Consider the following 63,386-nt stretch of genomic DNA (forward strand, 5'->3'; position numbering starts at 1 on the left):
GGAATTATTCTTATGCTTCCTTAGTTGCTATACACAAGATTGTTCCAGTCCAACAATTGTTTCCTTGAGCACTTACTTCCCAATACAGAGTTCTACTAAAAAATAAATAGACTTTATCACATTTTCAAACCCAACACTGTCACTTCCCCAAACAAACCCACCCTATTCTCAGTAATGAGGAGCAATACCCAGCCTGATTTACCTCCCCTTTCTATGGACAAAAATCACAACAGTCAGAACACCAAAGCTGTGTTAGTGGAATGGCTCCTGTGATGCAGATACCAGAATTATGTGCAGAAAAGCCTTCTGAAAATGGGCTACAAGTGAGTGGTAAGAGAAAAAAAAAGGTAAAAAAAGCAGAAAGAAGGTGCAGGAAAAAATGTAAAAGAACACAGAGGAGCAGAGTGTGGTCTGTGATGACCTGAGCTGTAAAACCACAGTACAGTGCAATTAGAACTTGACAAGTGATGCTGAAGCATTCCCTACCAGAGCTGATGTCTGCACTTGAGCACTGCCAGGTTCAAAGCACAGTTAGCAGGGTAAAACATTTTCTATCCTATTTTTCATCCTTTTGTGTTGCCTACATTCATATTTTCTGTATTATTCCTGCACCTCTGCATTTCCTCCTGACAGTTTGCATCCCCAGATCTCACACCTCAGCGTCTGACTCCAGTGATTCTCCCAAGCTGTGCTCAGCTGTTCCCACACAGATTTCTCTTGCTGCTTTCTAGGCTGCACAAAGTTCTCCTCAATTGCAGACACCCTGTAAGTGGAAATGACAGTTCCACTGTAATGGAGGGAGGTGGGATGTACAAACACAGATCCATGATGTTCCTCAAACTGAAGGAATTAAACAAGTTCAGGGCAGTTCAATTCCTGAGCAGATCATTTTCCAGAGTAAGTGTATATTAAATAGAATTTGCTTCGTGTCAATCACGTGCAAGCAGCAATTCCTAAATCCAGGGGCAGAAAGGGCCACAGGAAGTTTAAGAGCAACACAGAGCTCTTAAAAAAGGTATCATTTCCTCTCTCAAGGAAAACCTAACTCCAGCTTTGTCCAACTGGCCTTTCCACTGCAGTATATTAATTGAGACAAGTTCATCTGAGTGTCACTCAGTGTCCAAGAGCAGAGAAGGAAGCAGTGGTAGTAGAAACAATGGTTTTTATCAGAATGTATTTTTAGGGTCTCACAAACACGCAAGACATCTTAGAAATATTTCCTGTTTACACAGAGCTGTACTATCTGTGTGCAATGATACACTGCACATCCTGAGCTTAGCCAGCAATCAGAAATATATGGGAGTTAAATGAGGCTAGACTGGACAACATTCCTTGGATATATAGCTCCCATCTGAAAATTATTTCTTCAACAGCAGGAAGTTATGAAAAGTTATCCTCAGATGGAACCTGAGTGCAAATTTATATTAAAATATAGAAAATTTAAAATATGATGCATAACTTAGTAGATATTTCATAAAGGGGAAAGAGACACCTCAAATCACACCATGAAAATTCACTGTGAAAAAGTGAAATTAGAAGAACCTGCTCTCAAAAATTAAGAAGCAATGTCAAGTGGTCTGGGCATTTTTACAAGGAAAATGTCAAAACCTCAATGGGGAAGAGGGACAGAAAATGCAAAACCACAAGAGCATTTAATACTGGATTCATTGAAATAGGGAAAAAATAAGATGAATCTGCTTTGTCAAAGGAAAACCTGCATTTATCCTTGCTCTTCTTTTGCAGCCCAAGCCCTACCATAAATTGTAACTAATTTCCTCCTAAAATATTTTGTATCTGTGCATCAAACATGTCCAAAAGAGGCTCCTTGGAGAAAAGTTACAAATTAATCCTCCCCACCCAAACCAATCTGTTCCTCCTCAAAGTAACAGAGGCCAGGCACAACACTTCACTGCCAGGATTTATTTTAGAGGTACATGAAAAGAAAAACACATGAGTATAAAAACATTTCCAGTGATTACAACATCCAATTAAAAGTGTTCTAAGAAAAGAGAAATTTCATCAGAAATTGCATCATTACAGGTCATGGAATAGTTTGAAAAGCTACCATAGGTAACAGTAGTAAACAAAAGTGCCTCTGTGTGCATAATACTGAAGAAAGAAGTGCAGAGTTGTGTGCAGCATCCTCCTCACACACAAGCAGCTCCAATCCCAGCTGCTGGGGGCATTTTCTGGGAAGTCCTGTGGTTCAAAGGATCAGTTTACAAAATGCAGCTTCTGTGTCCAGTGACAGAGGGGTCTCAGCTCCCACAAGCACAAAGGATCTCGAGGGTCTGGCCCTGCAAAGAGGCTGCATGGCTCCCTCTGAGCTGCTCCTGCCCAGCAGATGCACCCTGCTTAGAAGAAACTGGATCTTGGTCCACAGTAAATTGCCAGCTGTGGGCTGGAATTCAAAGCCCACTGCTCTTTGGGCTCTCCACAGAATCTCCTTGCATGGAGAATGGTCAGAGAGTTACACCAGTGAAACCAGAGACAGCTCAGGAACTGCAGGAGGGACTGCAGTTCAAAGCAGGGGTTTGTCTGATGCCCTAATTGCCAAGAGAAGTCACATATCTGGAAGATTCAGTGCAAAACAAATTCTTGGGAGATCAGTATAAATGGGCAAACTGTTTCTAATATGGTTCCAAAGTGTAACAGGAATGTACAAACTGTAAACCTCAAGGCAGTGTTAATCCATGCAATGAACACAGTATCCTCTGAACCTGCCCTCACTACTCACCAAGTATTCCCAACAGCAAGCATCAAGCTGAGATACAACTAAAACCTCCAGAGGCCAAGTGTTCCTAAAGCCCCCTGAGCTACCTACCCAGAAACCTATGGCAGAGCTTCTACAGGACACAAACACCTGGACCTCAAAAGTTTTGTACAGTGAATGATAAAAGCAAAACAAATATCCTATCAAGCTGTTAACTTTCTATCTCAAAACAACCCTGAAAAAAATAAGGCTTTGAGAAAAAGAGCAAAAAGGAATCCACTCGGTTGTGAAGCAGAATTCCAGCATGAACATCCCAAACACTCCTTGCTCTTGCAGCTGAACCAAAGCTGCTCCTTTCCATCCCTGTGGGAGTGAGGAGGGACTGACTGTGCTCCCCACAGCTGGGGGGGAGCTGTGGGCACAGAGCAGGGGACACTCCAGGTGCTCTGGCCCAGCACTGCAGTCTGATTCTGTGGAATGTTTCCTATCCTTTCCAAAGATCTCTATTTCCCCATCCAGAAACAAGAGCCTTTCAGAAGCTAACTACCTTTCAGGTTCCCAAAGATACAGGAAATTTCTATTCCATCTCCACCCTCAAGTGCACAGGATACACAAAGGTCTGAGCACCTCTAGAAAAACACAAAGTTTGCAGACTGATTGTTATAAATTGAAGATATTTACAATTTTCAAAGATTATGCCAAATAATCAACCATGGGCTGCTCATCTATGCTAAAGCATTTCTCAACTTCTGCAAATTCCCTCAGAAGCTGTGGGATCCTGGCTCACTCCCAGCCAGGGACTGGTAAAAAAATGGGTTTATTTTACATTTTATAATGAGGGGAGTGAAGGCAATAGGCAAACTGCTTAATTGTTTTATAAAATAAGAATTTCAAAAATCAGGAATAGTGCATTTTGATAAATGTATTGCAATTTGGAAGAATCAGAAATTGAAAATCCTACAAAGAGTTTTTCAGTAAGGCATGAAGAGAAGGACCTACCAAAGGAGACTTTACACACTCCAAAGATTTTGTTTTTCATGTGACCTGCTGTCACTGGTGTTTCCCAAAAGGTAATTAGCTTACATCTGAAAGTCAAATAAAATTTCAAAACAAGCTAACTAGCTGTATCTAATAAATAATTTTTAAATAACTTCATTTAAACTCAAGATTTGGAAATCAATTATTAAGTGGTTACAGCATAGTAAATATTGCATTGTAAATAAAATATCCTCTACAAAAAAAGGAACAGGCCTAAAAAACCTATGAAACATTGCAACCTCCTTGGGTTAAATCATTGCATCAGAAATGTCTATCACCTTAAAACATACAGCATTCCTTAAGTGCTATTTTACAGTTCTCATCCAGTGCAAGAGAGTCACTCTCCCCAGAATAAAAATAACCATTTCCACAATAAATTATCTTCTACGAGCTTCCAAAGTTTCTGAACATTCCTACCTGTCTCACTCCATCTTCTAAGAGCAAAAGCTTACAATCACTAAGACATAAAGAATCATCTGACAGCTGAACCAGGACCATTAAATGCCCTTTCTATTTTCAGAATCACCATCTGATTTTGGATTGTCATGTTTCTGCAGCCAGCTGCACTCCTCCTCTGGCACATCGTCTTCTATGGGTGTTTGGCAAGACTGAATCTAGGAGAAAAACAGGATAAAAACCAAATTAATAATTCAAAATCACTGTGTTGCTCTGTATTATCCATACCATAATATAAAGATGCTGTAACAGGTACTCAGAGCAAATTCTTTTTAGCCAGGACACATCCTTTTAAAAATTCCTTATTCTGCCACTTTCCCAAGGATTAACACAGTTATGTTCAGATGCATATGAAAACAAATGAAGTAATAAAAAATAAATAACCACATCAACATTAATCAATGCTTCCTCCTAATGTATTACCTGAAAAGGTTCACTGATGCCAACTATTGAGTGCAGGTTATTGCTATAATAACAAAGCAAAAATTCTCCTCCCATCTTGGGTATTTCTGAAGCACTCATGTAAACCTGGCAAGAATAAGAACAGGCAATGAGCAATTTCCAGAGCAAAAAAAGTTTACAAAAAAGCCCTTCAGGGCACCATCAAAATCAGTATTTGCTATTTATAAGCACGTTTTAAAACATAAGCTAAAACGGATGGGGACAGAAATAACTCAGGAAACCATCTGAAAATTAAATCAGGGAAGAGAAGGAATATCCTTCACCATGTCAGGAGGCTGGATTGGTTCAGTGACAAGGGAGAAGGGACCCAGAGTGGCTGGAAGGGAAGGGCCAAAGGCAGAGAGCAGCAGAGGGAGTGGAGCTGCCTCCTGGTGGCAACAGCAGAGAAATCCACAAGCTTGGTTTGCTCCTGTCCCAAGAAGCCACCGTTCCCAATTTCAACTTCTATTTGCTCAGATAAGCATCTCTGGATATTTATCACTTGCATCAAAATAAGGTGTTCTTTGTTTTTTGGGGTTTTTTTTTTTGTTTGTTTTGTTTAAATCACTACTAGAAGGCTTTGTAGCAGACAGCAGTTTTTAAAGAAGGACCAAAACATTCAATAGGAAGAATCAGGAAGAGGGATCTTAATAATATTGTTCTCAATTAGCTTCAACTGGGAAGAGAATACAGAACTCCTCAAGTTGAGGGGAAGGGGATATGGAACAGACCTTCAATGGTACTCTATGGAAAACTACATTAAAAAGAAATACAACTGACTTCTTTGCTGTCACTGCAGGAGGAAATTTCATCATCTTGCACCCAAGCATAAGTAACATAATCCTTCACATGCCTGAAAGTCACCTGCGGAGAAAGATACAAACTATCAGCTTCCTGATGGAAACAAAAACCATACTACATGAAAAACAAAGTTGTGAGAGATGTTTACTGTTTCACTGAAGTAATTAAAACACTCTAAGGATCAAAACATTTTGGGGACATGCACACATCTTCTGTTTCTGGGAGGGTGGGACTGCTCTGGTCTCTCACTCTTCCATTGACTTTGATTTTTGTTGCATTTCCACAGCTTTTGCAACATTTTACTTCAATAAACAACCAGATTATTTTAGCAGAGAATTTAGAGGATGTGGAAGAACTCCCATGCTGCAGAGCTAAACTGTCAGCACACACAAACTAATGGCAATCACACAACTATTTCACAGAGTTCTGCACCAGCAAGAATCATGCTCTAAAACTCCCCAGGACCTCCTGCAGGCACATCCCCATCTTTGGTGAGGTAACATTACCTGGAAGAGCCCAATCCAGTCCCAAGCACTGCTGGGGAACTCAGGCACTGCGGAGTAGCGGATGAGAACGTCGTGCTCTGCACACCACTCACCCTCAGGGCTCAGCACAACCAGGGGCTCTGAGACAAGAGGCTTCATCTACACCAAAAAACAGAGTTTAAACTCAGTCAAGCCTGTCATTCTTTCAGTTATTCTTCTCTTCCACAACTGGACTCTTGAACTGACTGGAAATAACCTGACAACAATTTGCTGCCTTCACTATGATCAGAATGAAGCAGAGATTATGGTTTGGGAAATCAGCTGCTCTAAGGCAACACTGAGTAAAAGAAACTTTGTCTTAACAAAACTGGGAAGCACCTCAAGTTTGAAAGTTCCTGTGACAGGTTTGTGATCACTGATGCCATAGCTCATGTGACTGATGTAGTTATTCAGAGTAACAGAAATTTGGTTTTCCTCTTCAGGGAATTCCCCTTCTTTTGATGCCACCTTGCTGAGATTTTTCAGTTTCCATAGAATTCTGTCTGTCCATGCTGGCTTCCTTTTCTTCTCACTGCAAAAATGTAAGGTGAAAAGTGAAATGAGCAGAGAAACAAGCTGCCAAAAGCTAAGAATGCTGTGCAAAATCTACTCAGAGTTCAAAGACTGTGAGATACATATTAATAAAAGGAGGCAATCATATCCAAGCTTCATTTTACAGCTCTGATTAAAGGGTTTTACAAGCAATGTTTCCTTAATTTGAGCTCCATTCAGCACAGATCATGGATTCTGAAAGAGGAGTAAAATGAAGGGGAGAAGGACATTTCAGTGGGTTAGTTGGCTTCATACAGGAAATGATACTTTCTCCTAAAACCCTGTAAAAACATGCATGGATTTAGAGATAATACAACAGCTGTCCCAGGCTCCATACAGATATTCTGAGAAATGAGGGTGCAAACATAAGGAATGTGTAGGAAGAGTTTGAATGATGTTTGAAATTATTCAAGATATTTGAGAGCAAGTTTCTTTTAACAACACAAGACAGGACAAATTTGGGTAGCTTATGGTAACCACAGGTGCCACAGCAATGCTTTATTTAGAATTCTGTAAATTGTACCAGCCTGCATTTCAGGTTTGCAAGTTACTGCTGTCTCATAACAACAGGCTTTCAAAATTCCATAATCAAGGATGTTGTGCCTGCAACTGTACTTATCACAATGCTGAGTTTCCTTTTAAATCATAAATTACATCAGAAGACATGAGCCCTCTGTGGTTCTCTCTGTAGTGGGAAGAAGGCTTAACAGCAACTCTCTGGATGAGTGGATCACTTCAAATTGAAATGGAGAAAAGATCATACCCTATGGAAGGGGAATTAGAATGGACTGGATTGGATTATGAAAGTTAAAAGCAGGATGTGCAAGGAAAACTGTCAGTTTAATAACTTTAAATATCAAAACCAAGGCCATTTAGTTCAATGTTCAACATAATTTTGTTTTACCCCTTCCTACCTTTAATAAAGTGGAAAGATTTGAAATGACTAAGGGCCCTTATCCCACTTACTGCAGTAATTCTATAAATGAACAGAAATCTTTAGGAGATGCCAGATGTCTGCTCTGCTGTGCAGGAAATACCAAAAGAACAGCTTAAGGTAAAACACTCCCTGTTTCAGAGAAAATGGAATATTAGATGGGAAAGAAACCCTCAGAATTCACACTGAAGGAGTGTGAAAAATAAAATTCTCTGGGCTTCAGTAAAAGCAACTGCAGAAATAAAAATTAACTTTTGCAGGGTGCTTGCCTTGAGGTCTTGCTGCTCACCCCACCTGAGCAAAGTCTCTCTGGTAGCTGGAACAGCAGCAGGATGCACACAGAATGTGTAACCACACTTTTGGTTCTCTAATCAGACAATACAGACAACCAGGCTGTGAATAATTTGTATAATGTCTAGGTTTGGATTATTTAAAGTATATTTTTAAGATGGATTTACTGCTGGGCCCATTACATCTTGTTATATTAAATTAGGAAGTAAAATGTCTTGGGTCTACATAAATAAACTTCCAATATTAAGTGCAACAGCAGAGTAGATAACACTGCAGCTTTCAGACAGGTTAAGAAAATTCCTAAAGAAAATCAGCTGTCATCTGATTTTCAAATATTTCACAAAAATCAGAGCAAAAGCTCAGATGGAGCCTTGTTTTGATTCTGAAATATTAAAATCACTACAAAATTCAGAAAGTTCTCTTCTTACTTAAACCAAAACAGGGACTTCTGTTCTCTGGAAGTAAAGAAAAAGATCATTACAAAACCCTGTTTGGACAGGAACTTATCCTTCTGTGGAAACATAAGACTAATACTTAACAAACACACTTCAATATCACAGAAAAACTTTGGAAATTTAAGATACTCCACCTTCAACTTAAATTAATCAATAAAGACAAATATACATTAATTTTCAAATAGCAGCATATCAAATGAAATGCTTAAACAGAGAAGGGAAGCAAAAATGTCAGACAATTATTATTTTGCTCCTTTTTGACAACCAATGAGCACTTTTAGTAGGAAAGAACAAAACAGAAGCAGCTTAAACAAGTGCTCATTTATTTTGTTAATCTGGTCTTCCCAAAAAAGCAGCTGGGTTGTTTCATTACTTCCCTCATACAATCAGCAGACCCCAGCTTCTTCAGCCAAAAATATTCATTTATTCAGATTTGATCAATCCAAGCCTAACAGAACAGCTCAACAGCCCCTCAATAGTGCACACAGGAAATTCAGGTTTGCTGATTACTAAAGTGATATTTAACCAAGCACCATAATCTCTCTCCTGTTCCACATCTAAACTCATTTTATCTTTTACCTTGTGTCATAGACATCTGAGTAAAGGTCAAACTTGTAGGTGGGCTTAAAGTGCAGAGGACCCTCTTTGAATTCCTTCAGAAATTCTTCCTTCTTTTTTGCCATATTTAACTGCAGAAATAAAAAGTAACTTTTAAATATTCTGTTTAAAAAATCAGAGCTTAAAGGATGAGTGGAAAAGCATCCTCTAAGAATTCAACATTGCAGTCAGTACAACATTGGAAAGGTAAATTCAGAAGGGCCTCTTTGTTATAGCCAGAACTCTTGACACAATCCATCTAAAAGTTTAGAGGCAATTCTACCCAAAACATCCAGAATAATGTTGTCTTAAAAAGAATTATTGGGAGAAGAGGAGAGATAAAGGTGAAGAACAACTGACAAGACAAGAAGTTCAAAGAAATCTTCAGTCAAACATGAGTATTGTAAATGAGTAAGAAACTGCACAAAAGCAGAAAAAGTTTGCAAAGAACATGAGGGGCTTATGACCACCTCATGTTCCACCTCATGACTGCTCTGAGTTTGTGTTCTTTAACAGAAATCAGAAGCTCAAGGTGTAATTTAACTACCACGTTGTGTTTGTGTGCATTAAAACTAAAATCAAACTCCCAAAGAGACTGAGCCAACCCACCTGGTCCTTTTCCCAGAGCAGACTGAAACGTTTGTTATTGATTGATTCTCTGACAAAGTGTATCCCATAATCTGCTATCCGGAAGTTTAGGTCTCCAAACCAGAAGAGAAGCCTTAAAACCAAACCAAGATGCATCAAACAAGGAAAATTTATATGAATCTACTAACTCAAGGGAAGAATTTGACAGAATGTTAGCCATTACACTAATTAGGTGCTCTAATCACTTTTATTACTTAATGCAAACAGCTTTAACACAAACATTAAGTAGCTATAGATAAGCTTACAAAGGGGCAACCTGCTGCTAAACAAAAAAAAAATTGAAGTAATTGAAACACTAAGTCCCTTGCATTCCAGCTGCTTGCTTATTGCTGCCTGAATATTAACTTCTGCATCTTACATCTCTGAACATTTAACAGCAACCTAAAGGATTTTTGGTATAAACAGGCTTTAGCTTCTAAAGCTTTCCTGCATGACATGTAGTCTATATGCTAACAACTGAATGTAATTAGAGACTGGAAGAGAACAGTCTTGTAAAACAGACATCTGTCTTTCAGGTTATCTTTCCCTCCCAGAGTTCAGGGTCAAGGCTGAAGGGACATATAAAATAAAATGATAGATGAAAAATCCAAACCCAAAACTCTTCAGTGCAAGAAGACATAAATAGATAATAGATAATAGATAGAAATAACACAGAACTGAGTGAACAACTCACTCATGATCCCAGGGACTTGGAATACCATCTCCTTCAAACTGCATTTCCAGAATTTTCTCAAAGTCATCCAGTCTCTGCTCAGTGTTCTCTATGTGAGCTGGCAGGTGGCAGTTCATGAAGCAGATCGTGCGCCCAAACAGGGACAGGCGGACACTGACTCCTCCTTTGTTCCCCTGCCATGGGAGATGAACAACATTCCCTGAAACTTTCCTGCAAATGGAACTGACACCACCTACAACCTTTTAAATCTTGCAATTAAGACTTAAATCAGTACCATTTATTTCTACACAACTTGTTGCGCATCAGCAAATAAACTGAAATCTGAAATTCCGGTCTGTGCTGCACATGAGGTTCAAACAAATGAGTTTGCTTGTCAGGTAATTAATTTTTAATGAAGCCACACCCTCCCTGTGCCAGCAGGGCCCGTGGAGAGGCACAGGGCACAGCAGGGAGCAGTCCTTACCCAGTAGCCGAAGAGGCCCGTGCGGGTGTAGTGGGTGTGGATGTCCCGGATGAAGGGAAGGTGCGCGTGCTTCACAAAGATCAGGAGCAGCAGCCCCTGCATGCGAACCGAGGAGAGCTGGGAGACAGAAAACAAGGAATGGTCACTTCCAGGAGCTCCTTGGCTTTACCTCACAGGAGCTTTTAGGTGAAGAAGGCCACAGCAGAAGTCATGCAATTCCCTCACCAAGTCTGGCCTCGATACTGGGACACAGAAATTGCAGATTCACTTCATGTGAAAAACATATTCCACATAAACAATTCTGATCAATTCCTCAGCAGTTCCAACATTATATTTCACTCTGAAGTCACCCTCAGAACATGCACCTGCCCAAACCTCTTTAAAGACTTTTCCTCTGCGTCACCAACCTCTTGTTTCTGCCTGTAAGAATCCTATTCATGAAGGACCAAATCCTTCACTTTTCATTAAAAGCTTTAGAACTCACACCTACAAGTCCTCCAACAGCAGCAGCTTTTTCAAACTGAAGCACCCTTGAGCAGATCATTAAATATTCTAAATGCCTTCAAAAGCACAGCAGTCAATTCCAGGCATCTGCAAAAACAATGAGCTGCAAACAGCAGAAACTCCTGCCTTGCAGTGCCTGTAAAATCTCATTTACCAAACACTTAGAGAGCACTTAAGACACGGGGTTTTTGTGGTTTGGGGTTTTTTTTGTGTGTGTGGAAACTGTCTAATAAAGATGTTCTTCATTGAACATTTATGGACTTTACAATGATCCTGGCATGAGACACAAAATTCATTGTGTTTTAATGATCATGGTTCAATTTAAAATACAGGCATTGAAATACATTAACTGTAGTTCAATTTTATGCTGGATTAATTTAGAAAAAGACTGCATTAGAATAAATCTGACTATTCAACTGCTGGAGAAGCACAAAAAATTCAGCCCAAAATTTAAAACAGAATTCCTCCTTTGTCTCCCTATCTACACAATTAAACTATTTCAGAATATATTTTAATGTTTTCATTGTCCTTGAACCCAACAAAATACCCCACAGAATACTGAAACAATGGACTGCAATCACTAATGATGCATAAATATTTTAGTAGTCAGCATTCTCCTTCCCATAATCACATTCATGAGGCACCAAGATCTTCCAGTCCCTTTATTATTTATTTGCTTTATTTCACTTTGCTGAGTCCCCAGAGGTTTCTCAAGATCCCCAGGACCTGAACACAACAAGGCAGCACTGGAAGCAGGACCAGTCCCACCAGCCCTCAGAGCCAAATCAAGCACAGCCCTTGCACAGAGGGAACAGGATCCTGGTGGGAGAATGGACCGTGACCAACAGAACACTCTGAAAACAGAGCCTGCTACTGAGGGGACAGAATGTCCCAAGGGTGACACCTCTCCCTCAGCACAGGTCAGCCAAGGGGTGAGTGCTCCTCTCCTGCTCAGCCAAATTCCTGCCTGAGTCCTGGGCTGACCTTTCCTTGCTGCCTGCTTTGATTCTGACCCGGCCTGACAGCTCCCCCTTATTACTGCAGCCAATCGAGTCCTGCTGGAAGCCATTAGGTGGCAGCAGCCACTCATTAGTGTGCTCCAAACTGCCTCTGTAATAAATTAGAATGCAAAATCAGCCAGGCATACCAGCAGGAATTCTTTTAACTGTGTGGATACAGGGCCTGAATGTCAGCCCACGGCCAGATTTGGAATTTTTATCAGCAATGACTTAGGCCAGAGTGAACAATGTGGGTTTTTCTCCTTTTTGTAATTCCCAATGGGTCCTTTGTTTTGTTTAATTACAATTAAAAGAACAGCACAACTACTGAGTCTGATTAGCATGCAGATAATGCAATCACCTCAGCAAAATCAGCCAGAAATAGTGCTTGGTTTAGAAAATCACTACAAAAGGCTTTTAATTTCTCTTTACTAGAGAAATCCAGGATATCTTCCTACATTTACTGTTGGCATTATTAAAATATTGAGTACTTTAGCTGCTCTTATGTCCCTGATATTACCCCAAAATCTTATCATTTAAATTCCTATATAATGCTATAGGTCTTCAACCAAAAAATCAAGTCCTCATGTAAATATAAATATATACACCCATGAAAATCCTGTTTTACACATATGGAATTTACTTTCACCTGCAAATAAACTGGGAAAAAGAAAAAAAAAACAAGATAAAGGAGTCTTACCAATCTTAATGCAAATCACTACAAAAGGCTTTTAATTTCTCTTTACTAGAGAAATCCAGGATATCTTCCTATATTTATTGTTAGCATTATTAAAATACCCAGTACTTTAGCTGCTCTTATGACCCCAAAATCTTATCATTTAAATTCCCATATAATGCTATAGGTCTTCAACCAAAAAATCAAGTCCTCATGTAAATATATACACCCATGAAAATCCTGTTTTACACATATGGAATTTACTTTCACCTGCAAATAAACTGGGAAAAAAAAAAAAAAGAAACAAGATAAAAGAGCCTTACCAATGTCAATGAAAATCACTGCCATTGCTTGGGATATTTATAGTGCAAGACTACATTAGAAGCATCACAATACAGTTCCCCAATACTGCACAGAGCAAAAAACTTTTCTACAAACAAGAGAGAGATAAAGATATTGTGGCCACAAGAAATCTGCTGTTCAGTATGAGTTCACATCACATGAAAAACAGGAAAACACAGGTGTGATGAAGAATCACCTCTACCATATATGTACCTATGGAAGTGACAGACACCTGCAAAAACACCATCAACTTCTCTTTTATGGATAATCTGAGGGAAAAAATTAAGACTTTTACTTCAATGCTGTGACATTTAAGAGTGATGTAAATAATTACCTTGACATATCCCAAGGGAGACAAGACAGTCATGAAAAAAATGCTCCATGGATCATCAAATGCCAAGTCAGACAGAAATTTTGTGATTCTTGAATTCACCTCCTGTAAGCTGAATACATCACAATTACTCACATTGCACCAGTTGGTTGGGACAGAATTCATAGGAGCTTTGCAGAACACAGACCCCAGAAAATTCTTGCAGTTCAGTTCCTCATTCAAGCAGTTTAACCCACACACAGATCTAACACATCTGACACTGAGTAAAACAAAATTAAAGGAGGTTATATACACCTGAAGATAGAGTTTAAGACAATGCCAGACTCAAGATGTGTTATAAAAACCTAATTGTCAGGACTTCAGAATTTCAACATAGTTTGGAAAATACAGTGGCAGATCGTGCCTAACGTGCTTGCACTAATTCCCTTAAAACATGCTGAATTTCCAACAACTTTCATATCAAAATGAACAAGCTAACAAAAAAGCAGCAGTCCCAACTTTTTGCGTGTTTAGAAAAGATATTTTGCATTCTGTCACTACACAGCAGCAGCTATAAATCTATAGCTATAAATCACAGCAAATAATAGCAACTGCTATAAATCATCTCTGTTCTAAGTTAGTCAGGCTAAGTTAGTCTTCACCCTCTGGTAGCAGTAGTGTTAAACCATCTCCCAGGCAGTGATTCACACCACACAGTTCAAAACAGACCATGCTGAGACCCAGCAGTTTTGCAATAAACTCCCAAAGCAAGTTGTGGCATATCACTCACCCTATAACGTACATGTCCGTGGTGGGTTCCAGCGAGTTGAGCTGAAGCAAACTTGTGACATCAGGAGGCGGAGAAGCTGTGCCCACATTCCAGGTAACTAAATGTAATCTAGAAACAAACAGAAACCACACAAAACCAATGCTAAAATTGAAATGTGGACAGGCAACAAACTCTAAGAAGATTCTTGAGTTGATGAAAAGCGATAGAAGTTCCATTTGCCGGCCCCATCACTGCTACAAAAACAACCAACTGCAAAACCTGAATTCTTGCCCCTTATCCTTCATCTTTTTGCCCCAGATGAGGAAAGCTTCATCCAGAGTGCGGGACACCTCCTCGTGGATCTCGTCGTCGGAGCTGATGTCCTCCACGCAGGCCATGAGCTGGGCCACCCTGTGCCGGAGCTGCAGGCGCCCGCTGGAGCCGGTGCTGCTCAGGCTGCCCGAGCGGCTGCGGCCCCGCTCCGCCTCGGCCAGGGAGAGCCCCAGAGCCGCGTCCTCGCTGCTCAGCGATGCCATCGGCTCCCGGTCACCGCTACACCCTGAAGGACTGGCCCATTAAAGCCAAGAGATTGATCAGGGTTCTCCAGATCCAGCATTCAAAAGGACAAATGGAGGTGCAGCAATGCTGGAAAAAAAAACCCAAACCTGTGGTGTTCCCACCGCGCTGGCTGGGCTGTTACAAAAGCTGCAATTCACACGGTGAATTGGTTTTTTTCATAATAGATTTAACGTGGTTAATTCGACGAGCTCAGGGTTTAAAAGAATTTATTGTTGATTTGAATCGATCATGTGCCTGTCTGCAGGCGAGGAGAAATGTAATCTCCAGCTCCCAAAAGTTCTGAGCAGAACCAAGCAAAGCCACTGACTCTCAACATTCACGTCACAGCTGTTTCTTTACAAAATGGTTATTTTGGTAATAGAGCTTCTAAAAAGAGATTCACTTTATTGTCAGTCTTGTTACATGACAGAGAGGCTTAAAAGAAATTGTTAATTTTCCATCATCTTAAGAGTTCTATAATGACCTTATAAACACTGATAATTAGTGAACCCCATCAATACACCCATTATTAAGGCTGTGGTTTTATCCCACAATCAAATGCCTGCTCAAGGTGACGTATACAGAAATGGATACAGAAAAGCTGGAAAACAACCTTGCACAATAGATTAAAATGATACATAATTTTCCTCACTAATAGGGTATCTTTGTAAGGCTATGCTAAAGTCACACAGAAGCTACTCCAAAACAAATTTCTAGGGGAAAGAAAAATGTAGGTAGGTGCAGATCTAATTTTGCCACCGGAGATGGCACTTGGGAACACTCTCCAGTTACTAATTTTGTAAGACAATTACCTGATTAAACAAAACTGAAATAATGTTGAAGCCATCAGTCATTACAGACAGAAATTCAATTCCTCAAGGTGCCCAGTGACCACAGCACTGACAAAAACAATCTCAGAGGTAGAAACAAACACTGTCCTAAATACAAGCAACCTACTAAAGTCATTATTTAGCATCACCGCTGCTAATGCTCAAATGACTCAATAGCGGAGAATTTCTCAGGGTCACAGTGCTCATAATAAAGCCTTCAAAGGATTTTTAAGACATTTGAGCTCTTGTCAGCCTTGTTAGTTTGGCTGTTTAAATTTTCCTGTCGCAGGCTGTTACCAAATCCCATCTAAGCAGGTTTCTGTAGGGAAGGGATCGAATCCGGACAGAACACCGACAGAGAGTGAAGAAACATTGTAAAAACACCGTAAAAGCAGAAATTCGGTGTTTACTCAAGCTTGTTCTTCCTCAGGGAAAGTGACAATTTCTTGACAGCCGGTCTGTGACAGAAGTGCAGATGCTCGTGCCCTCACAACACATTAACAGAGCTCCGGGAAGTCCCGAACACCCCGAAATGCCCCATAAACCTCCCTGAACCACCTTCCACACCAGAAAATCAGCTTTTCTCCTCTATTTCATATGACTACGCCACGCCGCCAGTTTGTGTAATTCTGCGCTAATAAGCACGCACACAAACACAAGTTTCGCTAATTCTCGCTCATTTACGTAACCGCTCGCGGCCACTTTTCGGAGCCGCCCTCAGCCCCGCGCCCCTCCGCGCCCACCACTCACCTCAACTCCTTGCTGGGAAGGCCCGCGGTCTCCATGCCCGGGGGTTCTCGCAGGGAAGCGCTGCCCGAGGGACGGGGAAAGGGCCGGCGGAGCCCCCGGCTCTCCCCTCGCTCGGCCCGGCCCGGCCGCGGCCTCCGCGCCGCCCTCAGCGCTCCGCGCCCATCGGCGCGCGTGACGGGGGCGGGCACGCGCCGCGCCACGGCGCCCCCTGGCGGCCGGGAGGACCCACAGCGGCCTGAGGGCGGCACCGAGACCTCCCCGTCCTCAAAAAACCCCTCCAAAAACAAACAAAAAAAAAACCCCAAACATCCAACCCCCCCCAAAAAAACCCCAAAAGCAAACAAAAAAAAAACCCAGAAAATCCCCCAAAAAGCCCTTAAAAAAAAAAAACCAAAACCCCAAAAAACCCTCTAAAAAAAAAAAACAAACCCACAAAAAACCTCAAAAGAACCCCAAAAACAAACCTCAAAGAAATTCCAAAAAAGTCCAAAAAACCCCCCAAACAAAACCCCAAAACCCCAAAAAAAAACACCCCCAAAACCCCCCAAAACAAAAAAAAACCCCAAACAACCCTCCAAAAAACCCCCCAAAACCCCCCCAAAAAACCCCCAAAAAACTCCAAAACTCCCAAAAAACCCCAAAACACACCCCAAAACAACCCCCAAAAATAGTCCAAAAACCCCCCAAACCCCACCCCCCAAAAAAACCCCCCAAAATCCCAAAAAAGGCCAAAAAAACTCCAAAAACAAACAAAAAAAAAAAAAAAAAAAAACTCTCCAAAAAAACCCCAAAAAAACCCTCCAAAAAAAACCCCCCAAAACCCCCCAAAAAATCCCCCAAACCCCATCCCCCAAAAAAACCCCAAAAACCCCCCAAACCCCCCTTCAAAAAAAAACTCCAAAAAACCCTAAAAAGACCCCAAAAAAGGAGGCAGAGGCGAGAGGCTCTGTCTAGTATTTTATTAGATTTCATTTCCAATATGCCTGTATTGGAAGATTTAGGAGACAAAAAAGGCACAAACTCACATTGAAAGAAACGACGAGATAATCTAACCCATTCTACAAAGTGTGTGTCGCCAAAGGAAAGAGCACGGGAGAACCCGGCGGGATGAACCCAGAAGGGCTGCGGGATGTGAGGGGCGAGCGGCCCTGGGGCAGGCTGGGGCTCGGGGGCTGCCCCTGGAACCCCAAAACCCGGGTGGGAATGGCGATCCCAGCGCTTGCAGCCCCTCCTCGGGATGGAGCCGATCCCGCCGGGAGGGTTTCTCGCCGAAGCTGATGGAAGATACGGCACGGGAACGCTGCGTGATCTTTGCTATGCTCACTAGCAGGAACCAAGCGTCGAGACTGAAGGGTCTTTACAGGATTTGTCTATCCAAAGGCTGAGGGATGCTTTCACTTAGGATCAAATTGGAAGGACAGAAAACAAAGGGTAGGGAGCAGAGGGGGAGGATTCAGGCTGAAGGTCCTGTAGTTTTCCCCCCCTCTCCCTCCCTCCAAGTTTTTCCACTAATCAGGAAAGCTTTGTGTAAAAGCTCTTACTCTGAAATCAGAGGATCAAAAAAGGATTGCAATGGTGGAATGTTACAATCTGCTTCCACGGCGATTAGTGTCATCAGATGGAAAAAGCCTCTTGGATAACACAAACTGAAAGAACAAGTGTGCTATGTGTATTCTCAGGTTGCCCTCAAGCGTAAGAATCCCTCAAAACATAACCAACAAACATGAACAGAAGTCAGTGCATAAATTCTCTGTTAAAAATACTTCAAACTGAAAGAACTCTAACTGGGGCCTACACTCCTAGAATACTTCTGGAACAGCTATACAACATGTCATGAAACATCCTGGTCCCAAATAGCCTCCAAGATTAAAATTTAGTTTTCTTTATCTATTTTACAATAAACTTGTTTTACTTCTGTCTGGTGAGATTGCTAAAACCCCTCAAACCCCACCCCAACCCCGCAGAACCATCTGAGGTCACTGAGAAGAGCCTGCCAGAGTTACTGGTACAATTCAGAGCTTATTGCACTTAGACATGAGTAAGGCAAAATAACAAACTAAAAATAAAGGGATAAACTGCCCCCTCCCCAGAAACCAATGCCATCCTCTCCCTCCAGAGCATTCCCATCTTCCCTCACACTGAAAACAGGGCATGGGAGCATTTCAGGATCTCCTGCTTGCAGGAGTGGGAAGGGCTGGAGGAGTCAGAGTATTACAGAATGCTAAAAAGACTCCTCAAAAGTGGTGATACACCCACGACTGTTTGGCATTCAGGGTTTCATCTTAGTGCTGCCAAACACAGAAGTGGAAAATAAAGTTATTACTACTAGGGGAGGGGAAAAATCAAACATTGGGCCTTGGGATAAGCAAAGAAGTAGGATTTTTTTTTTCCTCATATGTATTGAAGAAAGCAGCATTTCCTTGATTCTGTTCTGCTGAGTTGATTGTCTAAAGCTGATATCAACATAAGGATAGTTACAGTAAATATCTGAGTTCATTAAATAATGAGAGCTCTTCACATTAACAGTATCCTCTATGATTTATAATAACCAACAGATATCCTAGCAAACTGCAGGATTTAATAAGTAGTTTTTCTTACAGCACAAAAGAAGATATTTCAGTCAGCCTTGCAATGGGAAGAATATTATTGCTGAGCAGAACCACGGCCCCAGGCACCTGGAGGTAACCAGATGCCAACACCTCTCTTGCACACCAGCCTTTGCAACATCCCAATTTGTCCAGGGAGAATCACATTGTAATTATTAGTCAAAACCATTCCAGCTTTGTAAGTTATGGGAAGTCTTAATTAATAAAGAAGCAGGAAGTTGCAACATGTGTCAAGAAGGATTCTTTAAGACTGACATGTACAGCTGGAGGACAACAGAGCTACAAGGGCCAGAGAGGCCCCTAAAATGGAAACTCAACGGGTAAGTGCTGAATGCCCCAGCACAGGGCCTGACTGCAGCTTCTGGGCAGTCTTTAATTCGTGTTTGTTAAGACAGAACAAAGGAATGCCCTGCAGAAGCCACAAATCCCAACTCACCACAAACCAAGAACTCTCTGGCTGCTCCTCATGCTGTACTCAGGTTACCTGCCATTAAATATCTCCCTCTGGGAGCAAGGGTGAGAGCAGAACATTTCATGGAAGAGTTTTGCACTTTTAAATATAGACTATTTCCATCTCCAAACAGACATTCAAAGAACAGTAAAGGGCTGGGCAGAAACAAAGGTGGCAGTTTATCCCACTTGGAAAAAAAAAATCAAAAACAAAACCAAAACAAAAAAATTCTAAGTCACCACATCACAAGACTATTTGAGCTAAAAATGTCACTTGGAAATCAAACAGGGCCACATGGAAATTGGTCTGAACACAATGAAAAAAAGAGGAGGGAGGAGTTGTAAATACAGATCTCTAAGTCACACGGCCCCAGGAGGAGGAAGCTCCTTGGGATGCATGTGCTAACATTGGAGTGCTTAGTACCAGACTGTCTATTTGCTCACAATATTAAGGGGCATCTAGAATTAGCTATGGGAGGTTTAAAATCGCCTGCCAGCTGGACAGAGAAAGGCTTGATCCAGAGATGGTCCATCAGTCAAGGGTGTGCATTCCCTGGGCCTTCCTGATGACTGTCTTGCAAACTGAAACAAAGAGACAACAGGGAAATGTTTCAGGATGGCTCTGGGAGAGCAGTGTGCCAAGGGAGGGGGCACACAACCTTGAGAGAGCAAATGTGAGTCAGGCAGACAATGCAGGGTTACACTGCAGCTCTGATCCACAGGAAATGCAGAGAGGAAAATCAAGTGGCTGAAGCTGCATTCAAAATTAAAATATTTCTATCAAAGAACTCCCTCACCTTGTTTTCCCTACTTACCACCAAGCAACCAGCAGATAACAGAGGGCAAACAGAACAAATAGTGAGTACTCCAGGAGGATGTGGTTCTGCCCCACCCCATTCCTTCCAAGGATAACTAGGATGGCATTTATTGCCTTAACAACCTGTTCTTCCCAACAGAAATGGACAATCCCTTCTTTCTCCTTGCTTTCTTACCTCTCTAATACTATACAACACAATTGTATATACTGTATATACTATACAACACAATTGTATATATTGTATATACTAAACAACACAATTGTATACATTGTATATAGTAAACAACACAATTGTATATTTTGTATATACTATACAACACAATTGTATATATTGTATATATTGTATATATTGTATATATTGTATATATTGTATATATTGTATATATTGTATATATTGTATATATTGTATACATTGTATATACTAAACAACACAATTGTATATATTGTATATACTATACAATTTTTGCAATGTCTAAGAAAAATTTGGCAAAACCAGCCCCCAAACTGATGACATATTTTACAGAATAGAAAGAAAACAAGTCAAAACCTTTAAAATGGTCATTGCTGCTTCTCCTGCAATGCCCAAGTGTTACTGCAAGCCTTGGCCCATTAGTAAATACTACTAACAAGCAATGGAAAAAATAAATTCCTCACAAAATGCTTGAAATATTCAATTTCCAACTGTATTCTAAGTATTTGCATGTCTAACTTACTTTTTTTGAGACTGACAAAAGTTTCTATGCAAGTCATGGAAAGTAGCACATGCATTACAGAAATAATAGCAGTAAACTACAGTATATTCCAACACATTTTTCTTACACTTTTCACTCAGACTTTTCTTTAGAATAGTTCTGAAATGAGGCAGTAAACCTCTCTCATCAACCTGTCAGTGAAATGGCTTCACTATAAAAAAAATCAATAGCACAGATTTGCTTGTCAGAAGATATGAACAGGATCATTCCTCACACAAATGTTGGGGGTTTTAAACCAAACAGAGCAATAGAGATTTGTCAGAAATCTCTTGATACCTACAGTGCACAAGGAAGGAGTCACATTAGTCATCTGCAGCCGACATTCCTTTCACTGGATCTTTTTCTCTCATCTGAAAGAGGAAAGAAGTGCTCAAGTAATGATTCTCACGTGTGTTATCTCAAAATTTATCAGTATGGAACATCTCCTGTGTGTAAGACATTGATTATATCTCAGCACCTCAAATCAGTGATTGTGAAATGCACATGCAGGGATCACTTCTGGTTAAGCTGTGGGTTGGCAGCAGATTTGGAACCATTATCCAAAGGGCAAGAGTGTACATGAAACTGTATTGAAATATCCTGAGGCATGAAGGGAGAGAAGGGTGCAGGGCAGGACACAAACCACAGAACAAGGTTCTCATTATTACCAAACTTGTGTTTCTCAGAGTGAGAATGCTGTTACATACCCCCACTACCTGCTTATGGTACTTAGAGCTATAAAAACCTTTTACTCAACGGGTTTCTGGCAACTAATGAGGACAAAAATCGACCATTCAGCTTTGAGTAAAAGCAAACAGAAGATATTGAGGCAGTAAATGAATCATTGCCACTCAGCCCCTCATTACCTGTGGTTCAATACATTTACTGCCTCAACAACAAACAGAAGGAGAATTCCATAATGATTAGGAGGAGATGCCAGCACGATGGACTCATGGCAAATCACTCACAGCACACACAGCATGACCTAAATAGCAGGAGCACAATTCACACCATGCCCTGACAATGCAGCAGCCTTTCCTCTCTCTGTGCTGGAGAGAAGCAGCTTCTCACACATCCCACACCTGCCCTGCTTTGCCACTAACCTCATCCAGCTGTCTCTTGGTCTCCTCCTCCATCCTACGGATGTCCTCCATAGTCAGATCAACCCACTTATCGAGCCAGCAAAAGAGCTGCCGGTGGAAGTTTGTGAAGAGCCTCTTTTCTTGCTGCAAAAGGAGGAATAAAACACAAACCAGCTTAGTCACAGGGCAATTACCATGGAGCTCACAGCAGTGGAACAATTTTCAGAGATGTGTAGAATCAGCTCCCTCGCCCACCTTTCCATCGAGCTGCCACAATTGGAAACTGGAGATAGCTAATTTTTAATCTTTTATCAGAATACCTAATCTAGAGCCTTGAATCCCCAGAGAAATGCCTTTTTTTTTCCTTTCCAAACCTAGACAGCAGTCTGCACACTGCACTGAAAGAATTAGTGAATTTCCTTTGATTTGACAGTATTGTTCTGACTCAATAAAGTGCTCCAAGCTGGGTTTACTTAGAGCACAAAAGTTGGTCTGGAAGTGCAGAAAAAAGGAGAAACAGGTATTTTTAAAATCCTTTACTTGCTAAAAACTACAAGTTAGGAAATGTAAAGGGCTGACATGCACTTATCTTATTATTTTTTTCTTTTGAAGTGACCTAAAAAAATGCCTAACTTGTTTTCCACAGCTGAAAACCTTTCAGCACAGGTGACTAATGTGCACAAACTACTCCAGGTTTGGAGCAATTTATTTCCATTTTATAAGAGATAAGGTAGGCAAAATCATTATATTAGACAGGGATATATAATGCCTCTTGGAAAGACCTCATTAAGGAAGGACACTTCAGTTTTACCAATTATGGTTTCGTATCTCATCAAAAGCAGCCTGAATACTTTGATGCAAGCCTGTAGATACTCATAAATAGAAAGGGATTGGAGACACTGCATTATTCAGGTCTTTTGTTAGAGGTATTTAAATCCTGCAGAACCGTGGTCATTCCCCCTTGGAGCTGCCTTGAATTGCTTTTGCAGAAGCAGCTCTGTGGTTTATCAATATTAACCACTGAGAAGTCTCTGATCTGAAGGCACAGAAGTTTTATGAACACAGCACTGCCTGGAAAACCACACACAACCATTCCCAGGTGTAGCATCCTGCCCCAGCTCATGGGTTATAGACTCTGCCACAAAAAAGCTCTTTTCAAGATACCACTTATGTTTTAATTTAATAAAGTTTCTCACCATCTGCTTATTTTTAACACAGGTTTTTCAAGCAGCAGACTGGGAGAGGAAAATGTGACCAGAGCTCCAGGAGTTTCAGAAAGATTCTCAGCAGCAAATTGAACCCAGCTTTAACTGAGTGCAGAATTTCAGGCATTGCCTGTACAGCAGGTGGGTGATGAGATGTGCCCCATTCCCACATCTCCCCCCATCCCAGAACTCACCTTCTGTATAAAGTTCTCCACTTTATTTTGCAGACCCCACCACTTGAATTTGACTGTTACCAGCTTGTAAGCACACATGTATGGACAATCTGACTGCTTCCCCAGGTCCTTCTGCAAAGACACAAAGATATCCACATTAATCCTCCAGCCAAGTGTCTCCAGGAAAGCAGCTCCTTCAGTCCTAACTGCAAAGTCTTCCCACAGTTCCCCACAATCCTCTTGCATTGTTACACCTTTCTTATATTTTATTGACAAGTTTTGTCACACCTTTGCTCACCCTTTTTCAAGGCATGATGAAACTAGACCCTGGTTTCCTTCACAGGTGGCTTTCCCTCCATTCTGAGAACAGACTATTCCTTCCTCTCCTCTGTTGTCCACTCTTTCTTCCATTAAAATTATGTCTTTCAGCATCTTCACTGTTATACCACGGCTACTTTGCTTCCTTAAAAGTCTCTCCATAAAGTCCCTACCTAAAACATTTTGGAATTAGATTATATCATCTGAGTCATGATTACAAAGTCTTAAAGAAAACTCCATAAGGTTTCCTATTTCCCATTACAGGAGCCATAACCACTCTTCCCAAATAAATCACATCAACCTCAGCTCCTGCCAAGTTTGCCTGCTAGGAATCAGAGCTGGACACCAGGAGCTCCCCAAATCCCACCCAGGGTCCCTTTTAAAGACTGGCATTGTATCTGCACTTGTAATGTCTTCAGATTCCAAGGATTTCAGTGAAAGGTTACACACTGCTGGTCATTACTCAGCTATCTCATACTTGAATTCTCTTGGGTGAACCCTTGGGCTGAGCAGCAGACAGCTCTAGAGATTTCCTGGAACTCATTCTCTTTGTACCAAGCTCTTTCATTTCTTTTAAAATCAGAACAGATTCAGGTCTGAGTTTTATATTTCCTTCTGCAGAAGGGATTCCAGTGTTTTCCAGATGTATCTTTGGCTCCAAACCCCAGTATCTGTCCTGATACAATTCCTGAACTCATCAATACAAACCTTCCAGTTGGGACCCAGAGGTCCACGTCCAGTCTTGACAGATTTAAACCTTGCTGGATCTTCTTCTGCCTTGTAATCCTGTTGGACAGACACAAAGATTAAACACAAGTTATCCTACTGTTTTCCAGCTGTTCCTTCACAAAAAGGATTTATTTTCCTGGCCCAAGACAAACCTCTGCCTTATCAAGAGCTACTGTTTTCAGACCTCAGCTTTAGGTCAGACACTCTCCAAGGAAAAGTATTCACACTGTGTTGTGTCCTAGACCTATGAAGAAGTGATAACAAAGTGATATGACCTTTGTAAGGCTATCAGAAGTCCTGTAGGATATATTTCCTGTAACCACTTGTTCTCTGGGAGCTAAACACAAAGCAGCTGTGCTATCTAGGACTGTTCACAGCACTGTATCAGTGTGATGCTCACATGCTGCTCACTAGAAGAAAAGTACAGACAGACTCACATACTGCCATGAAAATGGTATCAAATACTGTCTGTAAGTCAGGAAACTCAACCAACATTCTATTTTTATGCAGCTGATTTTTCTTTCCAGTAAAGAAACACCCTTTTCTTTCTCACAGTAACTGGAGTGGTTCTTAGAACCAAGTATTGCCTACATCATTTCCAGACACACTTGTGAAGCCATGGGTCAGTCTCAAAAGGAGGCAAGTTTAGGAGAGATCCTGTGTGGAAAGGGGAGTGCCATTTCCTGCTATTCAAGCACTGCTGCAGAAATACTGTTACATGCACAGGCAACACATTTTACAGGCAGTGTGACAGTTTTTAAAAGCTTTTCCTCTGGCTTGCATGAGTAGTTTTAAGGAAGGCCTTTCCTCCTCTGTCCATCCTCCCACTTGTCCTGCTGCCTGTGACCACCCCTGGAAGCACAGTTTGTCCCTGATCCCCCCCAGGGGCTGTTACCCACCCACCATACCTTGGGCAGTACTTGGCTCCTGTCAGCAATGTCTATATAAATGGCTTCTACACTCTTCCATACCTCTGGCTCCAGTTTGTGCACCTGCAGGGAAAAAAACAACACCCAAGGAGCTGCTTCAGTGACAGAACACTCCCAGCCTGAGAAAATATAAAGCCAGATGGAAATGCAGATACTCAGTGCTCCCCTTCCCACCCACAGAGAGGCAAACACACAGTGGGAGAGTTTCTAAAGAAGCAAAGGTGCTCACACAGAACAAGTGCTTGGGGGTCAATTTTATTCAGTTTATGTGAGAAGGCAAGAGAAGGGAGTCTGCCTTGGTAGTGAGACAAACATTTGAAATGCAGGAACACAGTGGAGAGACAGCTCCACACAGCACTGCTCTAACCCAGCACAGAAAGCAGTGACATTAAAGAGATGAGTAAAACACATGACACAAGTACTCACATTCTCTTGTGTTCCAAGATCTGATTTATGCCAGGTTTCAATTTTGATCAGGAAGTCATCCTTCATATACTCATTCTGTCATCAAAATAAAGCTTCTTATTATTCTAGGATATATAATTATATAAGACAAATATATAGTTTGTCTTCTTATTACACAGATAAGCAATAGGAGAGTCAACTCAAAGAACTAAATCAAAGAATGAACTTTCCATTTGACTGGGGTCCAACTTAGAGAATTTCAGAATTATTTGTAACCAGATCATTCCTTTCAGCAAAATTGACTGATCATTAATTACTCAGGATTAAATAAACCACAAGCTGTTCACAAAGAAAACCACCATAAATTCTATTGTTTTAGTGAAACATTTGGAGTTTATAAACAGCTTTTTCTTGAAAGGACAATATCTGCCACTCTATTTAGAGTTTAGAAGGGGTAACATAAGTTAGCTGGGCAGAAACTGTCTTTTCACAGAGATTATTGATCTAGCACTGAGTACATATTTTGATGCAACTCTTCAAATTAATAACAACATTAAAGTGATGTGCTGAGAGCTCTTGACACAAAGGGAAGGGACAAAAAGCACAGTTCTGCCAAGTAAGCAAAAAACTTTCCATTTCTCACTATCACTGTGAGTAGCAAAGGACTCCCAAAGGTAACCCTATCCTCCCTCAGGGGAGCAGAAACAAAGGCACAAGGCAGTGAAACATTCAGCATGTAGAAAGGAAATATCAAATTCAGAAGAGATTAATCAAGGGGAGAACATGGCAATAAACTGGTTTTTACTCAGTTTACCCAAGCAAGGGCTTGTTCCCATTTGTAAAGCTGAGTTTTGCTGAGCACAGACAGATCTCTGTCCATGCTCACATGGACACACCACCCTTGGTAAGGGGAGTTCATCTATGTGATCTTACAGTGATAAAAGCTAAAGGTTTTATCATAGGTTAAAGAGCTTCTTCTACCCAAACCACTTCATTTCAGACATTATTCCACAGATTAGCAGTAAAAGCAATACTTACTGTAATAACTGGTCCAAGGAATCAACACATGGAAAGAAAGAGACACAGTACTTTAGTGAGGAAAGACTACAGCAACCACTGCCCTCCTCCCACTCAGCTCCAGCTTCCCAGGTACCTCTGAGGGAAAAGACATGGAAATTGATAAAACCCAGCTAACTTCACGCCCTTCTCCTCTGGAAATTCTCAGAAAAACCCAGAGGAGCAGCAATTAATTATGCACTGCCACTTGTGCTCCCTGGCCTGCAGCCAGCTGGAGGAGAAGATGGAATGAATATGTTCAGCTGACAGCATTTTACCAATGCTCTCTCAGCTTGCAGATAAGGAGCCTCTCCACAGTTCCAAAGGAAACCCACGCTGGATTTCAGGCCAGAGCAGCCCTGCCTGGAGTAACCAGACCCTCTGCATCTCTGCTGCTCATGGTAACTGAGCTCCCTGGACACCCAGGCTCAATTATTCAACACAGAAAAGCAATTAAAGATCCTGTAACAGTCAGCAGCTGCTCTACCTGAGCAATTCTACTCGAGCAGAAGGAAGTCTGAAGCTGGAGGTGAAGTTCGTGGTCTGTTCTGAAGTCTAACATCAGGGCTTGATTAAGAAGCAATTTGGTTTTAAAGCTATTATAACAATTTTTGAGTTTTCAATCCAGCATCCTGCAGACAGTTACCATCCCAAATCACCTATCAGGCACATCCAGCTGCCTTAATTACCCACTGCTGGGCTTGGGCTGTTCCGAACCCCTAGCATGTGAAAATTGCTTTTTACAGCAATTTTACAGAAAGCAATTATTCAGACTAGCATGTTGGGCTGGAGGGAGAGAACAAGACAGCAGAGCTGAGGGTAATTTTTCAAAGGCTGAACTTCATCTCAAAGAACATTTCATTATTTCTGTAAGAAGGAATTGGGGTTTCTTTCCTGCTAGTCCGACAAAATCTGAATAAAGCAGCAATAATTATAAACCAGGGCCTTCCCACTTTGCCATGACTGTGTGCTGGGACTATGCAGCTGCCTCAAAACAGGTTCCTTCACCTCCTTAACTCCTTCCCTGTGGGGAAGACTCCTCATTTGCAAAGAAACAAATTAATCTCTTCAGAAATGTCCACTGAAACTTCAATGCTCAGCTTGCTACAAATTAGGACCTGCTTCTTGAGGCATTATAGCAGCAACTCCTGCATGTTTCACTGCAGTTGTAACCTCTCAATTTCTTGACATCTGGCCACAGGCCATGGTTACACTCACAGTGGAACACACATCAAATTGCTTTTCTAAAAACATTTAAGCAACATTAATATTTAAGTCAGACTGCAGAGAAGAACACTGCTCCCCTTGGCACCAGCCCACAGGTACAACTCTTAGACAATCCCCACTTCATTTCTACTGCAGAAGTTGTGAAACCATACAATAGCAACAACCTCACTTATAGCTTATACTCTCAAAGGAACTAAGCAAAGCTTCCATTCAAAGCACATAAAACAACATATTACAGCACAAGGAAGTGTGCAGAACTGCAGAAAGTTATAAGCCAGGCATTGAAATTCCCTCAATCTCTAGTACTACTTTGATAATGGCCCATAATATGTATATTAATTGAGCTTCTCAGAGGAGATATAGGGAAATGGAAGAAGGATGCAGTCATAATAATTAAGAAAAAAATACCATGAGGCACAATTAAGTAAAAGCACTGCTTTATTCCAGTTTAGAAGGCTCTGTGCAGAAGCAAGCTGTGCTCCAGGGACAGCACAGCAACACCACCTTGGACAGGAGGGCACGGGCAGAAGCACCAGCAGCTCCTACACTCAGGTTTGGCTCCTACTGGGTCCCTGGCTCTTAAATTTCAGATTCTAGTGAGAGGGCTGAAAGCCTGGCTGCTCTGAGCCAGCACAGCATTTTCTGCTGCCCAAGGATTCACAGCAGGGCATCAAAGTCTCCCTACAACCAAAACACTTGAGAGCATCCAAAGGAAAAGGGTAAAAAAAGGCAGCCCCACAATGCATCCATGGGCTCCCACATCCAAGGAATCACTCTCACATCCATGGGATCCCTCTCACATCCATGGGATCCCTCTCACATCCATGGGAACACTCCCACATCCATGGGATCACTCCCACATCCAAGGGTTCCTATATCCATGGGTCCTCACATCCATGAGATCACTCTCCATCCAAGGGTCCTCACATCCATGGATCTCTCACATCCATTCATCCCCACATCCACAGGTTCTCACATCCATGGGATCACTCTCACATCCAAGGAATCACTCTCACATCCATTCCTCCCCACATCCACGGGTTCTCAGATCCATGGATCCTCACATCCCTGGGTCCTCTCTCACATCCACGGGCTCTCAAATCCATGATTCCTCTCATCCATGGGTTCCCACACCCAAGGGTTCTCCCCTCCTGCCCAATCCCAGCCAAAGGAAGGTTTCAGTAACTTTTCCAAGCTCTCTTGCTTCATGTCAGGCTACAGATTCTCTAAACAGATTTATCAGCCTCCGCATCAAAGCTGCCTTCTGCTCCAACCCCCACAACAAAGCACTTTTTATCTCATATTATGATGCTGTTTATTACAGTTGAGGGGTTTTTTTTGGCTTTGTTACCATTACTAGCATATTAAAATCTGAAATTTCTTTGATTGTGTTGAAAATCTTGTACTTGAATTTAGTATCCCATTCTTCAGTGGAATTTTATGAGTGTGGAACTGAAGGATAAGCAGCTTGAGAATAATAAAAGAAGGAACTCCCTAGCTTTGTTTCAGAAATTGGTGGAAAAGGAAAAGAGGAGGTGGAGGATACAGCCAGGCATTTAAATCAGCTCAGTGGGCTTAACATGGAAATAAACTAGACATTTACTAACTAATTTAAGTAACATGAAGCAAGAAAACTGCATAAAGTTTAGAAAGGTTGTGAACAACCTTGTTTCCACATCTTCTGTGAGACATTAAAAATTTATTCTAAAGTTGATGGCAGTATCTGAATTTTGTGTTTGAAATATCCATTCCACTAGACTGCTGCATGGAATTTCACAGACTGAAGTAACACTATCCTCTCCCACTGCAGAGCTTTTTCCTTCTTTTAAAACACTTCATTTAAAATTCACTTAAATAAATTGTCAAAAAAAGGGGGGGTTTATATATTGAGTTTCAAGAACAGTTGGAATTTTTAAGTGTTTTGTTCCCATAGCAACTGTACCACTACCAATGAGCAGCAAATGTATCCTTCAGAGATACAAACAGCACAAAATGCTGCCAAAAACACCACACAAGTTTGGAGGCAAAGTCAAATTTTCAGTTTACAGCAATAAAGACCAGAGAAGCTGTACTGGTTAAACACCATGGCTGGTAACTTCAGTAAGTAAATACTAACCACTCCTGTAGAAAATAGGTTTGACATTATCCCAACCCTTTACACAGCTCGCAGAGCCTCAGCCCTGCCTTTACAGATGGATTCACTTCAACTGCAGCATTGAGTTCATCCCTCACTGACCTCAGACCCTGCAAGTGAGCAGAACCCATCACTTAACTGCTGTTCCCTTCACCTGCTCTAAGCAGGAGGCACCTGAGATCTGCCCTGCTCCCCTCTGGCATCTTCCACTTTTTCCCACCTGGCTGTGCTGCACTTGAGCACATAAAATCACCCCTCATGTATTTATTTCATCTGTGTTACAGAGCTGTTCCTTTAGAAAGATTTCTTAGTCTGTTCTTTCTCTACCACAGAGGAAGGTCACTCTTCAGCAGCACATCAGACAAGGACAGTTCTTTTACCTCCTCACTTTATTTTGCTTTTCCTGACCACACAAAGAGCTTAGAATACAGGAATCCAAGATTTTAGACCTGGAACAGCTTCTCTACAGGTTGCATTTTTACTTATACCCTCCCCTACCTTTTTTCCCCCTGCCCCCAGAAAACAAAAAGGGAGAATCCAGAGTCCTTCCTCAGGCACTCACCAGTTCTGCAGTAGGGATAGGCATTCCATGCTTTTTCATGGATATTCAGAGCTCCTTCAGGGGCCAGCATTCTCACAAATGTTGGCACTTTGCTGTAGAATTTGGAAATAGGAAGAAGGGCATTGATAAGGACTACATGGAATGAGAACTGAGACAGGCAGAACATCACCTGGAATGCAAACACTGGAGATTTGCACAGCTCTAGAATTGGTAGGGCTCTCCCCAACCCCATTACAATGTTTTCCAGAAATTTCTAAATCAGACATTTTAATATAAATCTTCTTTACATAATGAAAGATAAAACAAAAGAGGCTGAAAGCAGGTTGAAATCTAGGAGCTGTTTTGTTCTTCAGCCAAATTCAAGTATGAAAATATTGGGTGGCAGGATCAGACTTGCTTTGAAAAGCTCCAAGCCAGATTTTCTGGGACAGGGGAGGGTGGGTGTCCCAGTGATGCTCACTACCAGGTGCTGTCATTCTCCTGCCTTCTGCACCTTTCAGCCTTTACACAATCTGTGATTTACAGCTGCTGCAACCCCTCTGGCTCCCCTTGCCCAGCTCTGGGAGTGAACTGGTTCCCATACCTCTGTAGGTGGTAGATCTTGTGTGTGTACTGCCCACGCTCTCCATCCCTCTCGTAGGGCTCGTTCACCAGGACTTCCACTCCTTCACCTCCACCAGTTTCATTTTTACTGGCTTCTGCCACAGAGTACAGCTGCCCCACTTGATACTGCAGAAGTTAAAGACACATTATTACCATGGCTATAATTCAGCTGAAGTAATAACTTTGCCAGAAGAAGCCAAGGACAAATTTATTACCCGGGGAGAGGGCAAAGAAAAGGACATCCACTGGTATGGGCAGATAAGCAGCTCATTTAATTTCATTTGAGATAGAAAGCTTGAGTGGTAGTTAGGAGGAAAGCACTGCCAATAAAACACCTTTAACCCTTCAATGTCAAGCTCCAAACCAACACAGAATCAGGAGAAAGCAGGAAAGAGTAAAGGAGCATCAGAAAGTAAGAAAACACAGATGACCTCAGGGATACTGCAGCAAAATCAAAAAGGGTTTCACTCCTTTTGAGTGACACACAGCTGTCCCCACAAAATTGAGAACAAGGTACTGCCAGTCCTGAATCAATAAGCAGACAGTGCTGCATCCAGAAGAGTCCCAAAGAAATTCACATCAAGCTTTTTTATAAAATGCAGGGTAAAGGAGTGAAAAACTTCATAAGGGAGACAGAAGATAAAGGGTATTTGCACCACCTGATTTAAGTGGTCCAAGAAACAAACTTGTTAAATGTGCACAGCTTAGGAGCCCTGAGGGTCAAAGATGAGCATCCCCCACTGCAGTTCAAACAACTGAGTATGAAGTGTGAAGTAAAAAGGGAATTTTCATTCTGAAAACTTTATCTAATGAAATAATTGAGCCAGTGTCCCAAATGACCAGTTGATCTATCCTACAGTCACTGCTCCCACTATTATTTTTCCTATTATCTTTGGTTTGGGTTGTGTTGTTTTTCCTCTGTATCTCACTTCCTCTTAGCCACAAGCTTAAACCACTACCAGGGACAGCACAGAATTTCAGCATACAGTAAAATTCTTACCCTAAAATCATTTCTCAGTCTCTTACAGACACTCACTTGGCAGCATTATTTCCCAGAAATCACCTAAAGTACTTGATACTACATAATTTCTTTCATAACAGGCATTCACAAATGTTTCCCTGGGCAGAACAGAGGAAAACCAAAAATAAACAGAAGAGAACATTCTCCTCTGCAGAAGATGTAAAGATTAATACTCTTGTCTCTTGTAGCTGAAAAAGGAGATGCAGAGCTCAAAAGAAACATGATCAAATGAAGAAAATTCACACAGGTCTCTCTGAGGCAAAGTTAAATGAGCAAAGTTTGAGGATGGAGAAGCTAAACCACTGACTTAAAAGGAAGAGTTCTAACTTAGCAGAGTTAAATCTTCAGAACTCTGAAGTGAGCAAAACAGCAACTGTTGCCAAAGGCAACAGTACAGGGACGCAATCTGAAAGGGTAAACCACAAAGTGTTTGGCACCAGAAGTGCAATGACAAAAAAAAAATCAACCACCAAAACCTCCTAAAAATTCCATAACATAACTACAAAGCAATGCAACACTGTTCAGGCCATCTTCCTTTTCCACAGCATAAGGCTGTGCATCAGAAACAGGAATAGCACTTCTGAAAGGCAGCCTGGAAAAGTGGAATGCTGCTCAGAGCTGAGAACCCAGAAATACCTCACTGGGCTGGAACATCTCCTGCAATGAAGATTTCCACAGTCGTTAAATTTTGTTGTCACAGCATCCAAAATAACAACAGTACCCAAAGCTCTCTTTGTGCCATCTGGTGCCAACAAAGGCCTGCTGGAAGAATAGATGGAAGCAAGGCTGGGTGCCCTGGGGGACAGAACAAAAATCAGACCATTTCCAAGATAAGAGCAGCAGCTCTGCTGGATCTCTCCAGAAGGTCCTGGCCCAGGTTACATGAGCAGCCCTCACTTGGCTGGACAGCTCCTGCCTGTCACAGCAGGTTGGGTTTCAGTCTGGGCTTTGGGCGGCAACACAAGTCTGTGACTTCTGACATTTCATACACCACACTGCCTTCCTTATGACTCCCTACACATGACCCACACAAAGCAGAACTCACCTCCCTCCAGAAGAGCAAAACAGGAGAGTTGTGAAACCTTAGAAGCAAAGTTGCTTTAGCAGAGTAAGAGCCACACAAACACTCACAGAACAGAGTTTATTATGAGTTTGGTAAGTACAGGATTACAGGGAGGACTGAATGGCTTTGCCTGCTTTGCAGCAAGTCCCAGGCCAGAGCTCCAGGAGCACAAACTAATTCCTCTTAGTAACAGCCTCTTATTCATTCCTTCTCCCTTTCAAATACTTGGGTCAAGGCTCAGACACTAAGAAGATAAACCCTTTGGTTTAACATCTTCACCATTTAAACTTCCCTGTTATTTCTGAGCCTTTAATCACATTGATAAGAGAGGAAATGGCCCAAATAAAACTGTCCTAATGAGCAAATCCCACATCATTCTCCCTGCAAAGGTAAACAGACGGAAAGATTTTGGCTCTAGGAATCTGAACTTCAGACAGACCTGAGAGCACCAAAAAACTTCTCTTCTGCAGGATCATGCCTCTTGCTCTGTGCCAAACACCTCTTACACAGCTGAGAGAATATCTTCATTGCACCAAACTTCCTCCAGCAGGCCTGATCTCAACACAACCACCTTCAAGAGCAGTTGTTTTCCTGAAAGCTGCTTTGAATGCAATTAATAAGATTCCTGTGTGTTTGGCAAGCTCCTTGCCATGTGAAAAGGAACAAAGAGGCAGCACAGAATGTGTACACACAGCTCTAATCCATACCAGCATTTCAGTGGCAGCTGGCAGAGCCACCCACACGAGTCCAAGCTCCCCAGGCTGGCACCTGCTGCTGGTCAGGGGATGGGGGCAGAGCCTGGCACCCAACACTCAACAAGGAAATTCCCTTTGCTCCCCACAGTGGGACAGGGGGTAACCCAGCACAGCAGTGCAGCCTGCACTTGAGCAGGACTGTGTTTTGGCAGGGTTTCCATGTAGAGGACAGACTGCTACAGTCTAACTCCTACATGCCAGTTTTAGTCATCACCAGGGCTTCTCTTGCACTGTTTGGTTCCCAGCTTGGCTAAGCAGCACTGAGCTCTGTGTTGATTAAGTCACAGCTCCCCAGTGCCTTCCTGATCACCAGTTTTCTCTTGAATTCCATTCTATTGGTTAAGATCCATTTGCTAAGGGTGGAGACTGAACACAGAATCCCTGGTATATCACAGAACCTCACAAAAGCCTCCCTGAACCCTTTCATGAGGTCTCAAAGTTACAATTAATTTCATTCCCTATCTTACACACTGGTATCAGATGCAACAATTTGCACACAGAAGATGTGAACTCTTAAGCATTTTGAGCAAAAATCAACCATATGAAAATGAAATCAGAAGTCCTCATGCTATCCAGAGATGCTTCATGAGCAGCTACACAGTCAGGAGCAATAACAAGTCTCCAGAGCCCTATTTAAGAGTTCTGCACACAAGGAAATCCTTGAAAGCAATGAAGGTTTAACAGCTGGTTTGCAGAACAGACAGCAGTGCAGTGACCAAGTGATGCACAGATGTGTCAGCATCTTTGCACACAGGAAGGGGGATGAGGCAATAAACACAGCAGCACTCATCTTGTGAGTCAACACTGGAAATAACCTTTTTTCTTAAGCACACCCAGCTACACAGGCAAAACTAAGTGAACTTTAGAACTGCTCAGGGAACTGGCTCCTGAAATCTGCCCTGTCACAGGAAAAACACCACACCTTGGAAAGGGACATCACTCGTGGGACACAGGGACAATGTGCAAGTCTGGGGAGAAATTTGATTTGGTCAGGTTGGGGGTTCCTCCACAAGGACCCAGAGTGGAGCAATGCATGTCCTGAAACAGATAATCCCAGGGCACCCACAAAGGAGTTTGCCAGAGACTGACAGGTTTATCTACAGCCCAAACCCTCAGTTTTCCACACAGGCAGTTTACACACAAGGCTCTGGACAGGCAGGGAGGGACAAGAGCACAGCCAGGGACTCACTTTAACTGGATGAAGGCTAATCCCAGTATCAGAGAACTTAGGAAAACCCTGAGTTGGGTTCCATCCAGTCTAACCCCCTCAAAGGAACAATCTGCATGCGGGTGCTTTGACTTTCTATTTACACACCTTGACACCAAGGAGCCACATCACTACAAGGCAGGGTTCCTGCTATTCAGGAAGGTCCTTTCTGTCCATTGAGCTCAAGCAACCTGCCATTTACCCACCAGTCTGCATCCTTTGCTTACTTGATAAAGCTGATCATGTTACTCCTTCCTTTGTCAAGCTCTTGCTCTTGTGAGTGGTGCTGGTGCACAATAAAAGATCCAAACTTCCCTACTCTCATACTTCACTCTGACTCCTGTTAAAACTGCTGGAAACAGATTCATGCAGAAAGCATAAAAGCTACAGGTAGGGAGCAAGCAACAGACAGAACTTCTGGCATTAACAGCCTTGTTCTTGCACTAACACAGAACACAGACCTAACCCCACTCCCTCATCAGAGTTCTGGGCTTTCTGTCAGTATCTGATACCTGTCACAGGAACAAGAAACTCAGCTCAGACACTGCTTCTGCTTTACCAGCCAGTCTGATGGCTGCAGGAATGCACTACATGAAGTTCTAAACTGTGTTCTGTCAGAAGAGTGAGAGTTATAAAAGGGATGTGCTTAAAAAAGTGCCTCCATGAGCCAGCCCACCACTGTCTACGCCACAGTAGCTGCTATATTGAGAGGAAAGAGAAATGAACAAGAGTGCTGTTATCACAGCTCTCCCTAAGAGTCAGAACAAGGCCTTGATCAGAGTTCACAAACCCAAGGCTCACAGCCAAGGATCACAAGGAAAAAATAAAACACATCCAGGAGAAGGAATCTGCTATGGAAGTGCTATAGACTCAGGCATTTCAATTTCTACCTTGTTAGTATAAAGATTAAAAAATTCAAAACACTTATATGGTTAGATTCTCTTCAAGAGTGATGTTCAATGCAAGAGGAAGGAAGGAAAGGCAAGCTGAAAATCAGAGGAAACAGGAGGGAAACAGCCACTGAGTCTGCACAGCTATTCCATGGGTGGTTTGGTGATGAAAATCACCCTGTCCAATAGAAACTACATCTCTTCTCTCAATTCAGCTTTATCTAAACAAAAAGAAAGTTTGCTGTATGTAAGAGCTAAATAGCACAGGTCTTAAAAAGTCCTTTTGCTATATGAACCTCCTAAGTAATTCTTGATCTTTGCCTAAGAGTTTAAAACAAAAGAGCTCCAGCAAAACACAGTTTAAAAGGTGACTTAAATCTGTGCTAAAGCTTCCCCTTTGTGTTAAAAAAATAGAAAAGAACAATAGTGCTAATGAAAAGGAAACTGCACTTGAAAACAGCCTGACAGCTCAAGATTTATAATCAGCATATCTAAAAGTATTTTGTAAGAGAGATGATTGGCACCCTCAGACTTAATACAATTATTTGGTCAAAAATGATGGTGAATGAGTAACAGCTCACAGGGGCTCCTGAAGACAGCTTGCATTTTCCAGTTTTTGTTCATGCTTTGATCAGAGGTTTATTTACAATCCTAAAGCAAGAAGCAAAGAACTCACCTCCTCCACAGACACGGGCAGGATAACGCGGCTGGAAAGGAAACAGAGACAGAAATCAGCAAATATCCCTGCAGCCCCCAAATCCCCACATTGCTCCCAGCAATGGCTGCACAGCTCTCCTCTCCCCCCAGAATTCCAGCACCCACCCAAACTCCTTGGGCCAAAGAATATTTATATAACAACCTCAAAGAGAAGCAATACAGGATGGAGCATAATTGCAACCCTCTCTTAAAACTCTGTAATTCAACTGGTGATCCCTCAGCGGCCTACAAACCCACACAGCATCAGCACAGGGTGATCCCTCTCACTCCACCCTTTCAGCAATCCCATCTCATTCCTCATCAAGCTGCTGGGGAGGTTTCTGTGGGCTCAGCAATTCTGCAGAGATCTGCAATGGCCACAAGGCACGATTTGCTCACATGTCCCAAAGCAGCAGCAAACAGCAGAGGAAAGGCTTTCTCAGAGCTCACTGCAAAGCAGGGTGCAGCCACTGCTTTAAATTAATCTTTTTTTTTCATTATTGTGGTTTCCTGAATGCTTCTGAGAATCAACTGACTGGACAGCAGAGTAAAAACTGCGTGAAGTCACAGAGATTTTTTAGAAAAGGATCAATTTAAAGCTGACAGAAATACATGCTTGTTAAGGTCTTCTCCAAAACTGGATCTGCGGTTGACTTCTGCTTTCAGCAAGGATGATGTCAAACAAGGAACCAAAGCAGAGACAGATAGGAAATGGATATGGCTACCATGGCAGAAGAATTCCCAATTCTTTGGGAATTAGTCTCAAAGGAACTGGGACACAACCAGGAAAAAAAGCCCTCTGTATTAATAAACTGATTATGAAAAAGCAATTGTGGTGAAAATAGAATTCTTTTTTTACACTTAACCAAAAGAACAAACTGCAATAGGGGCAAAAGATTACAGATTATGCAAGATTACTTGTGACAGCAACACTTTATGCTGACTGCAAAGTACAGCAGAAAGAACTACTGAGAACTGCAAATGAAGTTCAGTGTCAATAAAAAAAAAAAAAAGAATAATGCACTAAAGGGACTCATTTTCACCAAACACATGGGGTTAATGAGCCCCAAGTTAGTTACTGCCAATATCTTGTGCCTTTATGGAAAAGCAGCAGGAAACATCAGCTCAGTGGCAGTTCACAAGTAAATCCAATAGAGAAACTGGAACAGCACACAGACACACAAAAAAATTACAATTATCTCACTAGAATCTCCCACATATCAACATCCTGAATATCGCACATAGTCCTGGTCACTTTATTCAAAGAGGATACAGAACAAGTGAAGGAAGTTAGAAAATATTATTGGAGATGGGGAAAAGCTTCTGTGTGAGGAGAAAGGAATTAAGAGAAAAAAACCAGCTAAAAGGCTCAGGTATGGAAGAGTTTTAAAGATCATAAATGATGCAAAAATAAAAGTGAATGGAGAAGGAACAGTGACTGTTTTACAACAGAAAAATCATTAGGCAACAAATTTTAGACCAAGTCATGTGTGCTTCTTTATGTCAAGTCTACTGAAGACATGGCATTCCTTGCCAAACACAGGAAATAAAAACAATTTTAAAATGGGATTTTAAAATAGAAATCCATGGGCCACTTGCTGGTAGGATACATTGAGTATAATTGCTTTAGCCACTGTTACATACTGTTTCCTGAAAATAATATGTATGTTTCCTTGCTGAAAGGCAAGGGGGGAGAGGACCAACACCAGTGTGGTGTAAGGGAGGATGAAAAAAAGGAAAGGGATTTTCACAGGTAAATTTTGCAATCAAGCATGGTGTTGGGTTAGTTAACTGGATAAAAGTGCAATAAAAGAGGGGCTGGATGACAAATTAAAGTGAAAGACCAAGAAACAGGGAAAAAACAATTTCTTTGGAATGGAGTTAAAACATTTCTCTTCAGAAAATCTGGTGTAAAACATTGCTGTAAGCAAATTGAATTCCATTTAGGAAACTGGAAGACACTAAATCTGAATTTTTATCTTGGAGCACAATGGAGAAACAGAAACACACACAAGATGAATGGTTTGCAGTTTGTTCAGCCCAAACCAAGAGAGTGAGGGTGAAAACCACTTACAGGTAGTCGAGTGATAAAGGAGGAGGAGGGAAAACTCCTCAAGAGGATCTTGAGGAAATCCTTTGCAGGAGCAGCAATGGAAACAAAGATTCCTAACTTTAGGACAGAACTTGCTCAATTTATGAGAAATTACATGGTGTGGTCAGCCTGAAAAGGGTGAGGAACATTTGAGATCCCTGTTAGATTAAAATCTGCCTCAAATGACAGCAGAGGGAAGTACAGCTGCAGGGAAGGTCAGTGGCATCATCATCACTTCACAGGAAAGGGAAGTGAGTCTCCACACTCTGATTCTCCTCAAGGTCTTCCAAGGCAGTTTAAATCAAAATAAGGATAGCAAGCAAGACTCCAGCCAGCATTTACAAACCCTGACACCAAAAAAATGCAAACAAATGAACAAAATCCAGGCAGCTGATCTGCAGCACGGATGGACAGAAATGCAAGATAAGTCTGAAAGTCTGACAGGACAGCAAATGAAAGGGTTAAAGTCATCACTGCATAACCATCAGGACAAGAAGCTGTAGAGAAATGATGATACAGACTTGTCTGATAATAAAATGTGACATCAGGTTTTTGTTCTATTGCTCTATTTCTGTATCAGCTCCTAAAATACTTACAGGCATAATAAAATCCATCTGATTTACTAGGGAGAGTGTGACAGGGGGTCACAGAGATGGAAGAATAATCTGCTCAGATGAGATGGAGTTACAGATCATTTAGCTTTTTACCACCTATGGTAGGAAGGCAGTAATTACCTGCATGCAACCAGAACTAACATAAGAAACAGCAAAGCACTTCAAACAGCCAGCTCACACCAAAACAAGAGGTTTCAACATGCCTTAAACAACTGCTTCCTGGAACAGGAGATTTCATCAAAAACCATCTCAAATGGGATGTAAATTGAGCACGTACAACACCAAGAAAATTTAAATCTGAGCCAACACAGTGACACAACTCAGAATGTGCAACTGTCAGAGGTGGCTGGGAATCTCAGAAAGTCAAAAATAAATTTTCATTTGAAAAGTCCAGCAGCAACCTTGACTGTCCTCAGAGACACATTTGTCTTACTAAGGGCAAAACAAAGGGAAGAAAAGAAACAGTATAATGGCAACTCTAAAAAGGTTTAGTGATCCTTTTGAAAATACAAATGGAAACCAATGTAGTAATTCTGTTTTTTTTTTAACCTTTACTCTTAACGTTTACACTTCCCACCTTGTTTCTGAAGCAAGCAGCGTGAAAGACCAGTAGGCATGCTGATATGGTGAGGTAAATAATACTGAGTAAAATGACTTTTGGAAGTGATAGTCACGAAAATGAATTGCTCATGCTGTCAGAAATCTGATTCAAAATACATATGTTCTCACCTTCACAGCACAGCTGACTGATAATGAGCTTTACTGTGGCACAGGGCAAGGGATTGTGAGCAGAAAAATGAAAAATAACCCAGCCAAGGTGCTCTAAGAGGGAAAGCAGTAAATCCACAGGAAAACATCAACAAAACAGATGTTGTAGAAGGAGTTAATTATCTTTTCATGCACCTGAAACTAAGCACTTAGGCCAGGTTTCTGCCTGCTATCCAGTTTAACACTACAGAAGGTAATGGTGTTTCTGTGTTAGCAGCTCTGCTGCTCCTGAACTCTACACTCCTATTGTTTGGATAAATATAGCAGGGGTTTAAGGATTGGGAGAAAAAAAAAAGTTAATCAAGTTTAAAGGCAACTACAAGGATCAGTACAACCCTCAATGTAGTTTTAATATTTAAATCCACACCATGGTCCATAATCTTGCAAAAAAATTCCTGTAAGGAGGACACAGTCATGTAGGTAAATGTGTCTAAGAGAAGACCTGAAAACCCACTTTATCCCTGGGATCACAGGTATCTTTTGGAAGGGGAGAGATAAAAAATAAATAGAAAGCTTCTTCCATCAGCCAAAAGAAGTTTAAAACGATGGAATGCACTTAACTTGGGAATGCACTTGAGTTAACCTTAAGAATTCAGGAAAGAACTATGTGCAGAGTGCACACAGCTCTGAAGACACCCAGGCAAAGTGCACCGGTCCAAGAGGAGATTCCACATCAGCAAGCACAAAGCAGCTGAACCGAGCACTGTGACAAGTGGTGACCAACAGCCACACACCCTCACGTCCAGCCAGCTTCCCACCCTTCATCCCCATCACAGGGCAGGACACCCGCAGCAGCCTCAGCGTCACTGAACAACTCCAAGGTGAGCCTTCCACACACCAAAAATATTTTGGAGCTACCTCATTTCTGACATTCTCAGGAGTCCCTTATTGGAAAATACACAGCCGAAGGCGGGAGGGGATCACAGCCAGCCTTGACACTCGGCTCTGTTACAGCGAGCAAGACGCCCCTGCCTCCCTCAGAGCTCCCACAGAAACCGCCGGGACCGAGCGGGCTCCGGCTCGGCCCTCGGCACCCGGGCACCGGCAACACCCACCGGGCGCAGCCGGTGCGGAGCCCGCGGGGGCACCGGCGGCAGCCGCGGAGCCGCAGAGGGGCCGAGCGGCCCCGGAGCCCGCCGGCAGCCGCGGCCCCCGCCCCGCCGTGACCTTCATGCCGCCCCCACCGCCGCCGCGGCCCTCACGGCGCTCCCCGCTCCCTCCCTCCCTCTCCGCGGCCGCAGTGCGGGGCGAAGCCGGGCCGCCCACCCGCGGCCGTCACCGCGCCAGGCCCCGGGCGCGCTCGGAGGTGACCGGAGGGGCTCGGGGGGGGCCGGCATGGGGGAGCTCCCCGCACTCACTATTCCTTGATGAGCACCATGGCGGCGCCGCCGCGCGCCTCCCGCCCGGGCCAGCGCCGCTGAAGGTGACAGGAGGCGCGTCCGGGAGCCGCTGCGTGGGATGGACCGAGCCGAGCCGAGCCGAGCCGAGCCGCGCCGCACCGGGACGGGGGGGCCGGGCCGGCGGGGGGGGCCGGGGCGGTTCGTCTCTGCGGCAACGGCTGCGTCACCTCCGCGCCGCGCGCGGGGCGGGGCGGGGCGGGGCCGGCTGGTCCCGCCCCCCGGCCCCCTCAGGCGGCGCGCGCCGCCCTCACGGGCTTCTGCCCGGAGCGCCGCTGACGTTTTAAATTAAAACGCTTGGGTTTTTGGTGTTTGGGTTTTTTTAGGTTCTCTCATGACGTGTAAACCGCGCGGTGCTGTTTCAGTTTCAAGGCTAGGCTTGCCAGAGCAGTGCCGCAGTCTTCCCAGCAGTGCCGCTGGCAGGGAACTCCTGGCAAGCCCTTAGGTTGTTCTGGATCAACTCATCAACTCGTTTTAAACTATAGCTGCCTCTGTAGGTTCTCTCAAGAGGTGTAAACTGTATGGTTGTTACTTGTTTCAGCTCGGGACTGGGGTTCCCGAGAAGTCTCCCTGCAGTGCTCCCGGGAATCTCCGTCCTGCCACCAGCAGATTCTCCTTAAATCACACAATGGTTTCGCTTGGGAGAGACCCCAAAGACCTGTTCCACCCTTGCCATGGGCAGGGACACCTTCCACCAGCCTAGGTTGCTCCAATCCCTCTCCAACCTGGCCTTGGGCATTTGCAGGGATGGGGCAGCCACGGCTCCTCTGGGCACCCTGTGCAAGAGCTTCCCCACCCTCACAGGGAAGAATTTCTTCCCAATATCTAACCTAAATTTCCTTTCTTCCAGTCTGAACCCATTCCTCCTTGTCCTATCACTACAGTGCCTGACGAAGGGTCCTTTTCTGGCTTCTCTGTACCTCCTTCAGATACTGGTAGGTGCTGTGTGGTCTCCACACAACCTTCTCTTCTCCAGGCTGAACTAACCCAAATTTGCCAGCCTGTCTCAACAGGGGACGTGCTCCAGTATTTTTGTCAACTTCGTGGCCCCCCTCTTTTGGGAGGGTGGGGAAGGGAAATGACGAGTGGCCAGGGCATTAACGCAAATAGCCAGGGGATAAGTCAGTCCTACAGTCAGACAGGGTGAGTGGCTTCAGGTTATGGGCTTCACCTTGTCACCAGGTCATGATTTATGGCATTTTCAATGATTGTCATTATTGGATTGGAAAAGTAAACCACCACAGATTTAGCATCACCAAGCTAAGGCATGGATAACTGAGACGTGCAGCTTTGCTGTTGACACCTGTGATGCCTTCTAAGGCCACCCTGTTTATTTGTCACTGTTTGACAGCAGTTCACACTATAGCAGAGCTCAATCTCATTCTCAACCTGCCACCTACAGGGTTTGGGGTTTTTTTTCTCCAAGATTAAACTCATTTGGAGAAGAAAAAATTAATTGGCAGTGGCTCTTAGCTCCTAACCTAGAGAAGAGTCAAGGAAATATTCAACCTGGGTCCTGCCCTTTGGCAGATGCCACTCTATAAAGCATTCATGGTTCCATAATCTCCTTAGGAAGCAACCAATGCTTTTATTATGTTCACCCTCAGAAAGAAAACTAATGATTAACTTATTATCACTTTATTTTGAGATTGTACTGCAAGAGTGCACATCACCTTACAAACACAGAGAAGATGACACAGGCCTGCCCCGAGGAGTTCACAATTCCACTTCAGCAAATACAAAAAAATTCAGTGGACAGGAAAAGGTGGGAGAGGTAATGCTGGCAGGTTAAAGAGTGGGTTTTCTGAAAGAGGGGATTGTCTCCAGAATAAAAAGCAGGTGACAGAGGGTCAGGCACAAGGAAGTGACAATCAGCAGTAGGAGGACAACGTGGAGCACAGGACACCTGCTAAAAACAGATTGCACAGAGACAGGCTGGCAGCACATGGAGGAAAACAAGGACCTGTGGGCTTTATAATTAACGTGTAAGATTGCAGCTACATAACACATCATTGTTTCAGCTATTCCAGAGAAGATAACATAGTGAATCAGAAGTGGCCCTTTTTTTTTTAATAAAAACCCCCAAACCAGTCCATTCCCAACAGGAATCTGTTGTACTATAATACTATTTTCCATTATGAGCACTTTGGAATTTTAAACTGGGGTGTAGGGAATATCAAAAAGCTCTGCAGGTGCAGAAAAAAAAATCAAAGGGGAAAAAAAGAGAGTAGCAAAAATGTGTTGTTTAGAGATTTCATTCCTTTTACCCTACAGTATCTGCTTTGAATTTTGTAGCACATTTTCCAAATTCATCAGCCTGTCAAGAGGGAAATCTCCTACTCGAAAACATTTTAGTAATTTACAGACTTAGTTAAAATCTCATTATCCTGCAATTTTCCTTTGCACACAGAGCATGAAGAGGCCAGGCTTTGCTGTGGGAGTTGAATATTTCAGTTGCTGTAGCAGCATTGCACTTAAATTGGTGTCTCAGCAAGATTTGCCCCCTTTTTTTTCCCAGACATCTGTGTCCAGTTTCATCTCAAGGATCCAGATATAGCTTTGCTCAGTGACTGTCATAGTGTGTCCTATTAAGCAGAACAGCACAGATTTTCTCTGCTACTTCTGACATTGTGTCATTGCATTAGTGCTATAAAGGCTGTGTCAACAGGGCTTAGGTTCTGACAGATTAGTGAAAGCAAAAAGCTGTCACCCTCCCTTCCCCACTCTGTGAATTCAATTTTATTTTAATACAAATGCAGATTAAGTGCATGTGAGAGGCTGTAGAGCCTGGGAGCAGTGTCTCCAGCAGGTGCAATCGCTTTACACAGCAACACCTTTGACTCTGAGGTACTCACAGATCAGGTTTCTGCTTCCTTACATTCAGCTGGGGTTACTTCCATGGAGCCCTTTCCCATGGCCACCCTCCTTGCACTTCCCATATGGATCAGGGTAAGGAGCTACAAAGGACACAAAAACCCCCAAGTCCTACAAATTCATCATTTAGGAATTATGAGAGCAGTACAAGACATTGACCTATATTTGAGTTCCACAGATAAATGCATTATTGATGCCAGCTGCTGGGACTCCACTCTTTGGTAGCACATTTATTTTCCCCACAAGGTGGCTCATGCACCAGGCATTGTCTGGTCCTGAAACACTCTGCTGGGAAGCAGCAATGCTGTTTTCCACTCCAAATGTATATAATGTTATTATATACAACTCTATTTCCCTAAGCATCAAAGGATGAGGCAAACTGCCCCTGATCAACCGCCCCAGCTGTGTTTCTGCTGTGCAAGACAATGTTTAGAACAATCTGAAGGCAGAATATTGCCCTCCTGCAATACTGACCCCACTGCTGCAGGAGGTGCAGCTCTGAAGCAGTTATGCCACAATCAGTAGAGTGTTTGCACATCTTGCATGCAGGTGCAGGTTTTTGATAGATAAATATGTTAGTTTGGTTCACAACTGTCAAAATAAATTTCACCCCATTCGATCAGAGCAGTGTTTCACTTTAGCCCAGTGTGTTTTCTCCAGCTTTGGCCAATTCTTACAGGACAGAACATGCAGACAAGTATCTTTCCTTGGCATAACTTTCTTATTTACAGCAACTTAAAATCTCCCTGAGTTAGTGGATGCATCAGACCATTGTTTAACCAGCCTCTTCTTTAAAAAAAAAAAAAAATGTTACTTCTATTCTCCACTACATTCTGCAGCAAAGAATTCCAGTTTGACTTTGCATGATCCAGAACATGATCCCATTTGTCTGTTCAACCCTGAACAGCTAAAAGCCTCCCTCTGTACCCACCAGGACATGAGCTCTCCTCACAGCTGACCAGCAGCTTCTGACATTAAGCACACACATTCACCAGATCATCAGATTAAACTGGATTTGAAGATATCCCTAATAAAGGGCAGGATCTGAGAATTGCAGTAGGGAGGTAGATGGCAGAAATAAAATTGTGTTCTTTGAAGAATGTGCAGCTAAATTAAAAGGCAGCAGCATCTCCACTAAGACTTCATTCAAATATGCCACTCTCTGTTCCACTATTTTGCTGAGACATATGTAACAGGCATTTAAGTGACATAAGAGTGGAAGAAATCACATTCAATTCTGAAACTGAGGTGGAAATAATGCTGGCTAGCACACAAAACACCAACTCTGCTTTAGGACACTGAGACTATGGATGGAGGCTCACACACCTGATACTTTATCTGTCATTGTCACGTCACAAGTATCTCTGAGCAGGAACAGGACTCTTCTCAAAATATTTAAAAGTATTGTAATATAAAATGCAGAAATCTGCAGAAAGCCCTCTGGCTGTACCACTGCTGGTGTGTCTCTGAACATGTACTTGAGACAAGACAGGTGACCAGCAAAATTAATCAAAACTCTGCCTTCTTAATTATTGCTCAAAAAAAGATGGAAAGCTCACTAAATCATCAATCACCAAAACTCAAAAAGTTCCAGAAGAACACAGTGCTGACAGCAGGCAGTAAATCTGCCTTGAAACAAACACATTTAATAAAGGCAACACATTATTAAAAAAAAAAAAAAAATCACAGATGTGTAAAATCCTCGAGTGGTGAATCCTGAAAGGAGTGAAGACTACCAGGTACCAGGGAGTGCGGAGCAGCAGCGACTGGAGATGGCGCTGCCGGCGCACGGAGCGCTGGCCCCGCCACCGCCAGGGAGGGACCCGCGGGGCTGCAGCGAAGCTCAAACCCTGCCCGGCCCGGGGTTCTGCCTCCTTCAGGGGCTGCAGCAAAGCTGGAACTTGCCCGGCCCGGGGTTCTGCCTCCCTCAGGGGCTGCAGCAAAGCTGGAACCTGCCCGGCCCGGGGTTCTGCCTCCTCCAAACCCCAGCGAAGGAGCTCACACCCAGCTCAGCTTCCAGGTAATCTGTCACAGGAAGGCCGCAGCACGGTGTTGTTTCTTGGACTTTTCCAACCAGACATAGAAAAGTTGAATGTCTGAGCCCTTGCCAGGCTTTGCAGTAAAACACCACCACTATTTCTCCAGAACTGTTTTATTTCTGCCCCAACCTTCCCGCAGCCACCAGCTCAGCCCGGTGCAGTCGGTGCTCCTCCTCAGCCCCGCACAGTCCTGCTCCCACTCAGTGCAGTGCTTAACACAGGGCTCCAGAGCCTGAGCTACCGACCTCAACAAGAAGGTTAAGGGCAGAAAAGTCTGCTTTAGACAAGGAAAACCTCTATAAAAATAAGCAGGTTAAAAATTCCCTTTGTATTCCCTCCCTGGTGTGAACAGGCCTGGGGCACCTTTACCCACACGTATTGCTCTGGCAGCAGCTCCACCTTACAATCAATCACCAGCTGCTCTGTCCAGACAGAGCATCAGCATTGCAGAAGGCTCCTAGAACAGCCCAAGTGGCAGCATTTTGGTCAGTCACAGTAACCTGGTGTTCAGCAGCTTAGTGACCATTATCATAGCAAGGTAAATCAGCTATGGCTAAAGGAAAAATGACATCACCACATCACCCTGCCATATGTCCACAGGATGCAGTTACCAGACACAAAGGAGTGTTCTGCACTCCTGGTTCTTTTCACCAGCAGGTCAGCTCATGTGAACACCAAGGTATCTGAAGCCCCAGAACTCAGCTTCAAGAAGCTTCTCCACTTTTTACTGAACACACATTGCTGCTCCCCTCCCAGGGGCATCTCAGGGGGGAAGGAGAGGCAAAAGGCAACAAAGTGTCAAAGCACTTCATCGGTAAACAAGATCCAATTCTTATCTCAGAGGCTCCAGGACTGCAGACAGTTTAAAACACGTACAGCTGAGTTTGTGAACCGGGAAGAAGAGGAATTCCAGGCCTCCCAAGGCTTGGTCTAGGACCAGCAGTCCACTATAGGCTCTTCATTTCAGTGTGGAAGGCAGATCCATTGCTCACAGTCTGTGTCATTTGCAGTAATAAAAGGTTTGGGAGCTGTCAGTGCTAGCAGCCAACATTGAGCAAAACACTGAAGCTGTGCTCATACACATAGGAATAAAAACCCCTTCCCTGCCTCAGGAACAGGGATATGTCTGGAGAGACAGTAAAACCACTGGTTCCAGCTACACATCAAGCAGAAAGACCATTATGAAGCCTTGGGGAGGGAGGACAGTGCAGCTTGCATCCGAGACTGTGTCAGCCAAGTTTGGGGGAAGAAGGGGAGAAAACAGACTGCAGTGTGTTACATTTGCAAACTCAAATTATGGTCCGTCTTCCTTCTTCCCCCATCCCTCTATTCCTTCTCTCCCCAGTTTCCCATGCAAACTCTCTGCTGCTGGAGAGTGTGATCAGGGGATAATTTAAGACACAATAGCTGTGTGGCCTTTATAAAAAGGAAAAGTGTCCCATGTTTTGGAATAAGGAGTGGGAAGTCTCCTCCTGCCATATTTCTGAGGAAATCTCAGTCTGATGTCCAGCCCTCACTCCAGTGATGAGCAAAGACTGGCAGAGCCAGGGGAGAAAAGTCCTGGCTTACACCACAGGTAGAACCCACAGATGTGGTAGGAACTTGTACAGGGGAGGTTGCACATGAAGCACCAGTTTAAACAAAGGCTTCCTCAGTGGGAGTGCCGTTGATTTTGAAGAAAAGTTTGGCATCTTCCATCTTCTGCTTCTTTTCTCTCTCTAGCCTGCGCCTGTAGCAGACCAGGTAGATTGGGAGGCAGAATCCCAGGAGGCTCAGGCCAAGCAAGCCAACATTCACCTGCAGGAGGAAAGCAAACCAAAATTAGGCTGGTTAGGAGAAGACAACAACCCAGCCACGCGTGCAGCAGTGTCAGAGCCCAGCCCACATCACCAGCTGTGGGCAAACAGGACACACCCTGCTCCCTGTGCTGGCAACATCCTCCACTGTTTTCATCCTTAGAGAACCTTGTGTGTGCAAGCTAAATGCTGCAAGAGTTTCTCACTCTGGATTATGGTTGTGGGAGTCTTGTTCCATAGAACAGGCAAGGGCTGGTGGAGCTGCAGGTGTTTCACACCAAGTTTGCTGATTGAAGAGCAACAGGCATGGGCACATGTAGCCTAGAGACCAGAATTCTCCCCAGCATCACCCATGTCACAATTTTATTGAGCTGCCCAGACTCTCAGCAAGACACCACATCAGCCCTGCCCTCAACAGCCATTTGGCTTTTTGGTCATTAGCATCAGCAATCCAAAATTTATTGGTAATTGGAGCTTGTAGTTCTCAAGCATCACAGTGTTCTTTCTCAATTTTGAGGTCTGCTCGAACTCACCCATTTTTAACCTGACAGATTCTGACTCACCACATAAAGTGTTAGTGGAAAGCACTCCCTTCCTCCCCTTCCATTCACCATAAGGGTTACTGGCTTCCCTGCCCAGGGACTCATTACTCACACAGGGACAGGGAAAGGTCTGGACAGCACCAAGGTAACAGCAGACTGAGGGACATGTAAAATTACAGCTGTTTTTAACCTTGGTCCATGCACAGGAGTCCTTAAATGAGCTAAAAATCATCTTAACCCCCAAGCTTTCATATCAAAACTGAGAAGAACTTGCCCAGAGGGGGTCTCCTTTCAAAGGTCCTGTCAGTGCCATGAAGAGAGGCTGCTGCAGGAGGGCAAAGAGGGCACTGATCAACGACTGCAGCCCTGTCAAGCTGCCAAACTGAGTCGAGGGGTATCTGTCAACAAAGAAAGCAACAGCATTATTATGTGTCACCTTGACTTCATATCACCCAGGTCAGATTACATTCCCAGCCCAGTAACAACAGAGACCAACGTGAGAGCACAGTGCCAAGACAGGCATAACGTGCAGAACTCCCTCCTGCAGTGAACTGCCCCTGCAGGGTAACTGCCCCTTTTTACAGGGTATTTACACAGACCCTGTGGTGTCACACTGCTCCTGAGAGCAGGATGGAACTGCTGCCAAGGCTGGAGCCGCCTTCTTCAGATCATTCTCACCCTGAGTCTCAGACTTTAGCAATATCAGATCCAGCACTTGTTTTGTTTTGCAGCTCTACTGTGGGCAAGTGGAAGTGCTTATACAGCTCCTGTTTCTATTGCACAGGGAGCAGAGTGGGGATATTTACAAGTTAAAAGCAGGGCTGCTTTATCCAGATGACAACACCAGTGCCTGAGCAATCATTTTCATCTGGTCATAACAATTTGCTCCCTTTGGAGGTGAGTGAAACCTGCACAACAGGTTAGTGTTTTCCTTTTTAGAGGACGAGTCTGATCCTATGTCAAACTAAACAACACTATTGACTGGCAAGTGCTGGTATCAGATAATATTAATGGAAAAATAAATTTCAGGAATCTTCTAACATCTTTCTCTTTCCATGACTGAGCAGTAATTAAAAACAGTCATGTTAAACTAAACTTGGGAAGAAAGAAGCAAATCAAAACTTTTAAATATTCAAAGAAGTCATATTCAAAGCAAAAATACCTCAACTCCAGGAAATTCCAGAGTTGCAGTGGTCAAATAGGATTAGTTTACCAGTAAGGTGATACTTACTGCAACATACTTTTATTTACCTTGCCCAAGACAAAAATATTTTGCTTCTGGCTGCCAGGGAACCAAAAGTTTATACATTTCTGAAGCAGAAATGTGTTCTCTAGTCTGGATTCTCCCAGATGTGGGGCTTAGATTTCGACAGAAAGAGTCTGTGGAGCAGTGGAGTCTCCATCCATGGAGATATCCAAACAAAATCAGTTGCACTCCTGGACCACCTGCACTACCTGACCTTGGTCTGGAGAGGTCCCTTTCCAACACAACAAATCTCTGATTCCCTGAAAGAAAACAGCTCCTCTTTGTTCCTCTGTCCTACCTCAGCACCGAGGGACAGATCTGTTTTCAAGGCCAAAAACATTGCTTAATGAGGAAGAGAGCATTTAGATTCAGCTATTGATAACTTGCAAAGTTGGAAACAGGATGGGTGATCTGTCCTGGGAAAGGGAGGAGGCATCACTAATGGTATCTTGAGCAATGTTTTATCAATGTCAGCTTCAGAGGAGAGCAGCAGTGATGTTTTCAGTCCTGTTAATGTTTTACCTGGGCACATGCACACATCTGCTCATTGCAAGACAAAAAAAGCCTTGACTTTTTACTATATAACCTGTGTGTCAATAGTTTAGTCTCACACATAACTGTTCCTGGCTCTGTTGTTAAACAAGGAAAGCCCTGGGATTTCAGCCCAGCTATTGTCATGTCTAGAGGTGACTGAGGAAACAAGTTGCACCATTTTTCCCCTCTGACCATGAAGACCTTGTTCCTGATCTCCCTCTTCCCTGGACAGCCCATCATCCCAAAGCAGTTTATCTGGCCAGCCACATCTTATGGGGAACCAGAGACTTACACAGCTGCATAGAGGCCTCCCACAGCTGAGTGGATGAATCCTCTCACAATTGTGTGCAAAATGAAGGACAGAATCTGAAAAAAAGAAGCAGAAAAATGTCACATCCTGGACACCCACTCAGGTGTGCCAGAACCCAACACCAGCCATTCCTAAAAGCTGCTCTTTTCAGGTAGGATTGGGAAACCCAGACCCAAAACCTGAAATATCAGCACGAGGGAAGAAATTTGTATTTGTCTCCAGGCACTGCTTTTCCTTACTCTGCACACACACAGGATCTCTCATTTGTAGGTGGCATTGCTGCAAGGACATGTCCCCAGCAACCCCTGGCCAGGATCACAATGCTTTTCCATGGCCACCAATTTAGTTAATTTTCCACAAGTTATTGCAGACAACACGTAAGAATGAGCAAACTGCTTTTACTTGCTCATAGGCAAACTGATGTTTGCCTACATCATCAAGGTGTGTTTAAGTATAGCATCGAATCACTAAACTCCTCTGCCAAAAATAGGTGGTGCCACAGAATAAATATTTTAAGAGGTTTATAATCCCACAGGTACCACTGGGCACAGCATTTGACGCAGAAATAAGCTGCTGTACACATCACCATGTTATGCTTCTTGCTGCAAGTTTTTCCAACCTTCAGCAGCTTAAATCAAGCCCAGTTTAAATGTACAGGCACTGCTGAGAGGATCTTGGTGGGCAAGAATTAGTTGCCACACAGGCCAGCTGCAGAAACTTCAAAAAATTGAAAGAAAAAAGTTTAAAGTGCAAATAAATTCTGAATCAAGTGGCATTTTAACTACAGCTGCTTGTTCAGGTTTTCCCAAGAAATCCAAAATGCAGAGTGTTGTTTCTGCTCTACAAGTGGGGCTTGCAAAGCAGGATGGAAGTTTCCCTGCAGTGCCAATCCCAGCCCTCCTGCCACCAGCAGCAGGTTCTCCTGGCACTGTGCTGTCATTCTGCCAGCACCCCACCCATTTCACCCACTCACCTGCAAGGGTAGATTAGGAATAAGACAGGTGATTCCAAATCCAACCAGCAGGAAGTTGGTGAACACAAAGGCATTGGTGGCATTGGTGATTTTCTGGATCTGACGGTCACGCTTTTTCTTCTTCTTGTCACCTCTGGAAGGACAGCAAAACCTGGGTTACAAACACCCCCAGCAGCTGCTGGGACTCACAGCAAGATTCTCTACACATCACATCAACTATCTACACCAGTTTGGTCACAGATCTGCCTATGGAGGTGCTGGGATCTCCACCAGTGGAAGCTGAGGAACATCTGGGTAATTATTTCAGTGCTGTTACTCTTACTCTTAGGCTAGGAGGGAAGTCTGAGCCTCTCCTGCTACAACTTAAATTTGCTCTTCTCGACTGATCTGAGTGGACATGGAAGATAGTCTGCTCCTTTCCTCTGCAATTATCAAGTCTTCCTTCAGGCTTTCTTTTCTATACTGAAGAGCCAATATTCTTTTCAGTCTTTGATCCCACAACACACAAGGCAGAGCAGAGGGGGCCTGCCAGGTGCCTGCATGTCCCGTGTGGGGCACACTACGCACTGCTCAGCGTTGCTCTCCTCATTCTCCTCTGAGCCATCATCACACTCTTTCATTCTCCAGTCCATGATGTATCCGATCACAGGCGCTGTCAGCAGGCACAGCAGCTGCAGGACCCCAAAAATGGAAGTGTAGAAAGCCACTGCAGGGAAAAAAAATTATTAAAAATAGTTTTCAGTCCAAGCAATAGGAAAAAATATGAAAAAACCCTTCCCATTATCACTTCTCTTATCAGTCACTCATCAGCCTTCCAGACATCAGAATAGACATGCTGGCCACATTTCCTTCAGCCATTCTGATCCTGCACTGGAATTCTCTGGGCAGCAGCAGGCAGGGCTCCAAAAATGGGGACACAGCACCCACTAAGTGTCAGTGAGGTTTATTCTGGGCAGGACCAGCAGGAAGAGTTTTTACAAGCTTTGTGTGCTGCACAACCAGGCCTGCTTTAGTCATCCCCTCTCCTGCCTTGCTGGGAGCTGCAGCTTCTCCAGCTGGGATGCTCCAGTGAGGACAATCAGGCTGGGAAGGTGAGGAATAACCCAGTTTGTGCTGAATGGACAAGTTTGGAAGAAAGGGGACAGGAGATTAACATCTAAAAATAACATCATTTGTGAGCAATTGTTACAAAGCTCAAAGTGATGAAAATTCCGTGCTAACGATGAGAGAAGTGTCCCCGTGGCTTGCTGAGGGAAAGCTGATGCCAGCAGACTCAGAAGAAATTGTCCCCTCCTGTTACTGAGCAGTTCCCCCACCCTGCAAGGCTTTTTTCCACTTCCTCTGGGCAGCCCACGTGGTGACTGAGGCAGCACACAGAAGGGCTGGTGAGTCACGGTGTGCCACAGCTCCAAAATAAGGATGTGGCTCTGAAACTGCCCATCTCAGCACACAGAGCACAAGTTACAGCCCTGCAAGCAAAGCAGCTGAAATTCTCATTTGTCCCTCCCGTGTTTAAGCCTAGCCAAAGCAGTATAGCCAGGATTTCCACCAAAATCCACTTGGTAATGGAGAGAAAGTTTCCAACCAGCCTCTCTCTCCTGAACAGTTGCAGCAAACGCCAGCAGGGCTGCTCTGCTGTGCCCAAGGATGGCACCTGGTGATCTTTTCCTGGCTCCAGCTGCTGGCAAAGGAGCTGAGAGGAACCTCCAAACTCACATTCATGGCCCCGTTCCTCCCACAAAGACAGGCCCTGGAGTGACCCCACATCCCCTCTCATTATAGCAACTGCTGCAGCCAAGAGAAACAGGTGGCATCACTCTCTGAGAGCTCTGCAGGAGCTGATTTACTGCTGGCTGGTTATTTTTTAATAGAGGGTAAGAAGCAAGCCACGCTGTCATGTTTTGCCTCTTTATGCTGCCCTGAACATTTAATCTTAGGCTCTAAACAGCAAGGGCAGAGGGCAGCTTGAATTAAGGAGTGAAATTTATGGGGTCAGCAAGGGAAGGGGAGGAAACAGTAGCTGCTACAAAACAAGGCCCCCTCAGCTTATCTATCATGTTAAAAAATATTTTTTCCCAAGGAGAAAAAGCAGTAATACCTAGCAAAGAAAGCACACTTGGGCACAAACCTTTACATTTCCCTGTTTTAGATGCTTTTCACTCAAAACTACCCTGAGCAAACACCTCACACTGTTGAGTATTCCAGCCAAAGGTCTCTCAGTATCACCACGTTTGAGAGCAAGGTGACAATTTATCAAAGATGCAGACAAATTTCAGGTTCTAGGTATAGCAGGCCTCCTCTCCCCTGCCTTCCTACAACAATTATTTACAGAATGTACCCTTAAAGCTTCTTCCTCATCTTTTGGGGGCTTTCAGCAGATAAGCAGCCACAGGCTGACTGCTCTCTCCACCTTTTGGTTTCCTGACAGGTCTAACTCACCATAACCTGCACAGAAAGAACTTTCAAGGACACTGTGCCTCACTGCAATTAAAGACTTCACTACTGATCTGCATGATTCTCCCCACATCCTTCTCTCCTGCTGTAATCCCAGGAATATTTAACTTTTGCCCACAACCCTTGCAGGGTTTGGCTCAGCTCTCCCCTCCCTCAGTGCTCCCAAGGGCAGCTGCAGGTGGAGGGAGCTCTCTGAGCAAACTCCACCCAGGAGAAAAAAGGCAGGAATCAGGAGGAATGTGAGGGAGCAGCATCCCATCCCCTCCTGGTGCACACACAGATTGCATTTCTGGAGAGCTGCACGTGCCTTGGAGCTGCTCTTGCAGCAGAGCCTGACACTGCTGAGACCAGACAATGCCACTGTTTTGCTGATGCCATGGAAACACCAAGACAGAGACTGCACTGCAATGAGCCCAGGCTACAATCAGGGGGAGGAAGGGGAAAAAATAAGGAAAAAATCTTAAAGGTGGCACAGAAAAATTGCAGCATACTTAAGGGGCACAATCCCTGTTTTAGCAGGGAGCTGGATCAAAGCAGAATTGGCAGCTTATACAGTTAATGTTAATTCTGAAATTCCAAGGAGGGGAGGAGAAGGAAAGAAATTAAAATTAAATTAGTACAGCAAGCCAGGGTAAAAAGAAATAATTTTTTTTTTAAAGCAGTGTCAGAGTTACAAGGTAAGCAGAAAAGGAAGCAGTGTTGGGAAAGGTAGGCAGTGTGAAGTTTGTCCTGTTTCTGCTGTTTAATGTCTAAGCTGGCTCCTGAGGCAGGAGATAAAGAGCTGAATGCTGCAGGCTGTCAGAGGCTCAAGAAACAAAGCAATTCAGGGAATGCCAGGGCACTTGGAGTTTCCTGAGTTTCCTTCCCTCCCCCAGAGCTCACTCCTGTTTTCAGAGGAGTGCCTCTTGATTTATCAGCTTCATGCAATCCAGATTTAACAAGTTCAAACTGGATCTTACTACAAAGGACAAAAACAAAATTAAAAAAAAAAAGGCTAAGTCCTGTTTTGCAATCCTGGGTATTTTTGACAGTAAACTAATGTACTCTTTCCTGTTTGCTCCATGAAACTTCATCAGAACTATAAATGCAGGGAGTCCAGCCCTGAGCCTCCCCAGCACCCACCAAGCTGCACAAAAAACCAGCTCTGACTTCACTTCTCCCCCCTGGGTGCTGGGCTGAGGCATTGAGTCCAAGCATTACTCATGAGAGTCAGCTGCTCTGCATTCTCTGCTTGCTTGGGATAACTCAAGCAAATACCTGCTGAAATAGGTTTTCTAGTTAAAATAAAAATTAGCAGTCCACCCCTGGGGTTACTTGCAAGAGGCCTATGTGGGGAAATAACGTGGGGCAGTATCTGACAGACACAGAGTTAAAATTAGCCTGACATTCAAGCACCCACCTCACTGCCCCTCTGTGCTGGGCTGCTTCCAGCCCTTCCCTGGGCCCTCCCAGCAGCTGTCAGTGCACTTGGACACCAAGGATTGCCCTGCATGGAGCATCTGCTGAGCAATCAGCTGCTCGGCCTTCACTCACCAAGGCTGGGTCACTCCCAGCCCCAAGGATGCAGTGAAAGTCTTCAGGGGTTCCCTTACCTTGACTTTCATCTCCAGACAGAAACTCCAGGATGGTGTTCATGGCTCCCATGTAGAAGATGAGCCTCAGCTGGGTGACACACATGGTGATGAGGCTGAGCAGCAGGATGGGGCTGAAGACACTCTTCATGAAGGAGGGAGTAGCTGCAGAAGGAAGAACAGAGCCTCTGAAGAAGGCAGCACACCCTGGCAAACATTCACAGCAGGGCCTCTCCTGGCCAGGAGTGCCAGTGGCAGCCCCAAGGAGTTCACCTGGTGCCTCACAAACTCCCACCATCAGCAGCTGCAGATGCTGGAGTTTGGCTACCAAAGTGGGGCAAGGCAGCAGGAAAGGAGGCTGCCCTGATTTGGTGGATTAGGACAAAAAGAAGCCTCAAACCATTTGCTTTCACTATCAAGGCCAGGTTGGATGGGGCTTTGAACAACAGGTTCTGGTGGAAGGGGTGGAATTAAATGATCTTTAAGGTCCCTTCCAGGTCAGACCATTCTATGATGCTCCAAAGTAAAGAAGACTTGGTCATGGTGGCAACAATCCACCTAAGAGCCAGCAGTGCCCAGCTGCCCTGTCCCCCTGCAGCCACAGCAGCTCCCATGTGCTGTCCCCACCACTGGCTGCACCATTTGTGTTCAGGGAAGGACACAGGGACAGGATTCCTTACATAACTGGTGGCTGGCACGAGGCCCTGGCAGCACCTGGCTCACGTTTTGCTCCCTTGCAAACAGGTCTGGAGCAGAGCAGGGAGGCCAGCAGGCCTGTGCCAGCACCCTGGGGCACCCAGAACCACACCTGCACTGTCAGGCTGGCACTTCACTTCCAGGTCCACTGTAGACAGACAGAGCTTGTTGTTCTCCTGCAGAGCTGCTGGCTCCTTGGGGCCCTTCATGGAGCTCCCCACGCTGAGACGGCGCCCCACGGTCGTCACTTGCTTGTAGAACTGCTTCCCAGTGATTTTGTGGTCAAAGCCCAGCCAGCTGAACTTTATTTTCACCCTGTTGGGTTGCAAAGAGCATGAGAGCTGCAACACAGGGTGAGGAGTCAGAGGCAGCAGTGTTGCAGGAGTCAGAAGGGCTATTTGTGGATTTAAGGCACAGGTTTCCATTACAGACCCACAAATGGTTTTGATCCAGAGCACACTGAGATACTTTCCCTGGGCCAACTTGGCATAAATCAATATAAAAATACTTATGACCAGGAACAGATCATTCTCCCTTTGTAATTCCCACAGTTTGGAAAGTTCTGCTTTGCACAGGTAAGCCATGCTAGTGGCAGGCAGAAACCCTCAGCCTAAGAGGTGGCAGCAACAAACAACATGCAAGGGGTTCCCTGTCTACTACTCCTCTAAATTCTTTGTGCCAGCTTTTCCTAGAGGATTAGGAATGGGATTAGCCCTGCAGACTCACGAGTAGTCCATGTCTTCTGGTCCTGGGAAAGGCTCCAGGGGCCAGTTGAAGAAGCAATTGAGGAAAACGAGTCCTGCACAGCTTGCCCAGACAAGCAGGATAAGGATGAAGGAGACCCCAAAGTCATAGATAACCTGGGAATCACAAGGGAACATGGGTTTGGCTACAGGAGCAGAGAGATGCTGCAATATTCTTGGAATGAGGTCTGAGAGAAGCAGGGAAAGAACATCATGATACACTTAAAATGGGTTACTCAAGTGGTAACAAAACAATTTTGTGACTTTCTTGAAAAACCAGCAGGCATTTCCCTGCACACCTGAGACTGCAGTGAAACATCCCTGGTTCAGACCCAGGTGATTTATCCAGGCAGCCCAGGTGACCATCTCACATCCCTTCAGTGCCATCTGCCAGCCATAAATTATCTTCAAAGCCAACCACTGGTGACCATCACGCAGATAAAATACACATTTGTGTATTAAAATATATATATATATATATATATATATATATATATATATATATATATATACACAACTTAGATATTAACAAAGCAATCTTTCCTAAAAAAACTTTAGTTTTTCACTTCTACTTAGTACTTCTCAAGTTTTCTATCTGCTGCGTTCTTGAGGCAGTCACTTGGGAAGTCTCTGATACAGACAGGAACTGAATCTTGCAAATGCACATCCCTAAAAAAGACCTTTAGCAAATGGTCTCACTTTCTTTCCACTTTATTGCTAAATAGGACAAGACACCAGCACAACACCACCATTCCCAAGCCTTGATCCCACAGCCTCACCTTGATTCCTGGGAAAGTCACGGCAGAGGAAGCATAGGAGCCAATCATCAGAGCAATGAACGTGGAACGAAGGTCCCCAAACATGTTGGGCAGCTGTGGAGAGAGAGGAACATCAGCTGGAGCAGGAATGAGGCTTTCTCAAGGAGATATTGGCATTTAGGATTAATTCTCCTGGATACCACAATGTGAAGCAGCCAGTTGTACTTAGGCATGACTTAGCTCTATAAGATATTACTCTGCAGGTTTCACTGGTGTCTCTGGAGACAGGCAATGTCTACAGCCCAAGATTTATGCGCTTACTGATGCTGCTTCTTTCCAGACTGACAGCATATTTTGCATCATTCACCTTTAGCACAGGAGCATTTGCTCCAGCTCTTGTGCTTTCTCTAGAAGTTCCTTACCCCAAAAACCTTTAGCCACCACTTCTCCTCTCCCACAAACACATGCCCAAATTCTCTGTTTATCACCTTCTTTTGAGCCAAGGGTTGTTAGACACAGGCTGCAGTCTTTAACACACCCTGCAACACCTTGAGCTGCCAGCTTTGTTTATGCACCTTGGGTCAGCACCCAAATCCTTTGCAGCAGACCAGAAAGTTCCTGTTATAACAAGAAGGAACAGAGACAAGCACAAACAGTGCTGCTGTTTGCATTTCCATTTCTAGCCATCTCCAAGGCTCCTTCTGTGGCAGCAGACTCTCTGCTGATCATTTCTGCATCACTGGGATGGCTCAGATGCCTCAGCAGAGCTAGGTGCAGGGAAGGAGTCACAAACACCAGATACCCAAGGATTTATCACTCAGCACAGCTACTGAGCTCTGCAGCAGGCAACACAACATTGCTGCTCCTGCCAGCCACCCCCTTCACTGCCTGGGCTCCCATCAGGTGTGCTGAGAGCAGACCAGGCTGGTTCTGCAAGGAGCTGTTGGGAAAGCAAAGCTCTCAGTAAGGACAGGCAGCAGCAGCTCACAGCAACCACTTCTGCCACCCGAACAGCAAAATCACTCCCCGGATGGCTCAGCAGCCCCTGCTTCCACCCAAGATCCAAAGGCAGAAACCAAAGGAAGGTCTCTCCAGCAGGAAAGCTTCCTACTCTGCTAGGAAAGGAAGAACTCCCTGTTTTCCTAAACAACCAGAAGTGAACAAGTTTCCATCACTCACTAATGCTGTCCTGGAAACTGGAAATTACAGGGAGAAGCATTGAAGTTGTCAGGCTATGGAGAGCTGGGCTGACACCTCTTGAAGCTGGTCAATAGGCAGAGATTCTGCCGCAGGCTGGCAGGTTTCCCTCCCACCTCCTTTTTTTTGGGTCACTTACTCCCCAAATTCACTTGAGCATCACTCCCACGTCAGCCTCAGAGGACCTCAAAGCAGGACACTGCAGATGCCTTCTAGGACTGAAGGCACGAGCAGCCCTTTTTCTGTGCAAAGAGGCTGCTGAGCAAAAAGATTCAGAGAATTTCAACCTGAGCAAGCAAGTGCTGCCATCACACCCCCCTTGCAGGGCTGAAAAACAAACCCATCTTTCCCAGGAGCAGCATATAAGGCCAGCAAATCTGGCTCGTGTCACGGCGTGTTTACAAGGCAGAAATATTCCCGAGCAGGAGCACTCCGGGACCCATCTGGCTGTTCATCATCCACTGCAGAGCTTCCTATGCACTGCAGCCTGCAGGTCCTCACATAACCCCAGGCTGGGCAGCAGCAGTGATGTGCTGAGCCTGATGCTGCCCGTGAACCCTGGAGGAGGAGGAGGAGGAGGCAGAAGGGCTGTGCTGCTCTGCAGAGCATCCCCACACCCATCACCCCGCATGCGGGAGAGCTGCCAGCAGGCTGCTCCCGGGAGCTGCAGACAGGAAACTGCTCAAGGATCCAAAGGTCTGTTACCAGGCACTGAAAAATCTCCTCTTGGAAGCACTGCCCTCGATTTACACACTCCCAGAAAGCAGCATCTGCCGAGGGGAATGGCTGAGGGTTGTAAAAAAGGATGGTCGCTGTCACCAGGATGGGCATTTGTTTCATCCCAAACACCCCAAACTTTAAATAATGTCCAGAAATGACAACAAAACTGCTGCTCCTGCTGGGGAGCTCAGGGCAGGGCAAGAGCTGCACAAACACAGCTGCTTCTTGGCAAGGGCTGGTTTTCCCCAGAGATCCAGAGTCCACAAAAAGCTTTTTTCATGCAGCAGGAAAGGAACTTCCAGGTGGATCCTCCTGCTCTGAGGGCTGCTGGAGACACAGAACAGGAAGGCACAAACAGGAGAACCCAAGGCTGCTTCTGCCTTGATTGGGACAGAAGTCCTAGAAAGGCTAAAGATTTCCTCAAATCCAATTTGGCACCCAGCAAGGAGCTAGATTAAAAAAATTGGACAGAAGAGATTTAATGTCTTATCCAGCCCAATCAAAGCAGAAAGTGCAAACACTGAGCACTTGGAAGGGACAGAAATGTGGGACTGCCTGGAGGGACAGAGGGGGAAAAGGGGGAAAAGTCTTGAAGAGTTCAAGACCAAAAAACCTCTCAGACAGAGCCAGCACTGGCAGTGCCTGTGCAGGTCTCATCTGAAGACCAGCCACAAAAACAACATGCAATATTTACCAAGTCATTTTTCATGCTGTCTTTATACTAGCAAGCATTGGAAAAAATGAACCACAGAAAGGAGAGAAAAAAAAAAAAAAAGGCAATAAAAAACACAAGCCATGGAGCAAGTGAGCTCTGTTTTTCTGCCACCAAAAAGGATCTAATCCTCATTCTGATCTCATCCCCGCAGGGCAGAAGTGACTCCTCCAGCAACTTCTGCCCATTCTGGTATGACAGCTCCAATTCTGCAAGACCTATGACGACAGAAACTCTTAAGCCTCTTGTTTAAAGGTCACTGACACTCAATGCAATATTAACTTTATGCCCTGTCACAAAACACTCTGTGAATGTTGCCACACGTAACTGTTTTTTACTGGAATCCTTTATTGCAGGTCTGTAATCCTAAACTGATAAATCATTTCCTCTTGCAGATTTTTTTTTCCTCATCTGCCCTACAGTGAGTTTATAATAATTTATATTGTTTTCCAGCTTTTCTCTGGAGACATTCCATATACAGAAAACAGTACAGCATTGCTACCAAATCCTGTTTCCCTCCTCTTGCAAGGACTGTTTGAAAGAACAGCAAAAAAAAAAAAAATCAAGGCATTGAGAACTAGACTACTGAAAAATGGTATTTTTGTTCAATTAAACTTTGTTTTCCCTATTGGGGGTGTGTTTGAAAGTTACACAGACACTAAGAATATGTTCTGCAGGAAAGCCTCAAACTGCCCCCTTTGCCCAAAGCATATGGAAACTCCTGTTCCCATTCTCCAACAAACAAAAGCTCACAGAGCCCAAAGTTTTCCTAATATTTCCAAGCAAAAAAGATTCCCTACACAGAAACGTCCCCCTCCTCTCTGATTAAAGGGGGCTGTTTGCAGCAGAAAATCAGACCAAAGCAGCTGTAGTTCTTTGAAAGGAAAACAGGACAGAGAACAATCTATAAAAGGGTCTTTGTGGTAATTTATCACACATGTTTATTTCATTGCATGAAATAGCTTCGGAGCAGAACCAGCGCCAGATTCCTGTGTTGCTGTCAGAGCCACCAGCACAGATCTGTTTCCATTTCCAATCTTCACTTACATTGGCCAAGACCAAGTCACGAGGCAGAAATCTCCCCTCTCTGCATTTTAACAACAGCACAGGCTGACCTTGTTCCCAGAACTGGGAAGCCTCTGCTGGCTGCCCCCTCGTCCCCAAGCCACAGCCCAGGCACCCAGGAGCAGCAGCTTGTTTTGGCTCCACAGCTTGCCATGTGCTGTCATGATACCCTGGGGACTTGTTGCTGGAAAAGGCTTTAAACTCAAGAGGCAAAAGCTTTGTGGAGCACTGTCCCAGGCTCTAATCCTGTTTATCCCTGTCTGAGGGTCCCTGCCACCAGATCACACCGTGTCCCAGGAGGTGTCAACACCTGACATCCCACAAGCTGGGCTTCAGGGACACCCTGCCACAAAGCAGCAACCAAAACCTGCCTGGGGTGGCTGAGGACCATGGCACCAGTGGGTCTGAGCCATTTCCTGGAGCAGCTCAGGTCACCTGCAGCTGGCAGGAGCAGGGAGTCACCTTGCTGTGACCTGTGGCAGCCAGGCCCAGCTCCCCTGGCACCGGCAGGAGCAGGGCTCATCATCTCCTGGGTAATGAACCTCCTTACAAAGGTCTTGTGGGTGTCCCCTTTCAGTTCAGCCCATGCAGCGTGCTCAGGACACAGCCCATGAGCTTGTCCCTGTGTCCCTCCCTGCCTGTCCCCAGGAGCCACGGCTGGAAGGAATCCACAGGGCATCACCCTGTGACAGCACAAGATGGTTCTTGACACACCAAGTGCAGCTTGCAGGCACAATGGTAAAGCTGTGAGCTGCCAACAACCAACATACAGCTGGCTCTAACAGGCAGCAGCACAGCTCTGCTGTGGTGCAGGTAAAGGAGCGTTTCCCTCCCACTTGAGGCTATTTTTAATGACATTTAGACACCTCAGGTACCAAAATGCATCAGAGCAGCTGCACAAGCAGCTACACCTGCCTGTGGGTTGGAGAAGCCAGGCCTGAAGCCAGCCCAGCTCTTTGCAGAACACACTGAGGGATGGGCTCCACCTGAGGCATCTGAGTGGCCTCACATCATCCCTGCCTCCTTCAGAGCTCCCCAAGGCTTGGATCTCCTCTTGGAAGAGCTGACCTTTTTCCTGCTGCTGCTCTTCCTTGGCACTGCAGAACTGGCTCACTAATGAGGGCACTAATAAGTGGCTTTGCTTGCTTCTGCTGCTAAAAGCCACAGCACACCCAATCTATTCCTGCCCTATCCTGCCCTCGCTCCTATCATCACCAGTGGTTCTAAAATAATCTGTGACCCCTTAATAATCACCCAGGGAGACAATAATCAATGCTGGCAGCAGCAGGATGGGAATCCTCTC

General features: G+C 44.1%; 3 protein-coding genes across 4 annotated transcripts in view; all 3 read right to left on the reverse strand.

Annotated features, from left to right (window-relative positions):
• Positions 1-1,905: 1,905 nt before the first annotated feature.
• On the reverse strand, positions 1,906-16,461 carry INPP5K (inositol polyphosphate-5-phosphatase K). 2 transcript variants are annotated; one of them, XM_058818002.1, is made up of 13 exons: positions 16,324-16,461; positions 14,207-14,314; positions 13,441-13,549; positions 10,587-10,703; positions 10,124-10,296; positions 9,412-9,523; positions 8,785-8,894; positions 8,179-8,205; positions 6,313-6,505; positions 5,956-6,093; positions 5,429-5,512; positions 4,631-4,735; positions 1,906-4,365 (listed from the first exon to the last, which is right to left on the reverse strand). In XM_058818002.1, the coding sequence occupies exons 1-13, from the start codon at positions 16,356-16,358 to the stop codon at positions 4,249-4,251; spliced, it is 1,428 nt and encodes a 475-aa protein (XP_058673985.1). In that variant the 5' UTR covers positions 16,359-16,461; the 3' UTR covers positions 1,906-4,248. The 2 variants fall into 2 exon arrangements, with proteins under 2 accessions (XP_058673985.1, XP_058673986.1); XM_058818003.1 differs by lacking the exon at positions 8,179-8,205.
• An 807-nt stretch (positions 16,462-17,268) lies between these two features.
• PITPNA (phosphatidylinositol transfer protein alpha) lies at positions 17,269-41,960 on the reverse strand. The gene is made up of 12 exons (XM_058818005.1): positions 41,815-41,960; positions 36,963-36,993; positions 31,331-31,476; positions 30,748-30,839; positions 26,807-26,814; positions 25,790-25,864; positions 25,343-25,426; positions 24,414-24,491; positions 23,409-23,519; positions 22,031-22,153; positions 21,229-21,298; positions 17,269-19,961 (listed from the first exon to the last, which is right to left on the reverse strand). The coding sequence occupies exons 1-11, from the start codon at positions 41,832-41,834 to the stop codon at positions 21,251-21,253; spliced, it is 816 nt and encodes a 271-aa protein (XP_058673988.1). The 5' UTR covers positions 41,835-41,960; the 3' UTR covers positions 17,269-19,961; positions 21,229-21,250.
• Positions 41,961-47,577: 5,617 nt separating this feature from the next.
• SLC43A2 (solute carrier family 43 member 2) overlaps positions 47,578-63,386 on the reverse strand; it is a 25,886-nt gene continuing 10,077 nt past the window's right edge. Inside the window, exons 5-13 of the mRNA XM_058818000.1 lie at positions 58,411-58,503; positions 57,615-57,748; positions 57,001-57,203; positions 56,214-56,357; positions 52,735-52,873; positions 52,168-52,300; positions 51,177-51,250; positions 49,379-49,502; positions 47,578-48,563 (exon numbers count right to left, since the gene is read on the reverse strand). Coding sequence (XP_058673983.1) covers positions 48,402-48,563; positions 49,379-49,502; positions 51,177-51,250; positions 52,168-52,300; positions 52,735-52,873; positions 56,214-56,357; positions 57,001-57,203; positions 57,615-57,748; positions 58,411-58,503 — 1,206 coding nt within the window. The 3' untranslated portion in view covers positions 47,578-48,401. The remainder of the gene's footprint in view (positions 48,564-49,378; positions 49,503-51,176; positions 51,251-52,167; positions 52,301-52,734; positions 52,874-56,213; positions 56,358-57,000; positions 57,204-57,614; positions 57,749-58,410; positions 58,504-63,386) is intronic.

The sequence above is a fragment of the Ammospiza caudacuta genome, chromosome 20, assembly GCF_027887145.1.
Source record: "Ammospiza caudacuta isolate bAmmCau1 chromosome 20, bAmmCau1.pri, whole genome shotgun sequence".
NCBI classification, from domain to species: domain Eukaryota; kingdom Metazoa; phylum Chordata; class Aves; order Passeriformes; family Passerellidae; genus Ammospiza; species Ammospiza caudacuta.

Excerpts from the sequence above, each read along its gene's own strand:
- INPP5K (XM_058818002.1), bottom strand. The coding sequence starts at position 16,358 with ATGGAGACCGCGGGCCTTCCCAGCAAGGAGTTGAG. Across the intron at positions 8,206-8,784 it reads TCAGATGTCTATGACACAAG|AGAACAGAAGTCCCTGTTTT; the intron begins GTAAAAGATAAA and ends CTTTACTTCCAG. Across the intron at positions 6,506-8,178 it reads AAGTCCCTGTTTTGGTTTAA|TGAGAAGAAAAGGAAGCCAG; the intron begins GTAAGAAGAGAA and ends ACATTTTTGCAG.
- PITPNA (XM_058818005.1), bottom strand. The coding sequence starts at position 41,834 with ATGGTGCTCATCAAGGAATA. Across the intron at positions 31,477-36,962 it reads TGCCCGTGTCTGTGGAGGAG|TATCAAGTGGGGCAGCTGTA; the intron begins GTGAGTTCTTTG and ends TAACTTCTGCAG. Across the intron at positions 24,492-25,342 it reads GGAGCCAAGTACTGCCCAAG|GATTACAAGGCAGAAGAAGA; the intron begins GTATGGTGGGTG and ends TCTGTCCAACAG.